Genomic DNA, 70,028 nt, shown 5'->3' with positions numbered 1-70,028 from the left:
ATAACTTGAGAACTTATCAAGCAAATAGAATCAAATTTGGGATGGGAGATCATGTGATACGACAAAAGGTTGTATGATTATTTGAAAACCATTCATTCTTCCATTGCACAGTGGTCCAGAAATGAAATTTAGCGGGAAACAATTATTACCGTCTCCTCTTAAGTTTGATGCATTTGATGTCTTAAACAAAGGGGCCTTTGTGCACTTAAAATTATCTAAACATGTAAATTTAAGCATTTTTACAACATTTGATATGATTCACTAGTCAATAGAAAGAATTTTACCGCTTTTTATCGTATTTTACGATTATTTTGGATGGGAGCCCTCCCTTCCTTGAGGGCGACCGACTCAAAACTACACAGATATCATTTTTTACTCAAAAAACTACTCCTTGCTGAATTTCACATCAATCGGTCCAGTAGTTTCTGAGTTCTTGCAGATCTAATTCTCTTTATTTGTATAGAGATTTTGACAATTTTTAGTAGATTTCATAACGCATTAAACGCATTAATCAAAAAACATATCTCCTGTTTTTTTGATATTGTAAAGATTGTAACATGAACTTTCAAATGCAATGAACGATAAAATTTTCGACTTGCTCTATTTGGAGTTATTGAAGCTCTAAAAGAGTCATTTTTCAACACATATTGCCTCATAACTTCAAAAATAAAGCAAAATTTTGGTAATCCGTTTTCAACAAAAAATGCGCATTATATATGTATCTAAAATGTTGCTCAATAAATGATTTTGATAAAATATCACCATGAAAAGATATCAAGGAAAAACTGATATTGTAGATATTGTGGAATAATGTAGGCCTCTATCTTATCACAGTTAGGAAATAATTTTCGGATTTCAGAAATATTATGAACCACCCTAAAATTTTTCCAGTCAAATTGACCACCTTTAGTTGTTGTTAAAGTTTGTTTGAGACATCAAATACATCAAACTTAAGGGGAAGACGCTAATAATTGTTTCCCGCTAAATTTCATTTCTGGACCACTGTGCCTTGGGGATATACACCCAAAATAATTTAGAAATTCTAAGGGATTTTTCACGTAAACCATGATTTTGATGCATCATATCGATTCTACGTGAATTTTGTAGTAACCTCAGGGTAGCAAGGACGCGCCGGTAGCAACTACTTTACTTCCACATAACTGACTCATGAATTTCACGTAAAGTCTAAGTGGATGATTTCAAATCCGTTCTGTGCATTTTTCTCCTGCGTGTGGTGGTAAATTCATATTAGAATATGAAATTGTGGTCCGTCAGCTTACTTTTTTAGCTGTTGTGAAATTTTTTTTTGAAGCCGTTGTATCTATTGTCATTGTATATATGCATTATGCATCGAGAAGACTATTGTCATTGTGTAAAAATGTTTGCAAGGAGGATTTGATCGGATATTCATTTGTTTTGGAATTGTCGTTTCGGTAAGTGATAATAATCTCCTTAATTGTAATCAGCTAATTTTTGTTTTTTTTTTCATTTTTCAGATAGCAATGGTTTTGGATGCGGTGCTCTCGGAACAACGGACAAGGTAAAATATTTTTTATTCAAATAATACTTTTTATATTAATGCATACTTTTCATTTTTTTCAGGATGTCCAAAAACAAAAGTTTTTTTAGTGCTTGAAAAGTGTAGTGTTAGTGATATATTGTGCAAAGAATGTAGAAATAAAGATTATTTATAACAAAATTTCGTTTTTTAATAGTCATGAAAAAAAGAAGTAAAAAAACCACCATTATTTTCATTCCGATAATAAAAAATTCCCCGTGGCTTTCATAAACATACCGCGTTGAACTCACTAAAAATTCACGTAAAATGTAGGTGCGTTCCATGAAGCACAAATTCTTATATGGACGCGTTTACATATTGATTTCGTAGCATCTACGTGAAAATCAATTGGATAAAAATTATTTAGTTTTTCACGTAGCCCCTACGTGCAAATTATTTTGGGTGTAGTAAGGCAGGAGGAAGGCTTCTATACAATTTTTTGCAAAAATCATCTTAGAAATGGAACCAAATTTCACATGGAAAGAGATTAGGGCATGAGAAATGATTCTATAATTATTTGAGACACCACGCTTCTCCAAATAAAGAAGGGTGAGGGGCTTTAATACAGTTTTGTAGAGATAGTTTGAAAAATATTCATGCGAATGGATTGAAATTTGGCATTTTTTGTTGTTTCGATTATAGTCGTTTTACCATCTTTATGGCATTCGCGACTTTATTAACGTTGCAGTTGGCGGATCGTTATTGAAAAACTATCCGGTACAACTGTGTTCGATGTTTATCTTGGGCTCGAACTCGCGGACATCGGCTCAGGAGACAACAGACTTGCCAACTGAGCTATATCACAAGCCCCTAGAAATTTGGCATGGAAAGGTATTTGGGTATGAGATATGTTTCTAATGCCGTTTTCGTTTTTCTCCACTGGCGCGGGGCAAAACTGTTTCTAAATAAACAAACAGAATCTTCACCCAGGACGATGCAAACATATTGTTGCTATACTCACCCTTATGCTTACCCCCAACACTGACAATTTCTACGGGTTGCAACCGCCTGCTTGAGGCTCAAACCTCGGGCAAAACTAGTGGACTTCTGAATTAATAAACGAACACCAAGACAGCAGTTAAGGCAAAACTCGTGGATAACTAGGTTGCCACTGCCAATAAACGAAAACACTATAAGATTGTTATAAAACCTTCCGTTTTGCAGGGAGGAGAGGGGAAGGAAAGAGGAGATCTATATAATTTAATTATATTATAATTTATCAACCAAAATGGAACCAAATTTCATATAAGAGTTTTTGAGTACCAAAAAATGGGTATAATTACACTAGTTTACAAAATTTAAAAAAAAAATTGTGAACTTCATTGACCTATATTTTTAATGTAAAATCGGGCGCTGAATCCTAAAATGAAATCTCAGTAGAACAGTTTTAGAGTTATGCTCCAAACATGAAATTTTGGAAAAATAAATAAGTACTTGTACATAGATTCAAATATCTTGGACTGCGTAACATTAATTTGAAATCTCTATTTTGCATATAGAAAGTGAATAAATTTGCTACCGGTAACCTGAACTTCATTTTTGCGAATGATCAAGGGTATTGTTGTTGATATTAGTGACTTTATGATAAAAAAAAATATAATAAACGCATTTTAAAAAAATTTGTTTCAGCAAATTTTTTAGACTCGATGGTAAAATTTAAAAAAATGACTTTTTATTGACCTTAAACGTCAATTCAAAACAATGATTTCAAGTGGTTATTTATCAAAATCGATTTAAAATTGAAGAAGTTATGGTTACTTTACCATAGCAGTAATTTTTATATTTTTTAATAATTTAACGAACTGCAGTGCACTAATCATAGTATAACAACAATTAAACATAGTAAATTTCATTCGCTTCAAGTCAAAATTAATTATTAGCTTTCTTGAAGGTCACATGCCAAGTTTCAGATAGATCTGACCATTAGGAGGGGTTTCTGGAGTTTCAAACGTGAATACGTTTTTAAGGTATTTTACTCGGGAGGAACAAAAAATACTGATTTTTCATAAAAAAAAAAATTTTTTCTTAACTAGCCGATTGCTTTTTATGAATAATTTTCATAAAAATAAAAACTAAGACAAATATTTCACTCGAAGACTGCAGCTCGATTGGACTTGAAGCAAAAATGTTTTTGGAGTTCAAAAATTGTATTTCGACCGCAAAATGTTGTCTAACACGCAGTGAGTACTTTTTACGCATTGTGTTTTATACGATGCATAATTTCATCATCTCAGGCAGGTATCATCTCTCATGTTTTATGTCATGTCTCAAGTCTAATCTCTCATGCCTTATTGCGAATCCAACTTCCAAGTTCATGAATTAGCATTGCAAAGGATTTCTCTCAGATGCCGTTCCAACTAACTAAACTGTAGTGATTGCGAAAACTGTCTAAAAACCTTATAAAACCAAAATACATATAAAAAAGACTTTGATGTCCAGTAAATCGTAAAATTCGAAGGTACAGTACCATTCAAAATTGTATAGAAGTGGGAAGCACGTATTTTGTTAGTTTCGGAAGCTCAAAGTCGAAGTTGTTACACAATTCTATACTATTATGGACGGTACTGTATGTAGGCACTTGTTCACAAAGCAGGGTAACGCCTAGTACACGAACACTAAGGATGATGTCATGCTGAAGCAACTAGCAACGCGACCTACAACGCAACGTTCACACGACTAACCAGCTCTCATTTGATCTCCATGGAAATCGCGCAGACCTGTCATACTGGTCGCTTTGTATAGCGCGACCAATCTGATGCCAATGTGTTTTGTAGCGCGACTAGTAGGAAATCCAATAGGAATATTGTTTTTTCTCGATTTGAAGCAGTGATTCCGGGTTTTAAGCACAATAGTACGAAGATCTGTCCAAACTTGTGATAATAACTAAAAAATATCTTAATCGGCGAGAAAATTTTCATGAATTCTTAGTTCCGGCAAAAAACAAGGAATTTTGTCTGTTCAATTTTCGGCATTCTTGCAATCCGGGTCGTGATTTGATGAGTTTTTGATGGCTCCCGAAAGAAAGGAGACGATTCAAAGCATTATCAGATGTAGAGAAGTGATGATTTGTAGGGAATTTCAAAGTGACAGGTCGCGCCAGCATGACATACCAATGCGTTGCAACGCAATCTTATTGGAACGTTGCGTTGCGTTGCGTTGCTAGTTGCTTCAGCATGACATCAGCCTAAGAGTACATTGATTCTCCCTTCACACATTTTCCAATGAATCATTTCTTATAGACTTTCTCGTTTCAATAGACGCGACAACATGCAAATTCGGTATCTTAATGTATGTCTAGTTGATTTATAGATTCCGATTAGATTCCTCCCACCCCTCGATATTTTACGAGTTCATTCATGATTCTCATTCATAGTTCACACGGCTTTCACTTTCACGCTTTTCCGCCACAAATTGGCACATGCAGCTGAAAACGTGATCGCGATCCTTAAAATAAGTACCTAGTAGGTACATCACCATCTACAACGCTCGATTAAATTAATCATACCGAAGTCTGCTAACAGTCAAACCCATTGTCCAACACAAACATTTTTACATGGACGATAAATGAGGGATTCTCGTTATGCAACTGCTAACGCTATCTAATCCAATTATATCGCCCACACGATCATTTTTAACGTTTTTGAATTCCTACCTCATAGGTCGACGTGATGTTGAGCTTGTGAAACACGGGCAGATAGATGAACCCCATGACGAAACCCATCATGATCACTCCGAGTGCTACGTACACGTACTGGATGCCGAACGAATAAACCTCGGTCGGAAGTCCGAGTAGCGTTATGCCGGAAATGAAACTACGGATAGGATACTTTTGTTAGTACAACTGGCGTTAGATAAGCATCCTGATTCGCACCTGGCTATCAACGATAACGCAATCGGAAAGACCAGCATGGTTCGGCCACCCATCAAATATTCCGTTTCGGTGCTCGGTTTCCGTTGCATAAATCCAAAGTAGATTCCAATGAGGATGCACAAAAATAGCATAGCCACAAACACCAGGTAATCCGGCCAGGCAAACCGACGCATATGCTCGGCGATGTCGTCTACCTCACTCATTTTTAGGCTTTCAAGAACCCAATTACTTGATAACTTCCGGTGGGTTACTCGTCCCACGCGCCGTGATATTGGTTCGATCAGCTGTGATAATTGCTCTTGCAATCCGGGACTTATTTCGGGATCAAGATGGCTTGCACTGCTACATTAGAGCAGGAGCAGAAAAAACGATCTCAACCTGAGCACCGCGATCGATGGACCAGAACCGACCGTTGGCAAACTCAAACTACTAAGCCACCCGATTCGGGTCGCGCTTAATCCACCGAAAACGGCAAATCAGGTCGCCACGATTTGTTAATGTGTCCCCGTCATCATCAGCATCCCTGTTCTCGTCATCGTGGCAGAATCGCCGTCGTAGTCGTCGTCGTCGAGATTAGTTTAAAGCTAAATTAGGGAATTACATTCAATTTAAGAGCCACCGCATATAGATTTACTGCCCACCCTCCTCTACAGTATGTAGTGGTATGCTAGAAAGTAATTTCTATGTGCAATGTTTTTGTGAACTACTGTGTCCATGGTCACGAACAGCTACACACATTGTCGTTCTAATGTCACCAGCAACGATCCACCTTCAGCATCGGGATCGAAGGGAACCGTTAAACGCGGTTTAAGAAATTGCTTGTATAAACAGACACTTGCTGTTTCAGTGCATACCTACTCGCCAATTGGCTGACTGATGGTATAGAGTCGTCTGAGCTCAGATTAGATTGAAATGGGCAATCTCGCTGGCGTTCACATTACTGTTTTTCCATCGGTCAGTTGATGAAGATGATCATTCTTTGCATATACGATACAATGTCAGTGTCGTGGAGCAAACATAAACTAAATAAACCTTTTGATTGAAAGTTTATTTCCGATCCCTTAATCCGTGACGCTTTTCCAAAGATCTCACATTACCGAAAAAGGTGTTGCTTAAGTGAAGCCCCACTGTAGAGATTTATGAAATAACGATATCTACAGACATAGAAAACTGAAAATATTATCGGTTGTCTAACGCAAATCTCCATTCATTCGGACGTGGATTCTTCAACGAGCAACCATGAAAATTGAAAAAAAAAATTAAATTGGCGATCATGTCAAATACGCTGCACCATCCTCAAAGAAAAGTTGAAACCGCCTTTGACCGATAAAGGTGATGTGCGGAAGCCGAGTGCCCGAACTACAGTATGACCCATAAAAAAAATGCGACGGCTGTAGGATGCCATCTAGCGACTGTTTGGTGCGTGAAACGTTTTTTCCTTGATGTCCAAGGAAGCTGGGTAGTGGGAAACCAAGGCAAAGATACCATCACTTCAAGATAAAGAAGTGGGCCTTGCCGCGAACATTAATTCTTCCATACGGACTTTCGATGTTCGCAACGCCACCTTAAGAGTTCGGGCAACAAGATTCATGCATCTAGCCATGGTAACCAATGTGTGTCTTGGAAAAACAAATCTGCTTTAAAAGTATATCTGTTGGAAGTGAGTACTTTAAAGCCATCTACCATGCTTTAAATTATTAACCATATATTGCCATTCGGAAAAAAATGATTTGAATTTGAATTAAACCGAAACTCTGCTTTTCTAATTTTACTCTGTTCGAGATGAAAATCATCTATTGAATGCTCAATTGGGAATCTTTTTGTTCATAAAAACAAGTATGTTGAAATTTATACCAACAGTGCGAATACGAACAACGGTTGCTTTGATAATTTTGTATGTTATTTGACGTTGAAGTTGTTGAATACTCAAACCATTGACCCCCGTGGAGGGTGTACAAGCTATTTTAGTCGCCTGTTATGATACCCCTTCTCAGAAGGAAGCAGCACTGAGCGTATAGAAAGAATTTTCGATAAGTTACATGGGTCTGACCAAGGTCTGATCGCACTGTGAAAGTGGTACAGGGCCCGGCAATTTAACTGCTACATTACTTCAACAGTAATTTTTTCGTTGCAAGTATTGAAAGATCCCTCGTCGCTTTGTTTACATTAAGTCTTAGCTATCATTGGATGTAAGTGTTACTTTTGTAATCAGGTGTTATCCGGAAAAAATGGATCTCGAACAGAAACGTAGCGCTGTGGTTTCCTTGTTCCTGCTGGCAAACGGCAGAAGCACATAGTTCGTGGGCTGTCCGATATAAGTGTGTGCAGAAGTTTTGTATACCGTACAGTTAAAAGATACCTGGAGACCGGAAGTGCCAAAAATCGGTATGGTGGGGGACGACGACCTATTGTGGTGACACCTGCCATGGCGAAGATCGTCAAGAAGCGCCTTAAGAGAAATCCTCGTCGTAGTGCCACTAAATTGGCTGAGGATCTCAACATATCGGATCGAAGTCTTCGTCGGATCCTGAAAGATAAACTTCAGACCAAGCCCTACAAGATCCAAAAGGTTCAAGACCTTACGGTGAAGCAGAAACAAGAACGGGTAGAAAGAGCGAAGGGCCGCGGAAGGAAGGTTGAAGAATATCGTGTTTACCGACGAGAAACTTTTCAGAGTTTGGTTGCCAGACAGATCATGCCGACTTGCTGACGGCCACCCGGTGACAGAATCAGCATCAGCGATGGTTTGGGCCGGAATCACCCGTGATGGCCGGACTCCGTTGATTTTTGTCCCTAAAGGAGTGAAGATCAACCAAATTACATATCTGGAACTAGTTCTACAGAATGTCGTCGAACCGTGGGCACGTCGACATTTTGGTTCCAGGGATTGGGTTTTCCAACAGGACTCGGCGCCGGCTCACAAAGCGAAAAAAACCTAACTTTGGATTGTGCAACATTACACCTGCGGGCCTCATACGATGCGTTCCTCGACCGTCTGCGGCGAAAGGTTAAACTCAAGGACGAACAAGCCGAACTTTACCAGTGAACTTTGAAAAATTAATTTGTTTTCAAGAGAAATTGAATGAATTTGAAATAAAGAGTTGTTGTTTTGATCAATTTATGTTTATTTCAATGTAGCACTTGAATTGTTGGACCCTGTAGAATTGGTCAAGACGAAAGTGAAGCGGAATCCACTGGGATCAATCCGAAGGCTGGCTAAGGAAGCGAATTACTCGAATTCTCCCTTGCAATGATTGGTCGAAGGTGACTTAGATGCATCATCAAAGGCAAGAGCAAAGCCGCAAGTTGATATCTAAACAAATTAAAGTACTACGCCTTGAGCGCTCGAGGCGATTTCGGTCTAAGTTGAAGAAGAAGCAGTTATTCGTCGTGTTCTCAGAGAAGTTTTTTTTTCGTTGTTCCGGTGTCCAATTTACGTATTGGATCGGTATATTCCACACATGAAGGCTAAGCATTTTTTTATTTATGAATTCTTTATTTGAAACCGTTTTGGTCGGTTTCAAATGTTTACAATTGTTTGCTTAACTTAAAACTCTGTGAGTGAAGAAAAGAAGATGAAAAATGAAAATAAAAAAGTGTTGGAATAATCGACAATCCAAGAATGCTGGTTACTAGTCATCTCTATGGAAACGGAAGTTTTTTTTAATAAACAACCGTGAAAATTTTCTAAGTCTACATTAAGCATCCCACCAAGCTGCTAATAAATCTTTTCCACTATAAATCTTGTTTATATAATTTTTTAACCAACTATCAAGAGGGTATGGGCGACTCACGCAAAGATCCGGTCCACGGGATCCCGCAGTTCTCGAGCACCGGTTTTGACATTTGGCGCTTCAGGGTGGAAGCTCATTTGAAATCGATGAATCTTTTGGACGTGGTCAAGAACGATTCCCCAGACAAATAACAATCCCCAGCGGTTCCGGCTGAACGTGCTAAGTTCCTGGCTTGTGGCCATACGGAAAATCTCCAGTTATTTGATTTCAAATCCTTCAAACCTTTCTGTTCTTGCGGATACTTGTTTGAAACCCACCGATATGCTGACTCTATGACTGGACTACCGAAGTGTGAACCGACGAATCTTTTGAGAGTGTTGGCGAGGAGAGGCAGGAGAGAGAGAAAGAGATCAATAGTGAATCCAAAAGCTTTCGTCAAACTAACTAGGGGTAGCCAAATTTCCCGTAAAAATGCAATATTTAAACGATGCAAAATGAAGCCGTCCCTTACAAGGACCATTTGAAGATCTTCGAAGACCTTATTCGTCAGCTGAAGTTGGCCGGAGCGAAGCTCGAAGTAAACGACGTTGTTGCTCAGCTATTTGCCACTCTTCCCAAATCGTTTGATCCCTTAGCTACCGCCTTGGAGAATCTTGGAGAGGTAAATTTGAAATTGGACGTTGTTCGAGAGCGTCTTTTTGCAGAGGAGTTAAAGAAAACGGACCGAGTTGCAGATTTCAACCAAGAAAAACGTGCTGCTTTTCAAGGATCGAAACAGAAGAAGGCGTTTGTTAAGTTCACGGTAATGTGCACACGGTGTCAAAAGAAGGGACATAAGGCCAAAGATTGTCGTGTCAAGCTTTCGTTGGACAGACGAGCTGAAACTAATACTGCAACTGGAGGTGAAGCGATAGCCTTCATGACTGGAAGGAGTTTTTCCGAACGAGAGCAGGGTGTCATGTTTTTCAAATTGGATTCTGGGGCCACGGAACACCTCGTGAACGTGAAACATTGTTTCGCTGACCTTACTAGCACGATCACACCGTTGATCATCAATGTAAATGTGACCTCACACCTGATCAGGAACTGCAGAGATAGTAAAATGAATCGATCTTTTAATGGGAGTTTGCCTGCCACAACTTCGGAACTCATGTTACGCATTGAGGGCATACAATACAAAGCGATTAGGCGGTAACGATATTGAATACGCTCGAGTTTAATCAAAAACCGAGGTTGTCCCAGATAATGTGAAATTCGAGTAACTCGAATCGAGTTTACTACTAACTAAGCATCCCAACAGGGTCATGATATTTGGAGCGGATACTTCGAATGGATTGAAAATGTCTCCTGTTTTCATAAAAGCTGGAGTAAAAGTTAATACTGAAGTCTACATATACATTTTGAAGAATCAGGTACTTCCGATGATTCGGGCAAACTTCGTTGAACCCAAGAATGTTGTTCTCCAACAAGATAGAGCCCACGCCACACTTCAACACGGATCTAAACCTGGCTGCCGGAGTATTTGAAGTTTTGTCCGAAGGATCTTAGGCCTCTAAGCAGTCTGGATTTGAATCCCCTCGACTATTTGATATAGGCGTATGTTCAAGCGAAGGCCTGTGGATCCTCTAACCCAAGTGTCGATTCTCTGAAGGCTTCCATCTCTGAAGCGCGGGCTCCAATGTCAGAGGCATATGTAAGACTATGAAGATTATGTAAGTAGCTTTTCACTAATCATGAGTGATATGTCTGTATCTTCATCCGGATGAGCAACGCCGCAATCGCTACTCAATTAACGCTGTCGAAAACATTCCTTAGATCCAGGTAGACAAGACAACAAGCAGTCTCCGCTCTTTACCATCAACCGATTTATGTAAAAAAAAACTAATGGTATCAACCATGAGGCAACCTTTCCGGGAACCGAACTCGGATCCGCCTCTAGATCATCTCCTTTGACACCTTACCAACTGTATTGAGTATGCAGACTGGACTTCTAGTGGCTAACCCGGTATTGGCAAAACGATAAGTTGCTGTCTCTTTCATACATCTGAAATACCTATTCGACACATAGTATTGCAGCAACGACTGAAACATTTCAAGGAATTTCATGACCGCCGCCTTCGAGTCAGCGTTCGGATTGTCGTATGAACCAGGAGATTTCTTCAGTTAGAGAGACTGGCGATGTCTCGAAATCAAATCTAATGTTCTGAGTTAGTCTTAGTACATATTAAATGATGATGTAAACCAGTGGTTTTCAAAGTGGTCCCTACCGCCCCCTTGGGGGCGTTGAGAGCTTCTAGGGGGCGGTGAGCGCAACTTTGAAATTTGGGGGGCGTTGAAAGGGTTCAGAGGGGCAGTGGGCTCATTTTAAAATTCACAATTACTTCTAATTACAAAACAACTTAGAATTAAACGAGTACGTTTAATGCCCAACAATGAAAAGAAATTTAAAAACTCTGAAAACTAAATTATAGCCAGGTTAATTACAAAAACATCTATAAATTCAAAGTTATGTGATTTTGCTTCTGCAGGTCTCAACATAGACAGATTTTTTTTTATTATGATAGATTTCGTATAATAATCTAATTTTGTAAATTGGTTTTGGGTTATACTTAAAAGCTTACTTTTTGGATGGCAATGCTTGAAAGTTAAGATTTGTTGAACTGTAATTCATTTGAGATTGAAAATTGAAACCCTGCAATTTTTCATGGTTAAGTATCAAAAGTTATAAGATTTTTACCCATCCGTTTGTTGAATTCGTAAAATTTGTGGACCCTTGAACACTGCTAAGCTTACAACAATTTTCATATTCAGTCTATAATCATAGTCTACAGTTTTAATGAATAAAAGAATGAAATTTCCTTTATTTTTCAGTTTTATTTGAGACATACAAACACTTAGTGTTCATTCGAATTTTTCTCATGAACAAATACTTTACCAAGAAATAAAACTATGCAGTTATTTTTTTGCTTACAATATTGGTAAACTTAATTGGAAAAGAATGTTGACCAAAATCCAGAGTGGCGTTTCATTACAAAAGTTTTTTTTTTTAATTTAAGGATTTGTTCTGGTATTTTTATATTTTATTCAATTTCTTTCTCGAGGATTGAAGCAATTTATGTTGATAGAATTTTGAGTTGTGTTTCGGCCTTTGGAAGTAAATAACTAGTTAGTAACTTTTTATATTTTCTTCATTAACCCTTCGTTTCATTAAGTAATAAATTTGCACAACAAATCGAATTTTATTTTAATTTTTTTCGTAATGCACACATAATTTCCAACTGAATCAAATAATTTTCAAAGAAAAATTCAAAAATCATGAAACGAGGGGTTAAAAATTTTTAAATTACATAAAAATATAATCTCACAAACTTATAGTTTTTAAAACGATCCCAATAAGCATTTTTTCAGGAGATTTTTTTTTTTTAAATTTGCTCAGATGGACATTGAGCTCGAAAATACTGCAAAAGGGGGTGTTGAGGGAAAAAAGTTTGAAAACCACTGATGTAAACTATAATAGAAACATCTGATATCAAAGAAAGAAAGAAAGAACAGTGACCATATCATGTTTTTTTTCGAGAAAAAAAAAACAACCGGTTCACAGACAGGACTTGAACCCACAATTTCCGCTACAGTACAACTGCGCGTTAGCCAATAACACCATGGTGAACGTGACGGAATAATCTCCAGTATGCGTACAAGTCGAGGTTCATCGATCGACTGCTGTTCTGTTCACTATTGATCTCTTGTTATTTGTGTTTCTTCTATCACCAGGTGTATCGATGGAAGATTCAGCAGTCAAGAGATTGAGCTCGACTTGTAGGTATACTGTAGCCTAATTCGCCACGTTCACCGTGTGGTGTAATTGGCAAAAGCGCCGGTGTACTGAAGCAGAAATTACGGATTCCAGTCCCGACGTTATATCTTTTTTCGAAAAACGCATGATATTTACGGCTTATGTCCTTTCTTTCATTGATATCCCATGTTTTTCTAACACTTCCCATCATCTTCGAAAATTTGACGTCGCGAATTTTCACCCTCGATATCCGCTCCTTCTCGCGTCTATCCCAGCCAAGTCATATGAAACTATTTTTGTCATGCATGACCCTTCAATAATATACGGTCATTACTCATTGGCATAGTGGCAGATTTTTCCTCAAACATGCCTTCGAGTCAATTTGATTGTCCTGAGGAAAGTGAGCCCTTGAAGAGCGGCCTGTGGCTCTGAGGAACCCAGCTGTAGAATGATATTTCTGGTTCTATTAAGGGTAGAATATGTACGTTGATTTTGTTGTGCTTAACGGCTGAATTCTCAACAGTATCAAATGTAAGGAACGCATCGTGGAATAAGCCGTTTCAAATAAAGTAATTAAAAAAAAAGAACGCATCGTATTCCGTTAGGTTTGTCAAATGTAAAATTTATTTCAACAATTTTATCGAACAACACTAGAGACAATAATTCACAAACATTTTGTAAAGACAGTTAAATGCTTCGTTTTGTATAATATTTAAGCCGCTTAATGTGATTGATAGGGACAAACAATAAAATTTGATTTTTCGGAACACTTATTTTTTCAACTCTGATGAACCCCCGGCGGGCGATGGAACCGAAAACGACAGGTTCCCGTTGACGCTTGGTCCATCGTCGTTCAGTTCCGCCTCCCAGTCGTCGGTGGAATCGGCCAACGTGGTTGTCGTCATCGATGGCTGCGACAAAGTCGAATCGGAATCATCCGAATCGTAGTCGATGGAAGCGAAATCGTTGACGGTAGCCGGCTCACTTCCATTGGCACCACCTTCCTCATCGCCGTCGTCGCCATCGCCTTCACTAGCGCTGAAATCGGGCATCACCGTTCTGAACCGATCGTTGGCCAGCGTTGTGCTGCTGGTCACCGTTGACACCCCGAGGGCTGCCGATTGGTAATTGGTTAGCTCCGAGCGGAGCTCATCACGGTTAGAATAGAACACCGTTTCCTCATCTGCAGCCGCTTGACTCGAAACCTCGTTGGTTTTCTCATGACTTTTGGCGGAGTTGGTAGAATCGGTAGGAAAACTCAGGGTGTCACTACTGCTGCTACTTGGATCTTCGTTGGTAGTTTCGTTGCCATTGGTGGTACTGCCGACGCTATAGCTTGCGTTTGTCGATGGTGTAGAAACTGCCGAAGGTTTGCTGGTAGAACGAGGTACTCCCGCCTGCTGAAGATCTTCCTCGTTGACACGGCCTTCCTCTGCCTTAATTTCCAATCTGGAAGAACAGTTGATACCTTAGTATGACTGGTTAAAAGTGTTCCTGCTCGTAATACCTATTTAATAAAAAATATAGTATGCGCCCAAAAAACAGCAATCGCAGTAAATTTTCTAAAAAGAATATTCCTATGCGCTAAGAGCAACACCTCACGTCTATCAAATATATAAGTATGGTAGCTGTAAGTGGTTGTATAGGATGAGTAAGTCCTTCACAAATAGCGACCACTTCGTGGTTCAAGTACGCGATCTGGTAGAGGCAAGGAACCTAGACTACCCGTTTACTGACTTACAGAGAAAATAACAAATAAAGCTAGGCGGCAAATTCGAAGATGAATGTGGCATGGTTCATTTTTTTAAAACCAGTACTGGACTCCTATGAACGTAAAACATGGTTGCAGAAATTTATTAGACTATTTTAAATTTGATTGAAAAAATTGATTTCGTTTCTGTTCAGAATTTGATGCTTTGGGGTAACATTGATCAGTCTCTATTTGGACGGTTTTAACGAGTTTTCTTGATCATAAAGGATACAAAACACCTTCATAATATTAACTAAAGCTAGTGTATCAATTTTACCTTCGTTTTTAACGTTTTCAATGTTGGAGAACGCCATCACTGGGCATAAGGACAGCGATAGATTAGCTTAGAATCTCATGACCTTAAAAAGAAGTTGAATAATGCAGCAGATCGCGAACGATGTAGCAGTGGATGTAGTATGACTTTTTTGGAATTTCAGTGAATCGCTCAACCGTTGGAAAGTCGAAGACAATCACCAAAATTGAAGTAAATTTTTCTATAATTACATGACACACACACCAAGGGGTACGACCCCGAAAAATAATTACATGACAACGGTATAAATTTTTAATTGTTACGATGATAAGTTTTTGAAAATTGAATTTATAATCAATTGGATAATTTGGAATTTCCTCTTACCGATATATGAACCATAGACAATTTCAAAGAGATAGATTGGTTAACAAAAAATCGTTATTAAACGTTTTAAGCTTTAAGTATCCATTTATCTATTGTTCTAGGAATTCTTTGTTTGTACTTAAATTTTAATTTAAATCTATATACAAATAACTCCAGTACATATTCCATATTACCTTTTGTAGTTGTGCTCAACAGACCAAAGCTCTGGTAGAAATTTTGGCTTCATCGTGCGCAGAAAATGCTCTCGCCACATTCTCTCCAGCTCGCTCAGACCACCGGGTTGTATTCGGTAATAATCGGCGACCTTCTGGCCATGTGAAAAGTAATCCTCGTTCGGGACGCAGGTGCTTATATTGGCATAGGTGTCTAGCAAATCTTTGGTTATTTCCGTTCCCCGGGGTAGCAGCTTACGCATCCGTCCCTCGAGACTGCGCCGTCTTTCTTCTGGGATCTGAGTACCAAACAGTAGGGCTCTAGCTATTTTTCGCAGGTCATTCATCGATTCTACTCGTACTTCCTTAGGATTCTCTTTCGATGTATACGGAGCCGAGCAAATGGCAGCCAACTTGAGTCGCATGTTGTCGTCACTCATATTACTGGTCCGGTGACATGGGACGCAAAGCAACAGCACGTCATGGGAAGTGTGCTCTTTCATAACCACTGAGGAAAGATTTTGGAAATGTGTAACATGGGAAAGAAAATAACGTTAAAACAATGACTATTGAGCATTTTATTTGAACTGAATACTTTACTAAAACTAAGCATCTCAATGACCAAAAAGTAACAAGCGTATGAAAGGCCAAAAGTAACACTCACATGGAAAGTGCTTGCGATAGTCCCTGGGAACAACGTTTTTTCTGATGTAGGAATTCTTTTCTCCGCAAACGACGCACCGATTCTCTTTGGCCATCTGGTAGTACTGGCCAACTTCACCGACGGCCCTTCCCTTGGGTTCGAATTTCAACCGAATCGTGTAGTTCGGCTGATCCGGCACAATTTCAGCCAATTCCTTTAGCACGTACCATTCGGCTTTTTTGCGGTCACAGGTGCATAGCACTTCCCCGTCTGGGGCTTGCATCATGCAATTATCGTACAGAGGCTTAGCTCTGGTTGCCATCGTTCGTTTCAGATGCAGGTTGAATTCCGCATTTTTTGCTTCCAGAAGCTTTTTCTTACTCTTCTTGGAACCGTTTCCGTTCCGATTTCCACCACTTTTGTCTTGGAACCGTTGATCCAAGAAACAATCAACCTCACCGACTACCTGATCGACCCATTTTTTACGATTAGTCCAGATTGCTCTGAAATTAACAAATAAAAATTAAAGACACCAATTATAAATACGCATTTTTCTCGATGCTTAGTTCGAAAATTTGAACAGAATTCCTCTTCACATACTTTGGAACCATTTGCTTGGCGAAGCTGCGGAAAAGTTCCACGGCAACATGCGCATCCTTTGCCGCGTACACCAACTGTCTCTCGGTCAGTTCCGGTTGCTCCCAGTTAGACGCTCTGATGCGCCAATGCTTGTCTAAACTTATCCCCAGGACACGTTCAGCCAGTTTGGCCATCCCATAGGGACCAACCAGGCCGCAACGATCGGCCATGAATCGCAAATCCAGTGTAGATTCCACTTTCAGATTGTAGTCGGTTCTAAGTAGTTTGGCATCGTCCACCGAGCCGACGCCCACTTTGAGGATGGCAGGGTCATTCAGCAGATCTCCCAACTCAGGGGGAATCCGGCGCAAATCGCATAGCCTTATTAAAGCACACATTCCTCGGTGTGTGGCCAGCTGTAAAAGAGCCACAGGATGGCGGTTGCCTTGCTCGTTGACCCATTCGCAGTCGAATCCGAGAACACGGAATTCTTGGCAGTGGTTTCTCAGAGTGCCCACAACTTTGCGGCACTCGTCCCAGCTGGATACAACATGAATTGATTGGCCGTATAGGGGATCCGTAAAGCGACTCCAGAGCTTCTTTCGGTTGTACAGCAGGTAGAGTGTTCCGACGCCAACAGCAGCCGCGACAGCTGAAGTTGCTATCGTTTTTTGACGGTCGGTGAGAACCATCGTACACAAAAGCTGAAAACTACACTACTCGCACTTTTATTTTTGTAACAAATTTTGGCTTTTTTAGTGAAAACATGCACATAAAATTTGGAATTTGAGTCATCGATAGAAAATATAAATAAACATTGCACGATGCAATCAAAGCAATTAATTCGGTAAGAAATAAAGTTTTAAAAAAATTACCTCAATGCACACAGTTTTGGGTATTTTCCCGAAAATCCAAAAATCACTCCATTTTGTGTGAAATGAATGCACCCTTATATTAGTTTTGTTCAAATATCTTTCGAAAACTTTTTTTTTCTAATTAGGGTAAATGTACCCGAACTTGGCCCCTAAGGCATGGTTGACTATCCCAACAAACATTTTTCGCTGAACAACCGCTGAAACACTATTTAGTTCTACCTTCAAATCAGCTATCTTGCTGAAAGAAGGCAACCGAAATTCAGGGAGAAGCTGCTGTTCAGCTCTTAAACATCGACATTTGGAGAAATTAATCAGCGAAGTTGCCATGAAACGTCAATTGACGGATCAACAAAAAAAAAAACAAAAATAATGATGACCGATGTATGCCCGATGTTTGCCAGCTATTTTTCCCGTCTTGTTGTTTTTGCTTCATTGAAACTTGTCTCGAACTCTGAACCTTCGACTTGTTGGTCTCATGCCGCAGAACGCAGAACCAACTATGGATTCTGTGGAGCATAGGAAAAGTGTCGTTCTTAAGCGACCGAAATATCTCCCAACCAAGGTCAATTTCACATGAAGAAATTGAAATAGAAATGCTTCGAAAATAAAAAGAAAATTTCCCGGCTAGGCCATTAATCAAGCAAAGTGAGAAACTACTAATATAATTAGACGATTAAAAAATCCTCATTTCGATCCATTCGCTATTATGCATTGGTTGATCAATGACAACAGAAAGTTTGATAAAGCTGAAAGTCGCTTTCAAATTTACCCTTGTACAGCTGACGCCTGTCAAATTTGAATGGTGTCAAAAATGGTTGGACAAAGGCTGAACGAGTTATTCTTCAACCAATTTTCCCCTACTTTCTATTGGCTGAAATAAAACTTCCTTACATGCTGAAACAGCGCTGAAGTGTTTCGTTCTTCAGCCAGAAAGCTGAAACAGCAATCAGCACCTTAACACAGCATACAATCAGAGAATTGGCGTTTTTAATCAGCAAAAATGTTTGTTGGGATATTTCCCATGATTGTAGTCTTCCTGTAATATGTACCTTCAAAAGTCCTTCGACAAATATGATTGCTTACTAGCCTGAAATGTAGTAAAAATATGTCCTTGCTTTAAAGCGGTGGATAATTTGAGATAAACCTGATCAAACTATTGATTGAAATGATCCTTATTGTGGCCCCCGTTCCGAATTGTGGCCCTTTATGAGTTCCTTAAATTGGCCGCCTCTAGAAGAAATTTGCCTCTTCTTCTTCTTCTTCTTCTTTCTTCTGTTCGAAGTTATCCTCTGACAACTTCTATTTTGTGGCCCAGTGACTTAGACTATATGGCCATTTTCATACACACTTAATCTTTTCTCCTGTGGTCGGGACGATTTCGTCCTGTATTTTCAACAGCTGAAATTACAGGACGATCTCGGGACAGAAAAACAGCTCAGGAAAAACAGCTGTCAAATTCACCTGTAGGCTCCAAACGGTTTTCTCCTGTGAGCACGTGACGGGCTCCTTCCGAGATATTAGGGAATACTGAAATCGTTTCCCCTCTTCCCCTTGCCCTTGGACCTTTGGAATCATTTTCAATTTAAAAAAAGCATCATTTTATTTAATAAATCAATTTATTCAACTTCCACTTTTTACTTTTATTTAAAATCACTGCACTCGTTACCATTTTTTTGCAATTAACTGCGCGATTGCTGTTGAGCCGTTGAAGGAGCCGTTGAAGGAGCCGCTGCAGGGATTTCAGCGACGGAACCTGATGTCGGGACCATGATGTGTATAGCTTTTGTGGGGGAAGCCTTCCGGTTTGGCAAAACTTTGATAAGAACGAGCACCAACAACCGGAACTTTTTTTTTCTAAATCACTACACCTGCTTGTTGGAACCTCTTGTGTGATGAATTGCCGCTGGCGCGCGGCTATTTGTTGCTGTTGGTTGATGAATTGTTGAGGATTTCTTCAATATGTTGGCGGCTTGCTTCAGCTTCTTTGGAATCAGCAATATGGTGTTGTTGTTCGGATTCCTGTTCGTATTTTTTTACACTTCACTGGAGTATTTTTTTTTTTCACAATATTTGTTAAGCAGCTTGCAGGTTAAGTTTTGCTATGGGGTTTGCTTTTGAGACTCGCATTAACATAGAAAGAGAAAGAAAATTTGCACAACTGAAAAAGGACAACAAATGTGTCTAACGTGGTACAGGAGGAGATCGCTCGTGTTTCAGGAAATTCTTTCGAGTTCCTGTGCACTCGTAGAAATGTCATCCCAGAGTTCAGGAGAAATGAACCGTCCCGAGTTTCAGGAGGGTTTCCATTCGAACTTCGTGTAAATTAAGCAACTCTCCTGTGGATCGGAGAATCAATATCCTGAGCGAAAAATATGCAATCTTAGTGTGTACGTTGTCAGCAAGACGGCTAGCCGTATTGCTTGGCAACGGGTCGATTATGTGTACAAGTACCTTAGCGTTTTATTGTTCATATTTTTAAATTAGCTTTTTGGACAAAATCAGTAACTTCTCTGTAAAGCTCATTGTCGTTCAATTTCAGTAAATCAGTTAGACATGTAAAACGTAATTCGAATGAATAATTGGACCTCAGGTTGTTAAATTTTGGACAAAATAGTATCGAGTGTTCTGCTGTTTCTGGGGACTGACAAATGTTACAGTCACCATCGTCTTCGATTTCCATGATGTTCAGCCAAAATCTCGAGTGGTCGTGCCCTGTGAGTAGTCGGTTTATGAGGCGAATTTCGTGTCCTTCAAGATCCTTTTTGTGAAACCACGGTGTAGGCAAGTATTCTGGGTAAACCTTTCTGAATGTCTTTCCTTTCAGAGTGCCTTGTGCGTCGCAGTATTCTTCGTACCATCTTTTTGTTTCGACGAGCTTCTGTTCTTCAAATTTATTGAACGCATCTTTCAAAAAAATTTGGTTTTCCAAAACTGGAGCAGTGTCAGACAGTCCCATGTTGGCCAATGCATCAGCAATATCGTTTCCTTCAATGTTGATGTGGCTAGGAATCCATTGAAAAGCAGTGCCAAAACGCTGTGCTATCTCTAGAATCTCTACAATCAGAGCAGGTCCTTGCAAGTCATCGAACGTGTTTCCAAGGATGGTACAGGCGGATCTTGAGTCAGTGTATATAACTGCTTCCGGTATTTGTTGATCCTCTATACACTTCATGGCTGTTCTGATGGCAATAATTTCGGCAGATGTGATGCTTGTTTCGTCGTTCAAACGGTAAAAGTATCTAGTTTTAGCACATTCATTGTATATGCCAACTGCACAAGTGTTATCTTTTTTTGAGGCGTCCGTGAAGATTCTCCTGCGTCGACTGTATTTTTTGTGCATAGTGAACAAAACCGCTTGTTTCATAATTTTTGGGCTGATATTCTTTTTAGTTAGAGTTATTCCTTCCAACTGTGTTGCAATTTCGATGTGGGATGTTTTATTGAAATTTTTGGTCTTGGTAATTTTATCGAAAGTGTGTTTATTCTTGAGGTACATTATCTCTTGATAGCTGTATCTATTGATTGGTGTTATTCCTGTGTCATTCAAATTTTGAAGTTGGTATGCTACTATGTTGTTTCTACTGATACATCTGGCAATTTCTTTGCAAACAACTTCTTCCTGGCGCAGGTTCAGGGGTTGCTGTCCTGATATTGCCATGAGTGCATTTAGTGGAGTGGATTTTGTGCAGCCGGTCACCCTGCGAAGACATTGATTGTTAACTACCGCTATTTTCCTTTTATTTGTGTTGCTCGCGTTATTTTGAACAGCTACACCATACTCTGTGATGCTTCGCATGAGCGCCTTGTATATATTGCTCATAGTTTGAGGATGTGAACCAGTTCGCGTGCCAGATATTATTTTAAGCATGTTTAATCTATCGTTTATTTTTCCTACTGTTTCTCGTGTGTTAATACCAAAGCTTAGTGAACGGTCCAGAGTAACCCCAAGATATTTATGACTCCTTACGGTTTCTAGTTGGGTTCCTTTGAGATTAACCGTTAATTTTTTGTTGCTAGCTTGGAAGATGATTGCTTTAGTTTTTTCAGGATTGATAGCAAATTTCAAAGACTCTGCCACTTCGACGAATTTGTTCATATATTCTTGTGCGTTTCTGTTCAATTCGTCTAATTTATTGCCTGTCACTAGGATGCCGAAATCATCGGCAAATTGAACGAGATTTATTCCACTATGATCGATCTTATGTAGTTCTAACGTGTACAGGTTGAATAGCGTAGGTGAAAGAACATCCCCTTGGGGTAGACCTTTACTGATCGTTCTGGAAATCGTTAAGTTTCTTATCTCGAGGGATATCTTTCTATTTATCAAAAACGAGGATATCCATGTTATTATGTCTCCTGGTATACACAGATTGATAAGAATATTTTCCAATTTGCTTGGATCTACTGCGTTAAAAGCGTTACTTAAATCCACACAGATAAGGGCAACCATTTTCTTTTCTCTCTTATATTTTTTAATGGAATTAACAACGAAAGATAGACAGGTAGTTGTGGACATGTTCTTTCTGAACCCGAATGATGTTTCTGGCAGAATTTTATTTTTATCTATAAATGCATTGAGATCTTCTAATACTGCACTGTTTATAATTTTTGTGGTTGTAGGAATGAGGCTTATCGGTCGTTTTCCAGATGGTAAATTTTGGTCCCTCCCTGGTTTAGGGATTGCTACCACTTTTATAGATTTAAGAGTGTCGTCAATAAAACCTCTCTTCCACATTTTATTCAGATCGTCTATTATGTTGATAATCACATCCGGGTTGATGTGTCGCAATGTTTCGTAGGAAATACGGTCACTACCTGCAGCTGAATGCTTATTCTTTTTAGCTAGAATTCTATCCCATTTATTCTTGTTCATTAAATCTTGTGTGGCAACTGGAATTGGCCATTCCCAAAACTGGGGATCATGTTTGCCGAAATGAAGATCTAAGAATTCTTCAGCTAGCTTAGAATCCTCGTACATAACATTGTTAACTTTCGCCCTAACTCTCTTGCCTGTCAATCTACCAACTTTTAACCACAATTCCTTGGAACTAATGAACGGATTCAATTCTTTAGAAAACTCTTCAATTTTTTTCCTTGTTTCTTCTCGCTTTTTCCTCAAGAATATCGACGCCTTTTTTTTTAATTCTAAAAGATTTTGAAGGTTCGATTGCGAGTTAAATTTTTTCCTTGCTATGCATTTTTCTTTCCACGCTTGCTCCACTTCGTCGGTCCACCAGAATTTAGGCTCCCTCGTATCTTTTTTCCTGTTAACTTTATAGGTCCTTCTGACTACTGGGAGTAGATCCTCTACAGTTTTGATTTCCCTTGGATCTAACTTAGCCATTTCTTCATATATTTTTGCTGTGTTGTAAATGTACTTTTTAGTCCTGTGCTGTATATTGCCTATCAATGTTTCAATAACCATGTGATGGCTACCGATACTAAAATCTTTAACATTCCACTGTATCGCTGACATCAATTCAATCGAACATAACGTGACATCAATTGCCGAAGACCTCGCATTTAGTTGAACGGGGATAAAAGTTGAGGAGCCATCATTAAGAATCAAAGTATTGCTGTTATTTATTACATTCATCAGTATTGTACCTTTCCGGTCACAATCTTCACTACCCCATGTGTAGTGATGTGCGTTAAAATCGCCTCCAATCAAAACCTTTTTATAGTTCCTAACGCTGTTAAAAATTTTTGTTACATCTTCTTCAAATTCCGCAGTAGAGATAGATGGGCTCATGTACACCGATACAACTACCAGATCAAGTGATAGTATTTTTATAGCACAGGCTTGTGTCCAACGACCGATGTTGGGTAACGGGATTCTAACAAAATTGTAATTATTATTCAGAAAGATTGCTGCTCCCCCATAATGATCATCTCTTGCCTGAGAGATAAATGATATTTGGAAATTTTGTATCGATTTGTATTGATGTAACATTCATTTATCCATGATTCGGATATAAGAGCAATATCGTATGAAACCTCAACTAGAGTTTTAGTGAGTTCTGCCTTATGTTTTTCTAAGCTCTGTATGTTACACTGAATTACTTTTATAGTAGCCATTTTGGTATAATGTATAGGTTTTTAAAGTATATGTCTAACTGAGTTTTTATTTTACTGATTGAAGTTACTAATATTTATTTATTTGTCGTAAATCGAGTTTGCTAATTTAAAGTACTTTTGTGTACACATTTTAAACTTACTTTTCGTTGTTTCCTCGTTGCCAAGCTGTTGTAAGAAGTCCGCATAGAAGCTCATTACAGTTGCTTGGGTTTGCTGGCTAGCCGTCATCTCTGCTTTTTTTGTGGCCATCTGGATCAGATGCTCCCACCTTTCTTTCTCCTCTACGTTGTTCGGATTAGTTGGTGTGCCTGTCGACTTTTGTCCGGTGTTTACCTCCTTGATGATGTTGTTGCGTTCAGTCATGGTTTTATCCGTATTTGCGAGATTGTCGGATCTAAGCCGTTTTCCTCCAACTGGCTTGCCATTGGGTCTGTCCGGGTATACTTTGACTGCGGGTACAATTTTTCTTCGTTCCAAGTTTGTTAGTTGCCATTGTTCACGTAGATTATGAGAGACGCCGTGTTTCTTCGATGTTATATTGGCATAAGAGTTTTCGATCAATGGAAACTCATCCAGATTTTCCAAGGCAGAATAAGAATTCTGGGTCCAAATAGGCACCTGTTCAGTCGCTTCAGCAAATGTCACCGTTCGCTTTGCCATCAACGATTTAATGTTCTTTTGTCTTTCTTTTTCAGGACACTCATCGTGTTGCGACATATGATCGGGAGATTTACAGTGTGCACATTTTACCGGGTTATTACATTTTGCGAAGTCTTCAGAATTATCGTGTTGGACAGCACATCGCCCACATCGTTTTTTCCCTCTGCAATTGTCTGCCCGATGATTAAACCTGAGGCAGTTCTCGCAGACAATCAGTTTTTGAAAAAACGGTCTCACTCGGGTTGAGCAAGCGAACAATCGAATTCTATCTGGAAGCTCATTCGATCTGAACATCACACTTATGCGATTCGTGGGTACTGGTTTTTTATCAACATACCGTGTCAAGCGTTGAACATTGACAATGGGAACATCACACTCAATATCCGCTAAAATCTCTTCGGGATCGATCTCCGTCGGGACTCCAAAAATAATTCCGGTCACACAAACCAGATGTTGCGGCACATATGCCTTGAAGACGCTACTTGGGTCTTTGTTTACTTCCTCCATAATCATGTTTGCCTTGACAAAACTATTAAAGTAAACCATGATACGGTTCCTTCCATTCTGCTTCATGTCTATTATGTTTTGCTTGAACTTCTCCTTTTTCCGTAGAGTTGAACCAACCATGAATTTGTTAATCCGCGCTCCTTCTACTTGTTCCTTTAGTTCGAAATAAACCCTATACGGGGCCGAATCCGCGTGTGTGTAGGTGATGTTGATGAACTCTTTCTTCGCTGAACCACGTTCTTCATCCCGTCGCACTCGCTGTAGCTCTAAGCTAGCTGCTCCAGGTTCATCCATATTATCGTCGGTGAGTTCCCTCGCTTTCCTAATTGAGTTAGGTGGATCCGCCATTTTGGATTTTACCCACGCCAATGGCGTGCTTTTTCTACAGAGAAATCTCTGTTAATCACTGTTTTCTTTTCACTTCTACTTCACAAAGCACTTAAATGATTCGAAGAAGTCTTTCTGTAAATCTAATTCACTTCCAGAATCACTTTTAAATGTCTATTTTTTATTCCACTCGATATGCTTAAAAACGCGTCTGTCTCACTCGTCGTTCGCGAACAGAATGGAAATTTGCCTCACTAATACAACAACAGCCCCCACGAATTCGTTGATAATATCCTGGAAGGAAGCACAACAATGTTCTGTGTTGTTTTCAAAAAGTCGAAAGTACGAAATGTCAACCAATTTTTAGAATTGAATTATAATCAGAATTATAATCTTACGTAAAAAAATTTCACTTGTTCGTTTCAGTTTTTGGTGTGTTTAAAATTTATTTTATCAGAATGACAATCTAGAACAAAAAGGTTCCAAAATATTGCATTGGTTAACATAAATATGTTTATTAACCGAGCAAACAAATCGTTTGTCCAATTTTTTTAAATATAATCATGATAGATCTGTTTCCATTGAAGTTAACATACGATAGTTAATGTTCATATTTTTTTTATTCCACTCCCATAGAAGGAGGAAAGACATTTTAAAAACCATGATGACCGAGGCAAGAAGCAAGCTAAAGCTAAAACTCAAGTAAGCGAACGATTCTTTGAATCATACCTACATATTTAATATATCGCCCTTAGGAATTTTCTAGCAATCGTTTGCGTACACCCAGATAGCAAAACAAGACAAACTATCGCTCACTCCAGCCAGCCTGATTGAAATAGATTGCATCTCACTCGTTCGTTTGGGGACTATTGGGATTGGGCCTGCTAAAAAGAATAAAGCCTGCTCTTTACTCTTACACAGATTTCCATAAGAATGACAGCTAATCGGAGTGAAATTGGAGTGAAGGCTATTTCTCTCTCTGTTTAGCACACGAGAAATCGTATACCGGGACCGCGAGCGCGCCCATCGCCCATAGCCAATGGAAGCGAACAACAAATTTACAAGCTGGGTGAAATTCAAGCTGCATCTCACTCGCACTCATGCAAAATCATCATCCAAACTCGGCAGCGCTTCCTTCGCAAATTCCTTTCCTACGGAAAACAAATGCGTCACCTCTGCTGATGCACAGTGATCCATAATATAAAACAAACTTGGTCAAAATATAATTTTTGATTTCACATGAAATTGAAAACAATAAAATTTAGCTCTAAATAACATAATTTTTCAACATTGTAATGCCATTACTTTTTTCAATAAACATAAAATTTAGAATGTCATAATTTGAACTTTGTAACCATTTCTTTCAAAGCAACACATATACAGCAAATGTTCATCTCCAGCACAAATAAAATGGAATGAAAATACGTTGAATCTTATTTCCAATTGTAAATTTTTTTTGGGTATGGATAAAGTAACTTCAACGTTGAGATCCAAGATATCGATTCGGATCCGAATCCTGTTGATTTCGTGCTCAGAAGTTGAGAGGAAAAGTTCTAGAAATTTACCAAAAAAAGGCAGCTAAACTTTTAGTATTATAATTCCAACTAAGATGCCAAATACGCTTGAGAGATAAATAAATTGATTATAGTCCAAAATACATTAACGGTATTTTTAAGTGATTTCAATCATTCATTTTACTTTCGACCGGTTTTAAATTTCCAGACCACTGTGCACTAACGGCCGGCGATTCGGCTGCCGGCTGCCGGCCACCTCTGCCTTCTGATTTCGTTCTCACACATACATACAAACCTCAATTAGTGGAATTTCATGCCAAGATTAGGCGAAAAAAATGTTTATATTTTCTTCAATTTTAGATCAAATATTTACGTTGTTTGGAGTAGGTTAAAATTTTATATTTTTTGCCACGTTTTGCTGTAACCAACGGTATTTTTTAGTGATTTTTTCATAGTGAAGTGTGTTTTTAAAATCGATCCGAAAGTGGCAGATGCACTAGCAAGGTAGGTTCATTTCAGATTTCTTCCGAAAATCGTAATTTTACTTCCAGTTCGTCATGTGAAAAAAAATTACTACGCAGTTATTTATATTCAATTGCGGACAAATGCTATGCAGAATGTAGACAAATACGATTTTCTTTTATGTTTGATTTATTTTATATTTTTAGGCATATGTTTGACATATAAATTACCAAAATGCATTTTGGCATGCCAAGATAAGGAGCATGCCAAGTTAAGACTCACATACCCTAACTATTCGTGTTCTATTATTAAGGTAGGGAAGAATGACACTCCGTGTTAAACTCCCATAACAAAAAAAAAAAAAAGTATTCTATTATTATTATTATTATTATTATTATTATTATCATTCGTTTCGCATCACTCGGTGAAGAAGGTCGCGTTTTATTTTTCGCAGTGATAGTGTGTGGAAAAGGTTCTCCGTTAGCGAATTAAATAGTTTCAGCTGTTACCTACCATATTTGGACTTACGTGCCGCTACCGGTAATAAAGACAACGGAGTTCGGCAGTTTATTTTCCCCAAAGTGAATCTTGGGGTTTTTTTTCCTTTCCCCGGCTGAGTGAAATCGTGCGCCCATTGTTTCGCCACAGCAAGCCACGGCTGGCTGCCAGCAGCCGGCGTTTCAGTTGTGTGGAAACAAAAGACCACACTTTTGGATCGATTGCAGTCTGGTATAGGGTTACCAGTAGAATAAGTATCGATTGATTTGTTTTTTTCCTTTTCCTTTTGTGTGTGTGTTTTCTATTTCTTTTTATCGTTTTGCTTACGGATATACATTATTATTATTATTATTTTATTTTGTTTCTATCTCGGTTAATAGTGATTTGTGTTTCATAATTAGGTAATAATTACTTTGAAGGTTTTGCTCTCCACTCGTGCCCGGTATGTCGGAAAGCAACCGACTATCGGATGACGACGGCGAGGATGATGAGAATTCTCCACTTTCCAAGGAGAATATTTTCGAGGACAATTTCCCTAATACCCCTCTCCAACCAATGTACATTTCTGATACGGAAGATTCTCCTCTCCCTGCTACCAACCCAATTCAGCAACCAGTAAGCTCAGCATTCTTTAAATTCGGTACTTCTCGCTCCTCTCCAACAATTGGAGCTACTTCCCTAACACCGAACCAAGCTAACTCCCCTACTGAAGATGTTACCGAATATACTCCTCGTCGTCGGGTTTACCAACCTGAATCGACGGGACCTTGGGTGGTTTACATCCGGTCCAAACCGAATGGGAAATCACCCAATGTGATTTCAATTGCCCGAGACCTTGATCGATCTTACCCTTCCGTAATTAGCTACCAGCCAATGAGACCGCACAAGATGCGCATTGTTGTTGGTAGCTTGAAGGAAGCAAATGCCATTGCTTGTGACCCGAAGTTTACGATCGAATACCGCGTTTACGTTCCCGCTCGTGACGTGGAAATCGACGGAGTGGTAACGGAAGAGGGTTTGACCGTCGATGATCTGGTGAAGTCCGGGGTTGGCCGATTCAAAGACCCTGCTCTTCCCACGATCAAGGTGTTGGACGCGCGTCAACTAAAGTCAGCATCTGACGAGGGGGAAAAACGGACGTTTTCCCTGTCGAACTCTTTTCGGGTTACCTTTTCCGGCACTGCACTTCCTGATTACGTTGCGATCGGGAAGGTTCGTCTACCTGTGAGACTTTATGTGCCTTCGGTCATGTTCTGCCAGAAGTGCAAGCAGTTGGATCATACGGCCGCCTACTGTTGCAATCAGGCACGCTGCTCTAAGTGCGGGGAGAAGCATGAGGAAGCTTCGTGTACAACACCAGCAGCAAACAGATGTTTGTATTGCACTGGGGAAGCATCTCATGCTCTCTCGGCGTGTCCGAAGTACATATCGCGCCGGGAAAAAATCAAGACTTCTCTAAAAACTCGTGTCAAAACATCCTATAGAGACATGCTGATAAAGTCTTTGCCAATCGTCTCAGAAAATCAGTTTGGCCTTCTAAGTGAGAATGAGTCCGAAGGGGAGGATCCATGTGAAGGAACATCAACTGGGCCATCCCTCAATAAAAAAGTTTCACAGGCTCCAAAAAGGAAACGCACAACTAACACACAACCCCTATTAGCTGCCAGCAAAATTAAAACTAAAAGAAATCCTCAAAGTGGAAATAGTAATTCTTCCCCTCCTATTCAGAATCCTCCGGGTTTTAATCCATCCCCGAAGGACTTCCCTCCACTTTCTGGGAAGTCAAAACCCCAGGCTTCCCTTCAGAATTCAGGCCCATCAGTAGCTAACAGGAATGCAACAATTTCCAGAGAAACTGCATCTGATCCGTCGTCGAATAGATTTCCCAGCTTTTCGGCTGATGGTAAGATGAAATTCTCGGAAATTGTTGCGTTCATCCTGGACTTTTTCAGTGTACCAGCAGGATGGAGAACTATGATTAATATGTTTGTACCCCTTTTGAGAGAAATTTTAAAAAAGAAAGCTCTCACCATGACCCTCATTTCAGAAACAATTTCTTTTGATGGCTAATTCATTCAATGAGGGAAGAGAAATTGTTTCTGTATTACAATGGAACTGCAGAAGTATTCTACCAAAATTAGACTCTTTTCAAGCTTTGGTACACAATTTGAATTGTGATGTATTCGCCTTATGCGAAACTTGGCTTTCTCCTAACGTAGATTTCAACTTCCACAGCCACAACATAATTCGCCTGGACCGTGATGGTCAAAGAGGGGGTGGTGTTCTTTTGGGGTTCAAGAAATGCCACTCTTTCTATCGTATTCCACTACAACCATCTCCAGGTATTGAAGTCGTTAGTTGCCAAGCTAGGATAAAAGGTCAAGACCTTTGCCTAGCCTCGGTTTATATTCCGCCATCTTCAAGCGTGAGCCGGAACCAATTGGCGAATATCATTTCACTTCTCCCGGAACCCCGGTTAGTTCTGGGAGATTTCAACTCCCATGGCGTGGGCTGGGGTAGCTCACGTGATGATGATCGTGCTAACATTATTTATGAGCTGTGCGACGACTTCAACATGACTGTCTTAAACAATGGGGAAGTGACTCGAATTAATGGATCCCAATCACAGCATAGTATTTTAGACCTTTCTCTAGCTTCTTCCTCTCTGAGCTTGGATTGTACGTGGAAGGTAATCCAAGACCCTCAGGGAAGCGATCATTTGCCTATCAATATTTCTATCATCAGTGGTCGTAGTCCACTCGAAGAAATCAATATTCCTTATGACCTCACAAGGAATATAGATTGGAAAAAGTATGCATCGGGTGTCATTGAAGCCATCGACTCAACGGACGAACTGCCTCCGGAGGCAGAGTACAGTTTCATTTCCGGGACAATTGTGGACTGTGCAATCGGGGCACAGGTCAGACGGAATGTGAATTCGACGATACAAAAACGGCCTCCCACTCCGTGGTGGGATGGAGACTGCTCACGTGCACGAGGAGAAAAGTGCAAGGCGTTTGTCGAGTTTCGCAGAACCGGATTGCCAGAGAAGTTCCAACGTTACTTGGCCTTGGAACGCAAGTTCAAGAACTTGATCAGGGGCAAGAAACGTGGGTACTGGCGGCGATTCGTTGATGGGTTATCTCGAGAAACGTCTCTGCGCACACTTTGGCAAACAGCACGAAACATGCGTAATCACACTCCCACGAACGAAAGTGAGGAAAGCTCGAGTCGATGGCTGACACAGTTCGCGAAAAAGGTCTGCCCGGACGCAGCACCAGCTCAGAAACACTATTGGGATACAGAGAATAGTTCCGAATCAGAGGATCAATTCTCGATGGTCGAACTTTCACTTGCGCTCTGGTCTTGCAACAATTCAGCTCCCGGACTGGATAGAATCAAATTCAACTTGTTGAAGAATCTGCCAGATACCGCTAAAAAACGCTTGTTGAATTTATTCAATAAGTGTTTGGAGCTGAACATTGTTCCGCATGACTGGAGACAAGTGAAAGTCATCGCCATCCAAAAACCGGGAAAACCAGCTTCTGAATACAATTCGTATATATAACAAATGGGTCGGCTAGCGGGTTCAGCGGTGCTGAAACTCCCCTATATATGCCTCAGGGTCGGCTTAAGCTAAGAGACGATTCGGCTAGCCAAGAAAACACCTTATCTGCTTTGAAACCTCCCACGTTTATTTCTACCCTGGTTTTGGTAAGTGCACACTTGGGACAACGTCCCCCCCCTTATGTCTACCTCCTACCTCGTATCTGCAATGGCACCACGGATGCGTCGGTTGAACGGCGATACACCTCCTTCGTCTAACCGGCCTGACGGTTTACCAAGCCCAATACCGGACCAAGTTGGTTGTAGGTCGGTAACCTCAGCTGCGTTGTTGACGAGCTGACGATCTTGGGAAACACCGGCGGGAGACCTTCACAGCAATCACTGACCGATGCTCGGGTAGTTGACGGACCGAAGCCTCGGTGGCTGACCGTAGGTAGATTTAGGCGGTAATAGCGCTTCGCTGAGTTATGGCCACTGGATTAGGGAGCGATGGCAGCAATGGCGGATTTCACTCGGGACGAACAACACCTTTCACAAAGGTAAAACCTCGGGGTCCTATGGGGTATCAGGATGGGGTATTAGAATGGCGTTGAAGAACGGTTGTCACAGCTGCTACAGGGCATGGTTCCGTATTTACCTGGATATCCTGGAATCTAGCACTTCCGGATTCCGTGTTTTCACTACTAGCACAATATAAGCGTAATTTGCGCCGTTGCGTGCTGGCGTCTTTGGCTACTGCAGTGAAATGGCCGATTTATGGCAGGTCATTGGCCCTGTAGCCGCGTATAATGACTTGAGACGTCATCGTTCTTTCGCCCCATCCTGATACTCGATTCGCCTCGCCTTTTCGCCGCATTAAAACAGCGCCATCTGGTCGTGAGGTTCAGAACTTGCCGTTGACAGTTGCTTTTCGGGTTGGTGCGTAGGGGTTCAGGGGTGGACTCCAACGCAGAGCGATTCCTCCACAAATACAGTGTCTTCTTGGCACATTTACACATTATCACGAATTAGAGATCCACAACCACTGACACTACTAACCGAGCACTTGTTACACTCTCCTCCCGCTCGGGTTAAAAAAATGTTAGCAAGCTAATATTTTTTTAAACTTTGCGACACTTTTAACCTCCACCACAACACCGACTGCTGAACCAGAGGTCCTCGAAGAGCATTGACTTAACACTGTTAAACGCGAAGTGACAACGAACAATTCTATTCAATAAGATCTTTTTCTACTAAGTTCGGACTTCCGCTGAAAAGTGATATGTATTCACCCGTATTATTCGTGGGTCGGGGTCATAAGGCATCAACGTTGATAAATCAACTCCGCGCTGTTTAGAGGTAAACCTTTACTGACCATCAACGTCTTCGACTCCGGTCTCCAGCGATCCCACATACTGAGCTACTGACCAACTTTGTTGAAAACGAATTAAAATTATTTAAATTAAAGATAAAAACCTACTTAAAACTAAGAAATTCAATAAATAACACCCATAACATGCATAAAATAACAAAAAAAAATTACATACTAACATGCTAAAATAATTTAAAATCCGGAAACATTACAAATTTACACCATTTTACGGTGTGCAACAAATATTTATTCAAAAGTACTCATTTAATGTTGCGCGATGCGTTGTTTTATCTGTGAACGTGGGTGTACTAAAACACTGTACTAAAGCTGAATGACATTTCTCGAGCAGCGGAATGGTGGAAAAAGGAATGATCAAAACAAGAAAAATTTCACCGTGATGGAGCAACGTGGTAAGTACTTCATTGAAATTAAGCGAATTTCCCATTACTGTGAATTTATGGGGATAGTTATCATTTTGAAGACATTTCGTCGACGAAGAGTTGGCCAATGATCTTTGGAATTTGTTGTTTCATCCAAAAAGTTCACACTAAAGGGGAAAACGCATAATTTCAATTTGTTACTCATCTTCTTTATTCTCTTTTTTCAGGTTTCTGTCTTATTCCCGGCTGGTGGAAGGCTCTGAAGCAGGTACTGGACTTTCCCGACAATGGAATCCAATGCCGAGATGACGTCTGCACTTACAACGGAACCCCCCTCCGCCTCCATTGTATGGTTACGGTTTGGATTTTCCTCCCCGAGATGTGTGCCGGTTCGCTGCATTCCCGCTGGCTCTGCAAAAACTGCCTCATTGCCCTGAAATACCTAGCAGAGGACATAAGCTTCCAGTTGTGATTTGCCAAACATGATGCAACCCAACTGTACCACATTACTTTCATCCTGCTACACTACTACAGTTATTCGGTTGTAGCATGAAGTGCAATGCGACATGTAATGCACTTTTATCACGTCGCATGTATCATCACCCGCTGTGTAGTTTGTTGCGTGTGCAGAATGGTTTGTTAATCTGTTTTCATTGACCATTTCGAAAACAAATGACGAAAACGTTCTTTTTATTTTACCTGCAGGGGTTTACTGGTTTCGCCGGCTGAAAATTCATGACGGTGCTATAAGTGCATAGGCGTTGTCGCACTCAGCTGTTTTTTCTCACCTGTAATTTGCGGAAAAGGATAGCACGACAGGATTCATGGTGAGTTTTTGTTTATTGTATCCTTTCCTCATCTCCTATTCAATCTGGTGCATAAGAACTATGGTGAAATACCCTATCATGAACCCATATAATTTCGGTTCAATGACTTGCTTGCTTTTTTTTTTCTTTGATGATTTTATCAATTTAAAGTCCAATTATTGGGACATTACCTGAAAAAAAAAATGCTATTAATCAGCAGATTTGTTTTTGCTTTACACGCGAAGATCGCTGGCCGAGAATATACCTAGCGAGCGGCCATCCATATCAGCCACCTCATAGGAGCTAGTTCCTTTTTTGGCCAAGATTTTACAGGGCACATAGACCGGCCCAAGTTTGGCATTAAAATCGTTCGCGGCTGAGGACTGCTTGAACGACTTTTTAAACACCCTTTGCCCAACATTGAAAGTGGGTGTATAGGTCTTTTGACGTAAGTCGTACCTCTTTTTGGTACTCTCGTGTGCTGTTCGAAGATTTTCGCACACGATTTCCCAAACTTTTCTGTTTATGTTTTTGAACTTTAACGCTCGTTCATCTTCCGTTAGGGTGGGTTCAGTTTCGAGCAGATAATCAGTTCCTCGGGTGATGATTTCATTACCGAACACAATACGATGTGGTGTGAATTTTGTGGTTGCGTGAATCGTATTATTTAAGACGTGTTCGACTTCAGAAATACGACAGTCCCACATTCGTTGGTCGATACGCACGTACGAGCGGATCATCGAATTTATTGTTCGGTTGAGACGTTCGGCGGGATTCGCCTGGCTTCGATGGCGCGCATTGGCCCAATGTTGGACTTCGTATTTCTGAAGTAAGCCCTGAAATTCTTTGGACAGAAATGTTGATGCATTGTCCGAAATAATAATCTGGGGAACAGACAGCTTACGGAACCATTGCTCTTCCAGAATGGTACACAGACTACCCGAAGCAATCTTCTTCACAGGAACAAGCAGGCAGTACTTCGAGAACAAGTCAAGAACTACGAGTAGATGTGCATTGCCTTGCTTGCTTCTGGGAAGAGATTGTATGTAATCCATGCACACAATCTGGAAGGGTCTGGTCGCAATCCGCTGTTTCCCCATTTCGGGAACAGTGGAGTGTGTGGGGTGCTTATTTTCCTTGCACGCGTCACACTGAGCAAGGTGCTTCTTGAGATCAGCGGACATTCGTGGCCAATAGAAGCGTCGTTTGAGATACTCGATGCATTTTTCGTACCCGATGTGTAGCTTCTCGTCGTGCTCCTGTTGCATCACTCGATTCCGTTGAGATTTCGGGATGCATTCCTTCCAAGCAAACGTATAGTCGAGAACATCAGATTTTGACGCCACGAGCTTGTATAACTTCCGGCTTTCGATTCGGAAGTCGATGTACTTTTCCGGATCCTGTTGAACAGCCTGATACAAGTTCCGGTACCACTCGTCCTCCAGAACCGGCTCCAGCGATTCAATCGAGCGTGACAGGGCATCGGGCACGACGTTTTCCTTCCCTCTACGATGTTTCACGTCCATGTCGTACTGTTGCAGCGTTATACTCCATCTGCTGAGACGCGATGAGGACTTCCATTTCGCTCGCATGATGAAGGATAACGCTGATGAATCCGTGATAAGCGTGAAATGTGTGCCCTCGATGTAGCACCGGAATTTCTCAATGCAGCGGAGAGCGGCAAGCCCTTCCTTCTCCGCTGCATGATAATTCAACTCGGCCCCTTTCAGCTTCTCCGAGTGAAACGCGATGACTCGTTCTAAGCCCCCTTGTACTTGCGTGAGTACTCCTGCGAGTGCGGTGTCGCTTGCGTCAGTTTGTACGCAAAATGGTTTGCTGAAGTCGGGGTTGGCCATTACCGGAGCTGTAATTAGCCGCTCCTTGATGGCTTGGAAAGCTCCTTCTGCTGCGTCGTTCCACTGCACCTTCTTGGGCTTGTTTTTCAACAAGTCCGTGAGAGGTGCAGTGAGTTCGCTGAAGTTTGAGATGAACCTACGGTAGTAGTTTGCCATACCGAGGAATCTACGAAGGGATCTTACCGAGTTGGGCACCTCAAATCCCAAGATCGCTTGAATACGATCTGGGTTTGGGCGAAGTCCTTCTCTGGACAAGATATATCCCAAATACGGTAGTTCGTGGCAGCAGAAGTTTGATTTTTTAATGTTAATAAATAAATTCGCCTTACGCAACCGACTCGCAAGCTCACGCAGTTTCAAAATGTGGTCTTCAAATGTCGCGCTGACCACAACAATGTCATCCAGATACACGAAAATGTACGGCTCCAGTGCCCCATGACCGAGAGTTCGATCCATGACCTTGCTCAAGCTTGCCGGACTGTTTGCTAAACCGTATGCGAGTCGCCGGAAATGGAACAAGCCTCGTCCGGGTACTGAAAAAGCCGTAAATTTCCGTGAATCTGGATGGAGCGGTATCTGAAGGAAAGCCTGGGAAAGATCTATCGTAGATAAATATTTAAACTTTCCCAGATGGCTCAGAATTCTATTCTGATGTGGGAGGGGGTACGCGTCTCTTTTGGTGCGTTCGTTTAATTTCCTCGCATCCAAACAGAGTCGAACCTCATCGCTGTCTCGTTTTGATACAGGGACGATCGGAAGAGACCAGTCGGACTCCGACGGTTCGATGATGTCCTCCGCCAACATTTTGTCGACGGCAAGATGAATCTTGCGTTGGATTTCCGGGCTCCAGGGGTATGGGTTCTTTCTAACCGGTTCTGAATGGATGAACTCATCCTTGAGTTCGATCCTGTGCTCCAACAGCTTTGTTTCTCCAAACTTGCCTGGACCTGCCACAAGAAACATCTTCTTGACATCATCCAACTGCCTCTTTTGATCGTCACTTAATCTTTCCTCATCTTCCTCCAGATTTGTACCAGCTTCGCCATCCAGTGACTCTACGGATTCCTGCAGAGTTGGACGTATCCCGAACTTCCGCCAGAAATCGTAGCCCAGGATGCATCGCCGGTTTAAATCTGGGGCGACAAGGATGGACAACAATCTGGTGACCCCATTGAAGGTGACCGGGATATCTACGGCCCCTATGACCTCCAGATGTTGGCCTCCAGCTGTTGAGAGTTTGATATTGGTGGGTATTATTTTCAGTTTTAATAATTTGATCAGCTTCCTACTTCCTATTCCTAAAATTGTTCTGGAGGCCCCACTATCTAGAAGGCCCACGACAGAAATCCCCATCAGTTCGACTTTCGCAAATGGTCGAGAATCGTTATCGAGGTTGACGAGCAATGTTGCAATCTCGAAATTCTCTTTAACGTCTTCTCCCACTTGCGAATAGCCTAGCTGGTGAAGAATTTCTTTCGGACAACTTGCCTCTAGATGGTGAGGTCCAGCTTGGTTTTCTAAAAGACTGCCCGGTCTTACTGGGCAGTCTTTGCCACGTTTTTTGATTGGCAGTAAGGGCATTCTTTAGCGAAAAATCCCGGAAATCCACACCGTGCACAGAAACAGTTCCTTTCCTTGTCACAGTCCATGAACCCATGACCTTCTACGTGACAGTTAAAGCAGACATCCCGCCGGGGCGGAATGTAAGCGTTAACAATCCGTTGCAGGACATTGGTTCCACTGGGACCCGGAATTGGACTCCTCTGTGTCGGTGCGATTTCGGTTTTCGCTTTTTCTCGCTCCCTGTAGTCATTTTTCCCGTCTCTTGGAATAAAGAGAGGCTTATCGGAGTTCTTGCGGAAGATCCGGATTCCTTCCGGCTTGGACGATTGACCTCTGTCCCGATTTTGGCCAGAGTTTTGCCATCTACTTTCTTTGGGCCTGACAGAATGATTTTGGCTCACTTCTTCGACCTGAGCTGACCTACCCACAAAACGACTGTCCTTCCTGGAGTACAACTGCCAGTTTATTGAGTCAAAACGTTTACCAAAATCTTTCATTTTAGGAATCGAGTTGACGTTTGCGGCTAACATGGCGATTCGACAATCCTCGCGGGTGTTCCGGAACAGCAAATCGAACCGCCGTTTTTCGTCCCACGGAATGGAAAGACTACGGAAGATCCGCACCATGTCCAGGTAGTAGTCTTGGAATTTCTCCCTGGCTCCCTGTCGACGGTTACAAGCCTGCCGTTCGTAGACGTAGTCCATATCGACAGGTAAGAACTCGTTCTTTAGTTCCGCGACTAACTCGTCCCAGCTGTGGATTCTTCCGTAGCTGCTCACCTCCATGTACCAGGCTCTGGCTTTGTCAGTGAACAGGTGATGAGCGAACTTCAGAAGTTCGACCTGCGTGAATCCTTCCGATCGGGCGTTGAATTCAACCTCCTTCACGAATTCGTTCAGCCTCCTTCCGTTGTCCATTCCGTCATACTTGACGGACCACTTATGGACTGGGAATCGTTTGTCCTGCAAACGATGACCGTTGAGCACCGGATCCGCCTTCCTTTCCTGCTCTCTTAGCCTCGAACTTCCCATTGAGCTGTTTCGATCCTTTAGCCATTCTAAGAAGTCCTTCGGTTGGTCTCCTTCCGAATTCTTCTTCCGGTTCTGGTTATCGTCCCTGAGAGTGCTGTTCGAAGGCTTCTTTGAGTTCTTCTTTTTATTGTTAATTTTTGTTTCTAAAGCCTGAACACGCTTCATCATCTGGGACATAACCGTCAACATCTGTTTGCATTCGGCTGCCAGATCTGACTCGTCATCGGAGTCGTCCGAGCCATCATTACCAGTCGCTTCATCATCTCCGTCGTTCTCATGCTCAACCCTTTTTTCCGGTTCGACCACGTTAACGACCTCATTTTGTGTTTCGCGATCACTATTTTGCGTGATCTGTTCACGAGCTTGGTTTATGCTGCCATTTATATAAGCTAACTCTGCCTCCCGGACTTCTGGAAGGTGAGAGGTGAACGAAAAGAACACTCTGAACAGTCTAAGACATTCGCCAGCAATCGAGGCCAGAGATTCCAAATCCTTTTCCGAAGTGGTTTGGTTTTTCAACCGCTCCATTCGAAAAAGGATATGAAGAATCCTAGTCTTGAAGCTCTGCTCAGGTGCTTTTTTCGCTCTCCTGCCCTCCAGAAAGCCGGAAATAGAATAGAGCTTATCCTGGCACACCGCTAGTTCTTCCTCAACCGAATCACTAACGAATTCATGAACCACATTAAATTTATTTTTTTCGCTTTTCAGGTCGATACGCAACAACCGCTCGCACTGGCTACGCGTCATGCTCGCATCGAACGGGATTTTCCGGATGTTAAGCTCATGCTCGAGTTCGTCGATGGTGAGATGAGCTGGGTTCAACGCATGGTACTGCGAGAGTAGGTGTGACATCTCCATAGTTTTAATATCACAGGTGAATAAAATTTACTTTGAATTTACTAATTATTCTAATTACGCTTCACAAATTTTAAATCTAAGCTAAAAAGTACAAAAATAAGCTTAAACAAAAATTTATCCAATCACAAACGATACAGTACAATGCGACTAGAATAAAACGTTTGGGTAGTGGGTTACACAACTATAATAAATTAAAATTTTCAAATTTGACTATTAAGTTTAAGAAACGTAAGCACAGACAAAACAGTTTACAAACGACAATCAAAATCGAATAGCAAAAGTTGACTAGTAATAAGATGAGGGGAATAAAATTGATTGGGATTGGGTTCTTGTTTGAATTCTCTTTTCCACCCCCCACCGAGAAAGAAAATTTTCCGGATTTCCGAGAAAATTTTATCTTCGACCTAAAATGTTTTTCAAAACGTTTTCAACTAGTTGGTTACTATTCGAAATTTCTTTGGATGTCCAAGACCCCTCGAATCGGAAACAAATCGAATTCAAACTGGTTGTTTCCCACTAGGTGTAGTGTGTAAGGCAAATTTCTAAGAGGTTCTGGGCGTTTTCCCAGAGACCCAAGCAGAAGTGGCTTCAGAGAAAAGTGTCTGCCGAGCGTATCCAAATCGCAAAAGCAACTTTTACGTTATGGGCGCCAAGTATAACAAATGGGTCGGCTAGCGGGTTCAGCGGTGCTGAAACTCCCCTATATATGCCTCAGGGTCGGCTTAAGCTAAGAGACGATTCGGCTAGCCAAGAAAACACCTTATCTGCTTTGAAACCTCCCACGTTTATTTCTACCCTGGTTTTGGTAAGTGCACACTTGGGACAACGTCCCCCCCCTTATGTCTACCTCCTACCTCGTATCTGCAATGGCACCACGGATGCGTCGGTTGAACGGCGATACACCTCCTTCGTCTAACCGGCCTGACGGTTTACCAAGCCCAATACCGGACCAAGTTGGTTGTAGGTCGGTAACCTCAGCTGCGTTGTTGACGAGCTGACGATCTTGGGAAACACCGGCGGGAGACCTTCACAGCAATCACTGACCGATGCTCGGGTAGTTGACGGACCGAAGCCTCGGTGGCTGACCGTAGGTAGATTTAGGCGGTAATAGCGCTTCGCTGAGTTATGGCCACTGGATTAGGGAGCGATGGCAGCAATGGCGGATTTCACTCGGGACGAACAACACCTTTCACAAAGGTAAAACCTCGGGGTCCTATGGGGTATCAGGATGGGGTATTAGAATGGCGTTGAAGAACGGTTGTCACAGCTGCTACAGGGCATGGTTCCGTATTTACCTGGATATCCTGGAATCTAGCACTTCCGGATTCCGTGTTTTCACTACTAGCACAATATAAGCGTAATTTGCGCCGTTGCGTGCTGGCGTCTTTGGCTACTGCAGTGAAATGGCCGATTTATGGCAGGTCATTGGCCCTGTAGCCGCGTATAATGACTTGAGACGTCATCGTTCTTTCGCCCCATCCTGATACTCGATTCGCCTCGCCTTTTCGCCGCATTAAAACAGCGCCATCTGGTCGTGAGGTTCAGAACTTGCCGTTGACAGTTGCTTTTCGGGTTGGTGCGTAGGGGTTCAGGGGTGGACTCCAACGCAGAGCGATTCCTCCACAAATACAGTGTCTTCTTGGCACATTTACACATTATCACGAATTAGAGATCCACAACCACTGACACTACTAACCGAGCACTTGTTACATATAGGCCGATTGCGATGCTCTCGTGTCTCCGGAAATTGCTCGAAAAAATGATTCTCTTTCGGCTGGATAAATGGGTTGAATCAAACAACCTGTTGTCAAGTACACAATTTGGATTCCGTAGAGGCAAGGGTACGAACGACTGTCTAGCATTACTTTCATCAGACATTCAATTGGCGTTTGCCCAAAAAGAGCAAATGGGGGCAGTATTTCTGGACATCAAAGGGGCATTCGATTCGGTGTCCATAGAAGTGCTATCAAGTAATCTTAACTCTTGCGGACTTTCACCAATATTGAACAATTTTCTATACAACCTGTTGTCTGAAAAAATCATGCATTTTAGTCATGGAGAAACCAACGTTGAACGCATTAGTTACATGGGTCTACCCCAAGGCTCATGTTTAAGCCCCCTGCTATACAACTTTTATATCCGAGAAATCGATGCTTGTATCGCACAAAATTGCACGCTACGACAGCTTGCGGATGACTGTGTTGTTCACATCACAGGTAAAACAGACACTCAAATAAAACCTCCTTTGCAAGAAACTCTAAATAACTTATCACATTGGGCCAGGAATCTAGGTATCGAGTTTTCACCTAGTAAAACCGAGTTAGTAGTTTTTTCAAGGAAGCATTCCCCTCCTCAAATAGAGCTCCTTATGATAGGTAGAACTCTAACTCAATCTCTTAGTTTTAAATATTTGGGTGTCTGGTTCGACTCTAAATGCCTCTGGGGAAAACATATTAGGTACTTGACTCAAAAATGCCAAAAGAGAATCAATTTTCTTCGAACGATTACTGGAACCTGGTGGGGTGCTCATCCACAGGACCTCATCAGGTTATACCAAACAACGATACTGTCGGTCATAGAATACGGAAGCTTTTGCTTTGGGTCCGCCGCGGATACCCACTTGATTAAACTAGAACGAATACAGTATCGTTGTTTGCGTATTGCCATGGGTTGTATGCAGTCGACACATACGATGTGTCTCGAAGTACTGGCGGGAGTAATGCCGTTGAAAAATCGATTCTTCGATTTATCGCTACGTTTCCTAATTCGAAGTGAAACTATGAATCCTTTGGTGATAGAAAATTTGAAAAGGCTTATGAATATTAATTCGCAAGTAAAATATGTAAATGATTATAAAACTTTTAGTCAATTAGAAATAAATCCTTCTTTATTAAATTCGGACACGAGTCACTTTTACCCGAGTAGCAGTTCCTTGATAAGATTCGATCTGTCCATGACCGCTGACATCCGTGGAATACCAGATCACGTCCGACCCAACATCATTCCTTCAATCTTTGCTTCAAAAGTACGTGAAATTGATCCTTTAAAAATGTTCTTTACTGATGGTTCTAGAATCGACAACGCGACTGGCTTCGCAGTGTATAATGAGGGCTTTGAAGCTTCGTTCAAGCTTCGAGAGCCATGCTCCGTTTACACTGCTGAGCTAGCCGCTATTTACTGCACCTTGGAACACATTCGCACACTGCCCGTAGACCACTATTTCATCTACTCGGATAGTCTCAGCTCCGTTGAGGCAATTCGATCGATGAAACTGATGAAGCGCTCTTCCCATTTCTTGCTGGAAATTTCAGGGTTATTGGGCGCTTTGATCGAAAATTCGTATAGGATTACCTTAGCTTGGATCCCGTCTCATTGTCTTATACAAGGCAATGAGAAGGCGGACTCATTGGCTAAGGTGGGCGCGTTACAAGGTGAAATCTTTGAGAGGATTATAACTTACAATGAATATTTTTCAATACCTCGCACTTTAGCGATTAACGCTTGGCAGTCTAGCTGGGATGATGGCACAAAGGGACGTTGGCTCCATACGATTATCCCTAAGGTCCCGACGAAGGCATGGTTTAAGCATTTCAACATGAGTCGCGATTTCATTCGCGTGGTTTCTCGGCTCATGTCAAATCACTGCCGGCTTGACGCGCATTTGTTTCGTATACAACTAGTTACAAGCAATGTTTGTGTTTGTGGGGATGGCTACCACGACATTGATCATGTTGTGTGGACGTGTGAACGGTTTGATCGATCGAGGGCTTGGCTACTGGATACCCTTAGGGCCCGACGTAAACCACCCGATGTTCCAATTCGAGACATCTTGGCAAAACTTGATCTGGAGTATTTGTACCCTATCTACAAATACCTTAAAATGTCTGACTTGGTCGTTTAGTCCTCTTTCCTTCGTAACTTTTTCCCTGTATATGTACCCTTTTAATGTTCATTTTATCTATTCAATAGAGCAACCTACCATCTAATGGGTTCCACAATCTCTACCAGAAGTCTGGCCAGAAAGACGACAATCAAGAGTAGCTACAGTATCCACAGCTACAGGAAGCCACCACCGAGTCCAGATGGAAAAACGTCTTCAAAAGTGAACCATAAATGCTCCCCTTCCCTTCCTTAAATTAGTATACAACTAACAGTTGAGTCCCCGCGACTATTACGGATCCCCCTTCTACTAACATAGATTAATTAAGTGATACACTCGGCAAAATTAAACTTTATCAGTAAAATGCCTTAATAAACAAACCTATGATTAAAAAAAAAAAAAAAATTATTATTATTATTTATTTGAGACTTTTTAACCACCCGGGTTATTCATGTTTCGTATTCTATGAATCTAGAAAATTTCAAATCTACGTTTGACTTCCATTGGATTTTGGTGTCAACCCATGTCCTATTTGTCGCTGGTAGTGTTCAACCTATAAAACGATCATGTTTGCCGACCGGGTGCCCGTTTTTTGTACACAGTGTCCCGTATCGGCCGTATCATCTGTACACGCTCAGCAAGTGTGCGTGAGAAATGTCAAAAACAATTTAGCTTGTTTATTTATTCCGAATGTTGACCTGGTTTGCAATGGGGTACCACCAAGTGCTGTCATCGTGGCCAGTGAATTTTGCACTGGTTTTGACCTAATGGCACCCTGCTAACGGGCGGTGTCGGACCGGAAATTTCGTCGGTTTTGTGAGAGAGCATGTGAGTGAGTTAGGGTGAAATACTTTAAAGCCGCGACAGCTGAAGTTGCTTTCTTTTTTTCCCAACCGGTGCATGAGATCCATCGTACACCAGAGCTTAAAACTAAACTAATAAATATAATTTTTGTAACTAACTTCGGTTTTTTTATACCGTATTTCGTTTTCTCCAATCGCACGTCACACAGCTCGCTAAAAACGAATTCGAACGAAACGATTCGAACAGCGAATCGGCAGCTGAATTCAAATAAAAAAAAATGGATAAAATGTAACTCAAAATGTTCATAACATTTACCAGTAATACAAGATGTGTGTTCAAGGTGTTCAATGGAAGTTGGTCGAAACAGCTGTTCTACAAGTTAGCGTGTAGACATTCGAAGTGTCATTTCTTTGGGTTGGCGGCCCTGCGCAACTGTCATCGCTTCGAAAATTTTTGACAGCCCGTGTCAACCGAGCAGCTCTTTTCTCTTCGAGTGTTCGGTCAGTTCAGACGCCATTACACAGGATGGGTAAACCACGTGGAATTCGTACGGCCCGCAAGCATATTCGGCACCGCCGGGACCAGCGATGGGCCGATAAGGACTACAAAAAGGCTCACTTGGGCACCCGCTGGAAGTCCAACCCGTTTGCCGGCGCCTCCCACGCCAAGGGAATCGTGCTGGAAAAGGTCGGCGTTGAAGCTAAGCAGCCGAACTCAGCCATTCGCAAGTGCGTTCGTGTGCAGCTCATCAAGAACGGCAAGAAAATCACCGCCTTCGTCCCGCGGGATGGTTGCCTGAACTACATCGAGGAAAACGACGAAGTCCTGGTGGCCGGTTTCGGTCGTAAGGGTCACGCCGTCGGTGACATTCCCGGAGTACGCTTCAAGGTGGTGAAGGTGGCCAACGTTTCCCTGCTGGCCCTGTACAAGGAAAAGAAGGAACGGCCACGATCGTAAAAAGAATCGCTGGGACGAATGGTGGGTGCATTTTTGGTCACTTTCTTCTGTGCGGGAAATGCAGCGGCTGAAAACAGTTTTCATGAATCAAATGAAATCTTATTATCTGTAAACCGATTGTAAAAATAAGTGGAAAAAAAATCGTAAAATACAAGCTTCTGTGACAGTTCTTGTAAACCGGAAATTGTGTTGGTGTTTCTGTTGTTGACGCTGCTGATAAACAATCCCTTGGCTTTTTCGAAATTCTAAATTATTATTGCTCTAGTTGAAAAAGGTTTCAAACCGCAATAAAGAGTCGTAATAGACGAAATCAAGAATGAAATCATTTTTTTTTTAATTTTGTGATTTTCGATATTTATATCTTCTACGTACCTAATTGTTATGATTTGATTATTCATTGAAATTACGGTAGCCTTAAAGTTACATGAAACTGTTGAACAAGTTAAAGGAAGTATAATTAATTAGGGAGAGATTACTAAATAGTACAAAATTTAATCGTTTAAATAAAATCACTTAGCTTCCGCTTGAAGGCTGCGATGGATTCCGACGATCTGGTTTGTAGTGGGAGATGCTTCCTGTGAGACATGCCATTAATCAGGATACTTTATATTGTAATTGTTCTTTATTGATTTAACGTCAGCCCATCGATATAAAATCATAGTTGGGGTCAAGGAAATACAATTTGATAATAATAAGTGGATTAATTAATTCTAATGTGTACTATTCTGTCACGCACTAAGAAATCCTTCTAAAGAAAAGCTGACTTAAAAGAAGAGATAGTGTTTTTCTGTCTGATAGGTAGTTCTAAAGAATTCCATTTAGACGCTCCGTAAACAAGGACGCTTTTTCTGCTGCTGTTAGTATGCTGGGGGACAACCAATGTCTTAGTTCTATCCATCTGTTCGCGCTGTATGTGCTGTAGGGGATAATCCGGAACATTGTAGTTGTAGGCCTTGAATATTGAAGATGAATATGCTCCATAGATAAGTATTTTGGGGCCACTTCTTTTCAAACTATGTATTAACTTTTTTATTATTTATTTCTGTCCGAATTCGCTTACAACCTTCGTCCAACAAAACTCAATAAAATTACAAAACTGCGGAAGTCTCACCTCACCTGATTCAATGCCTAAATATTCATTTAATCGTTGAATTAAAGTGTATATCAAGCCAGCTTACTTTTTTTTTGGTTTTATTTATGAGTTATGACACTTAAGCGCCTTGTGGTATTCGTTTCTACAAGCTTACTTATTTTCATACAGTATTCTTATAAAATGCTGTATTTAATGTTTATCTGTTTTTAAATATATAAATCTAGAAATTAAAGTCAATTGTCTGCATATAAGCCCTCCGTTTAAGCAAGAACTTATGCAGCACCGGAATTCGAAACATTAATAAGGTTACATCGCTAGATTATAAATCGTCATTTATTCACCATATATGTATTGTATAAGTCATTACAATGAGAAAGAAGTTCAAATACCAACTACGAATCAATGCTTCATCTATTCCGATCCGCTACCGGAACCACGTCCGCTGCCGGAACGGCTACCCGATCGACTGCGAGATCCTCGACCGGAAGCCGGACTACCCGAACGACTGCGGGAACCGGACCGAGAACGGGCACCCGAAGCAGCAGAACCCGACCGGGAACCACTTCCACTGCGGCTGCCCGATTTCGAGCGGCTTCTGCTACGGCTCTGGCGACTTCCAGAACCGCTGCGACTGCGACTTCCCGACTTGGAACGGCTTCTGCTGCGGCTGTGCCGGCTACCGGATGGGGATCTTGAGCCCGAACGGGATCGAGACCCGGATCTCGAACGCGAGCCAGAGTGTGCCGATCGGGATCCGGAACGTGACCGGGATCGAGAGCGTGATCCAGACCGAGAACGTTCGGATCCACTACGGGACCTAGATCTGGACCGACTCCGGGCATCGTCATCTTGATCTTCGTTACGCTGATCGCCTTCGGCTTCTTCCGTGTCTTGAACCTCCTCCTCAATTTCATCCTCGTCTTCCTCTTCCTCCTCCTCTTCTTCGACATCTTCCTCATCATCCTCGCCTGGCGGTTCCAGTTGGCGTTCCCGATATCGCTGCATACGATGCTCGGACACATTCAGAGGTCGATGTCTGACCACCAGCTTGGTATTGTTGGGCTGCTGTCCGGCCTTCTGGCGACGTTTGCTCAAACGGACGCGAGTTTCCAGTTCATTATAGTAGATTCCATCCTGTCGCAGCACCAAGTAGTAGTTCTCTTCGTAACCCTTTGACGCCTTGCTCTTAACGTTCCAATTGTACTCACGAGCCATCTTATACTCGTACTCTTCTTCGTCCTCGTACAATTTTTCGTTGGCAAAATCGCGACGACGTTTCTCCAGGGTTTCTTCCGAAGGCAAGAAGTATGCCACGAACTGTTCCCCACTTTCGTCCATCACACCCCGAATCATAGCTTGGGACATTTCTTCGATCTGGGCGGCCACATTCTTGCCAACTGGAGCTGGATCGAAATCGAAAATGACCTGAGCACAAGGATATTTCCAGTTCGAAAAATCTGGAAACACCGGCAGAACCTCTACTGGTGTTACGCCTGGTTTGCTGTAGTGAGTCAAAATTTCCTTCTTGTTGTCGTCGAAGGTCTTCTCGATGGCCTTGATTTGGGCTTCCCGATCCATATACAGCGTCTCTTCTCGCAAACTCTGCTTCACGTTAAAACCAACCTTGGCTTCAACCTTCTCCATCGTTTGTGGCTGGAACCGAGTCTGTTCCGTGGAAATATATTCCGACTTTCGCAACCACGAAATGGACCGAGCGTGCCGACTGGAACGAAGCGAATCCTGAGGGGCATGGATATCTTCTTCCAGCAGTTTCTCATCTGCCGGATCCAACATAGCCATATGATCGATCTGGTACAAATCCCGATTTATCAGATCGATCGTCACCCCCAGATCGTGTTCCGTCAGCACTTCATAGCGATAGTTCCGCTCCAACGAGGTTGGCTTATACTGGATAAAGCGATCATTTTCGAAAGGATAAGTGATAAACTTCAAATCGAACGGGATATCCGGCAGGGTGTTACAAAACTTGACCCTGCTGATCAATTCGGATCTGTGAGGGAAAAAAAGAAGGGTGTCGTATTTCAAGTAAAAAGAAACAAAAACAACTCACCGTTTATCCTGCGGACGGGCCACCACCCGCTTATCTGTTGAGTTCGTTCCATTCTGAACTGTTGGCGCCATGGTTTTGTCGAAGTATTTCCGGTACTGCGATCCGAAATTTACGACAAAAATGAATTAATATTCCATCCGGAATATTGCTGTACTTCTCCTTGACTAAAGCCTGACGCTCGCTTTTTTTTTTTTGACCGACGTCGCCGTCGTTTGACACCAGAGGTGCCAGGCGTCCTGATTTTCGTTAGCAGCGCCGCATAGCGCCCACATACAACACTGTTAAAATTTTCTACACTTTGTCTATGTAAAATTGACACATTTTTTCTTTCTGTCAAAAACATGTGTGTTTCTCACCCTGTGGGGATCTGTGTAGAAATGACTCCTGCATTAGAAGCTGATGATGGCATGATGTGTCATTAAACCAAAAAACTTGGAAATTTGAAGTAAGTTTTCGGTTGTGCTTGCTAAAAGTTTTGTAGTTAATTACTGCTTGACTTGCTTGCTGGAATGGCTGGCATAGGCTGTATACCGCTGGAAATGTCCAGAAAGGTACAATGGTTCATTAGGGACAATTTGTTTCATGTTATGAAATGCACAGAAAATAAACATATTGACAGATTCGATTTCTTTTTTATTTTGTTTCATCCGAATCGGATCTGAATGTTTATGTAAACTATAAAATTCCCTCCCAAGGAGAAAAAAATCTGTGGGACTGCTTCTTGACAAGTGTTTGGGTTTTTCTGTAGTCCGTCCTCGACAGGACTCAACTGCAAAGGCATTTTTATTTAAAATTGAGGTACAACAAAAACAAATTCGGTTACTTACAAATAGTTCCCTTTCTTAACTCGTCTGTACTCGAGTGTTACGTTCCGGCGTTCCGGATACAGATTGCCTAGCGTCTGATAAGATGTTTAGATTAACAAATATTCCAATTCTATAAAAAAAAAACTTACATGGAAACGGGGCAACTTGAGCTGAATCACAGTGTAATTGGCCCTAGAAACCGGAATGTTCAACGAGAACGCTCTTCGTCAACTTCGAGCGACAAATCGCTAGATTTAGGAAAACCTTTCAATTAGTACTGAAGGCGATTATATAAAAAGCTTAAACTTACTTGGAGATATCAGAAACCTAATATTATCCACTACAAATTCGCGAAAAGCTAAAGCACTTGGAACTTAGTAAACGTTTGCAAAACACGTTGTGACGAGATCCAGAAATCCAATAAAAATACGTTATTTTTCGTCTGACGTTTACCGCTTTTTTCCTACACGCTCAAACTGGAAACCCAATCTGTGGGCTATAATCCCACGCAACACCCCCGCCCGTAACACCTTACGCTAGTAGGTTTTACCTGTCACATCTAGATCTAACAGTGCTACCTTGGCAACTCCTCGCTGTAATACACCTGAGCTAGTTTCTATGTCTACTCTCCTAACTTGCCCATCAGATCCTGGATAAGAACGGCTTACACGCCCTCGTAACCATCCGTTCCTCACGGTCTCGTCCACGATTACAACAAGGTCTCCTTCCTGCAACGGTCGAACATCATGGTACCATTTGGTCCGCCTTGCTATTGTTGGTAGATAGCCCTCGATCCAGCGTTTCCAAAATTGATTTAAAATTTCTTCCATCGTTCTCCAATTAGCTTTCAGGTTACTCGTCGAACCAATTTCCACCTTCGGTGCACAGGAACCACTCGATGTCATAAGCAGGAAACAATTAGGAGTAAGTACAGGATCATTCGGAGAGTCCAGTGGCACAAATGTAAGAGGATGCGAATTGACGATGATCTCGACCTCAGCCAGAAACGTTAAGAGTTCTTCGTCGTCTAATCGATTCCGTGGTGCAACTACCTTAAAGGCATCCTTCACTGAACGGACTTTTCTTTCCCACACCCCACCCATGTGGGGGGTGGAAGGCGGGTTGAAGTGCCACTCGGTTTCTGCGTTGGTGAACGTTCTGGCGGCCTCCTTATTGATGGCTTTCATCTGCGTTGCGAGCTCGTTGGCAGCACCTCGAAAATTCGTGCCATTGTCGCTAAAGATATGCTGTGGCGGTCCTCTCTTGGCGACGAAGCGACGAATGGCTCGGATGCACGATTCGGTTGACAATGAGTGAGCGACTTCTAAATGGATGGCGCGTACTGTCAAGCACGTGAACAGACACACCCAACGTTTGACATTACTACGACCACGCTTGACTACTAAGGGTCCGAAGTAATCGACCCCGGTGAACGTAAAAGGCCGTACATATGGACGAATTCGGGGGTGAGGTAGCGGGGCCATTTTTGGTACAGCTGGCTTGGCCCGATAAACTCTGCACCACATACATTTTCTGACCACGGATTTCACAAGAGTACGAAGGTTTTGCACATAGAACTTTTGTTGTATTTCATTCAGGACTGTTTGTGAATTGGCATGTCCGAAGCGTTGATGATACTTCATCAGAAGTAGCTCCGTAACATGGTGGCTCTTCGGCAAAATTATCGGATTACGAAAGTTGTACGGATAGTAGAGCGCGTCCGAACCAATTCTGCTTTCGGCTCTCAAAATACCTTCTGGGTCTAGGATCGGGTTGAGTTTTAAAATAGGACTTGATCTCAACAATCGTTTGCGCTTCTCAGAAGGAAGATACATGTTCTTTCGCAAAATCATAAGTTCATCGCCGAATTCTTTTTTTTTTTTTTTGTAAATTATTTATTTGAAACGGCTCATACCTTTAGGCTTTAAGGAGCCAAACTCGTTTTGTTTGATTACAATTGTGTACTTAGATCTAGTTCACTTTTTTTTTTTTGAAGAAAAAGAAAGATAGAAAGGGAAATATGAAAATAAAGAGAATTATAGTCGAAGATCGATAGCTTTTAGGAAAAGGTATATCTCGAACATATAGTCCAAGTCCATCATACCTAATACATCCCTCACTGGAACGTCGGGTGGTTTTCCTCGGGCCCGAAGGGAATCTATAAAGTTCGCTCTGGCGAATAGGTGGTCCTCACACGACCAAACAATATGCTCGATGTCATGGTAACCTAGACCACATCCGCATAAATTGCTGCCAGCAATATTTAAACGATAGAGTACCGCATTCATGGAATAATGATTGGACATGAGACGGGAAAATATACGAATAAAATCCCGAGTCAGGTTCAATCTATTAAACCAGGGTTTAAGGCTTACCTTTGGGATAATCGAGTGGAACCACCGACCCAACTCATCCTCGTCCCATCTACGCTGCCAGTTGACAAGAGAGTTTCTTCGAGCCAAGAAGTAAAATTCGTTGAATACGATTTCACGCTGGTAAATGTTGCCTTCCATCGCACCCACTTTTGCAAGGGAATCTGCCCTCTCATTGCCTGCTATTGAGCAATGTGAGGGGACCCAGATAAAGGTGATAGAAAAGCAACGTCTTGATAAAGTGGTCAATATATCTCGTATCATTTCGAGGAAGTACGGCGTGAATTTTCCTGGTTTTATAGAGCGGATTGCTTCAACAGAGCTGAGACTATCAGTTATAATATAGTAGTGTTCAATAGGTCGTGTGGCGATACTATTCAAAGCCCAGTGAATAGCTGCTAACTCTGCAACATATACAGAGCATGGTGACTGGAGACTGTGAGATGCGCTGGATATTTCGTTGAACACTCCAAATCCTGTTGTTTCCTCTATAAGTGATCCATCGGTAAAGTACATTTTATCAGCATCGACGTGTCTATATTTAGCTTCGAAAATTCTTGGAATCAGAAGAGGACGATGCGGATCCGGGATTCCACGAATTTCCTGCTGCATAGACAAATCAAACTGGACAGAAGAATGATCGTAGTCTGGGCTACAAACACGAGTTGGAGAATACGAAGAAGGGTTTACCTGCATTGACATGAGGATATGGTATATAGACATAAATCTGGTTTGAACATTTTGCTCAAGTAACCTTTCGAAATTTACAATCACCAATGGGTTCATGACCTCACACCTGATGAGGAACCGAAGTGATAGTAAATTGAATCGATCTTTCAAAGGGAGTATTCCTGCCAAAACTTCAAGACTCATGTTGTGTGTTGAGGGCATACAGCCCAAAGCGATACGGAGACAACGGTATTGGATACGCTCTAGTTTTATGAGGTGAGTTTTGGCAGCTGACTGGAAACAGAAGCTACCATATTCCATAACGGATAGAATAGTTGTTCGATACAATTTGATAAGATCTTCTGGATGGGCTCCCCACCAGGTGCCAGTAATTGATCGGAGAAAATTGATTCTTTGTTGGCATTTTCCTTTCAGATACTCAATGTGGGCTCTCCAGGTACACTTGGAATCAAACCAAACCCCAAGATACTTGAAACTCCTCGATTGAGTGATCGTTCTGCCTAGGAGTTGAAGCTTAGGTTGAGCAGGTCTACGTTTCTTAGAGAAAACAACCATTTCCGTTTTCTGAGGGGAAAACTCAATCCCAAGCCCCAAAGCCCAGGAAGACAATCTGTCTAAAGTATCTTGTAAAGGCCTGTGCAGATGAGACTCAGTAGATCCTGTGACAGACACTACTCCGTCATCTGCAAGTTGTCTTAGAGTGCAGCCTTCAGAGAGACAGCTGTCGATGTCACTCACATAAAAGTTGTACAAAAGTGGACTCAAACATGAACCCTGTGGGAGGCCCATGTAAGATGTTCTTCTAACTGCAAAATCTCCGTGAGCAAAGTTCAAATGTTTCTCACAAAGTAAGCTGTATAAGATGTTGTTCAATAGAGGAGGCAGACCCCGGGAGTGCAACTTGTCTGACAAAACCTCTATTGAGACTGCATCAAAAGCTCCTTTTATGTCTAGAAACACTGAAGCCATTTGCTCACGTTTTGCGTACGCCATTTGTATCTCTGAAGACAGCAAAGCAAGGCAATCGTTTGTCCCTTTGCCCCTTCGAAACCCAAATTGAGTATCTGAAAGGAGACCATTTGTTTCTACCCATTTGTCCAAACGAAACAATATCATTTTCTCCATCAATTTGCGTATACAAGACAACATCGCTATTGGACGGTAAGAGTTGGGATCAGACGCTGGTTTTCCGGGCTTTTGGATAGCAATGACTCTCACTTGTCTCCAATCTTGGGGAACAATGTTATGCTCCAAGAATTGGTTAAATAAATTTAACAAGCGAAATTTTGCAGCATCCGGAAGGTTTTTCAACAAGTTAAATTTGATTTCATCAATTCCCGGAGCTGAATTGTTGCAAGAGAGGAGGGCAAGTGAGAATTCGACCATCGAAAAGCTTGAGTCTAGACCACTATCAGACCTATCAGGAGGCACGTTCCGGATTATTTTTTGCACAGGTGTAGAATCTGGACAGACTTTCCGTGCGAATTTAAATATCCACCTATGTGAATATTCCTCACTTTCATTTGTAGATGATCGATTACGCATGCTTCGTGCCACTTTCCACAAAGTACTTAAGGATGTTTCACGCGATAACCCACTAACAAAATTCCTCCAATACGCCTTTTTCTTCCCCTTGGTTAACTTTTTAAACTGATTTTCAAGGGAAACGTAAGCTTCAAAATGGACAAGAGTTCCATGTTTTCGAAATTCTTTAAATGCTATTGATTTGTCCTTATAAAGCTTAGAACACTGAGGGTCCCACCATGGATTAGGAGGCCTTCGATGAATAGATGATTCTGGGATGGGTTTTGTTTGAGCGTCAACTGCACTATCGTGTATCAGACAAGAAAGAAAGTGGTACTCCTCCAAAGGAGGTAAAACGTGCATAGAGTCGATGGCGGTTTTAATTGTGTCCGAGTACTTTTTCCAGTCGATGTGTCTTGTGAGGTCATATGTCATATTTATTGTGTTCGAAGAGCTGACCCCATTGGTGATAGTAATTTCGATAGGTAAGTGATCACTACCATTCGGATCATGGACTACCTTCCACTGGCAATCAAATGATAGTGAATTTGAGCAGAGTGAGAGGTCAATTGCACTTTGTCTTGCAGGAGGTTTAGGTACCCGTGTTTTTTCACCCGTGTTCAATACTGTTAAATTGAAACTGTCGCAAATGTCATAGATAAGAGTAGAACGACTATCGTCAATTTGTTCTCCCCAGACAGTTCCATGTGAATTGAAGTCACCCAGGATCAACCTTGGCTCAGGGAGCACTGAGCACAGGTCCTCTAGGTGATTTCGATCCACTGCAACTCTCTGAGGCCAGTACAAACTGACAACACATAAGTCCTTACCTCTTATTGTTGTATGACATGCAACAGCTTCAATTCCGCCTGATAAAGGAAGGTGAATTCTATAAAAAGAGTGGCACTTATTGATCCCCAAAAGCACCCCTCCATAAGAATCGTCACGATCCAGACGGATAATATTAAAATTGTGGAATGAGATGTTAGATTGAGAAGATAGCCAAGTTTCGGACAATGCAAAGATATCACAGTTTGTTTTATGAAGTAAATAATTCAATGAATCCAATTTTGGAATAAGACTACGACAATTCCACTGTAGTACAGTGATATCTCCGACCTCTCGGCGTAAATTAGCCATCGAGAGATACAAACACTGAAAGGAGGGGCCAAGTTTGCATCAATTGCTTTAAAAATGTCTTTAATACAGGAAGCATTGCAAATACAATGTCTTTCACGGGTTCTGATACATTAAAACACGAAAAAAATCCGTTCAAAATGTCAGTCAACTTAAAGAGCCCAGACTGAGTCGTTGATTCTGGCATCACGTTTGGGGTTTGGGTTTGCGAAGCTCCCGCAGCTGTTGGTTTATTCTGCAGTGGTGCATTTCCGCGGAAACCTGGAGGAACTTGTTTTTCCTTTTCAGCAGCAGTCGACTTTTTCTCGTTTCTATTGGAAGAGACAACCGTAGCTATTTTAGCTGGTATTTTCGGAGAAGGCGCCTTTGTTCGCTTCCGAGAGCCTCCTGCAACGAAGACTGGCTGAACTTCATCAGCCGTATCTGTGTCTTCATTGTCAACTGACAGCACAGAAAAAATGTTACTGGTCTGAGGTTGGACCGGTGGAGAGGCGCTCTTTAATATGGCGGCATAAGAACGCTTGGAGCGTTCTTTTAAAGAGCGCCTCTGTTTATCCCAGCTTGCCTGAAATGCCTCGCAGGAGGAGATATCATGGGGTGAGCCCCCGCAATAGACGCATTTTTGCTCAACTGCTGAGCATGCTCCTTCCCCATGATTCTCCCCACAATGCAAGCATCGCTTCTTGTTGCAGCAATGCGAAGCAGTATGCCCCAACTTGATGCAATTCTTGCATTGCATTGGGCGAGGCACATAAAGGCGTACTGGAAGCCTTAAAATTCCGTCAATCAAGACGTAATGAGGGAGGGCTGTTCCTGCAAATGTAACCCGAATCGAGGCTGAAGGCGAATACTTGGTAACGCCATCAACGACGGAGGCAGTCATGAGTTGGCGACAATCCAAGATTCCGACCGAAGTCGAATCAAGGCTCTTGAACTTACCTACGCCGTGAGACTTAACGTATTCAGCCTCCAAACTCGATTCGGTGATCACACCCTCGATCTCTACGTCTCGAGATGGAATATAGAGCTGATACTCTAAATTAAAAAAATTACTGGCAAGAATTCCGTTTGCGGCCTTCCGGTCGGCCACAACAACGCGCAATTTGTTCGGACGTACTTTGGAAACACTGGTAACGGAGGGCCACCTAGCCAGATCTTTCGTGATCTGCACTAAATTTAATGGTTTTCCGTTAGTTTTGGGCCGGATGAAAACCACCCCCGGCCCAGAAGAGGATGAATTATCAGGATAAACTCGGAGTCGGGTTGTTTTTCCCGCAGCTGCAGATGGAGTAGCAATATCAACTGGCGGAGAAGGATGAGCATTCGAAAAACCAGCTACAGCTGAATCCTCCAGATGCTCCTCATCCTCATAGATGATTTGCTCACCATCCACCTCTGGCGGGTCCGACCCCCCGCCTTCGCTCATATTTCATGAAAATAAAAGCGAAGCTCAATTTGATCGAAATATATAATAGAGAAAAAATAGAATTAGAAAAAGAGAAAAGTAAGAAAAGTATAACAAACTTGATTTTTGTTTTGAATGGCTCCTTCAGTGGTGATCCCAACCACGTGGTCCTTCTTCGAAGATGGCTGCCACGTCAAGTCTCGGCTCGAGCAAGAACGACCAGATTGATGATGATGATGAGTCAAACAATGGCGGCGGCCCTCGTGGTGACCAGTTGAGGGCAGTCAGCTAGCCAGAAAAAAAACCTTTTTTTTTGTCGACCAACACTATAATAGCACCACTTTGGCGAGCTGGGGCCTGCCTTTGGCAGAAAAACGTATAGCGCGGTACAAAACACCGTATTAAACGCCCGAACGGAACGAAACACCCGGATATATTGGACGAAATCTCGAAACGCGACTGTTCACTATGAGCGATACGAGACGAATGTCGCCGAATTCTTGTTCTTGAACCATTTTCCACAAGGAAACCTCAGCTGACTCGAAATCCTTTTGCTCGAGCGATACAGATAGTATGGTACTCTCAGTTCTATTTTTGGTTCGACAGCGATGGTAAAAATGAAACAAATAGGCTATGTGCTTGACGAGCTTGTCGAATTGTGAGAAGGTAGTGTATGGGATAAGGGGTTGATCTATTTCTCGATGCACACATACCTTCTTAACCTCTTCGGTTGGTTCCGGCAGATTCAACTTACGTGATGGCCATTCGGATTCTGGTAGGTATAAAAATTCGGGCCCTTTGAACCACTGGTTGTCCGGATCGAGATTGGGACCACTGCCCCACTTTGTCGCAGCATCCGCAACGTTCAGCTTTGACGCTATCCAGCGCCACTCGTCGACTTGAGTTTTCGATAAGATTTCACCAACTCTGAATCCTACATACTGCCGGTACTTTCGTGGGTCGGCATGAAGCCACGAAATCACTACGGATGAATCGGTCCAAAAATATCGCTTGCATATCTTCAACCGGTGACTGTCTACAATGGACTCCATTAGTCGCGCTCCAATGACTGCACCATTCAACTCGTTCCGAGGAATCGACTGTGGTCGAAGTGAGGTAACTTTCGCCTTCGAAGCTACTAGACAGCATCTCGGTGATCCTCGATCGACGATTCTAAAAAATGCCACACAAGCGTAAGCTGTCTCGCTTGCATCTGTGAAGATGTGCAGTTGCAGAGAATCATAGCTAATAGGATCGTAGTTCGGGAAATAACATCTTGGAATCGTCACCTTCGCTAAGTCGGGAAGCACTCCTATCCAGCGCTTCCAGTTTTCGAAATCCGTCAACCGGATAGACTCGTCCCAATTCACACCTGACCTCCATATATCCTGCATGAGGATTTTTCCGTGGATGGTGAAGGCTGCGACTATTCCCAGGGGGTCGAAAAGGCTCATTACCACCTGAAGAACTTGACGTTTGGTGGGAATGATGTGTCCGGTTAGCAGTGTCTGAAGATCATCACGAAATACATTTTCAAATACGAAGACGTCTGGGCTTGGCCGCCAAACCATCCCAAGAACTCGATCCGTTGCTGTCATTCTATCCACAGAAAAACGTTTCGTGGAGTTTTCGCTTTCGTTGCTGATCTCTCGAAGAACTTCGATGGAATTCGATTGCCACGTCGGGATTTGGAAGCCAGCTGCACCGTTTATTGTGACCACTCCTTGCGCAATTTCGACAGCTTCTCTCGCTGAATCTCTGCTATCGAGAAAGTCGTCGACATACGTGCCTTCTACGATGGCGGCTGCTGCTTCTGGATAACGGTCACGATGTTCGGAGGCGTTCAGATTCTTCGCATATTGAGCGGAACAGGGAGAACACGTCGCTCCAAACGTGGCCACATCCATAATGTAGACATCAGGAGGTGCTTTCGGATCGGTACGCCACAAAAAACGCTGGAATTGCTTGTCTTCACCACGAATCAAAATCTGGTGAAACATCTGGCGGATGTCACCTGCAATTGCGTACTGCCTCTCACGAAATCGGCAAAGAACATTCAGCAAGGGCGTCAGGAGGTCAGGCCCCTTGAGGAGCATTGAATTGAGTGATGTTCCATTCACTGACGCAGCGGCGTCCCAGACGACCCTGACTTTGCCAGGCTTTCTGGGGTTCTGGACGACACCAATGGGCAAGTACCACACCTTGTTCGGATCCCGTTCTCGGAGTTCATTTTCGGTTGCCTTATGCCGGTTGCCAAGTTTCTGGTATTCTTCGATCTGTTGATTCACGTTTTTCTTCAATGCTGGATCTCTTGAAAGACGTCTCTCCAGGCATTGTAAGCGACGTTCGGCCATCGAGTAACTGAGTGGAAACTCACATCGTCGAATTTCCAGAGGAGACCAGTTTCGTATTTCCCGGACGGAGTGCGCTTTGTAGTTTCTTGCAAGACTCTTCGGGCACGTTGATCTTCGCTGGTTTCTGGCGGAGCATGTTCGGCAATGCCCATACTTTCGGCTGCTAGATACTCTCTGACAAGATCGTGTAATTCGTCGTCTTTGCTGCACTTGCAGGTGTGGACCATGGTTCGGGCGAGATTATTCGTAGCACTCTGTCCACCGAAAATAACCCAGCCTAATCTCGTCTTGGTTGCCACGGGTTCACCAGCACTTCTCTCTCTTCTTTTCAGCGTTAACTTCAGTCTTGCATGGTCGACTCCAATCAATATTTTGGGAGTAACATCGGTATAGCTGCAAATCGGTAAACCACGAAGATGGGGGAAATCTTTTGCCAATTGGTCGTAGTTCAACGACTGCTTCGGTAATCCCAAATCTGGAACGGTGCGCACATTCGTCAGGGCATGTCTTTCTTCACTTTTCGGCTTGGATATCGTCAGCTGCACGACACGAGAAGAATCTTCATTCCGTGATACGCTACCTGTCCACTCTATGCATAGAGGTCTTTCTACTCCGTCTAGGCCCAGTTCATCGGCGACTTTGCTTTCGATGAGAGTCAAGTCGGACCCATCATCGAGAAATGCGTGGACCAATAAAGACTTGCCGTTCCCATGTAGCATAACCGGTATGATTTTGAAAAGCGTGGAATTTTGTTTGTGTCGATGTGTTGTTACAATTCCAGATGCACCATACGAGGTGGATGGCGATGGCTTACAATGGAGCAACATATGGTGCATTTCCTGACAACCGTCCACACCGCAGGGTTGTCTCGTTCGACACGGCCACTTGCCGTGTGGTGCCAAGCATCGTCGACACAGTTGTTTCTCCTGCACTACTTTCAGACGATCGTCCAACGAAGATTTCTTGAATCTCTCGCAGTCCCGGACCCTGTGGCCCTTCCTATCACACGCTAAACAGGGTCTGGGATCTCCTTTCTGCTTCGGCAAAGTGTTCTCCGTTTTCGAGAAAACCTCCTGATGAGTATTGAGAAAGCCTGTTTCTTTTTCTTTGCGGGTTCCTCTTCGAATTTGACCATCCATTGCGAGGTCAGCTGGTGGAGTGACTTTGCATGCAGCGGTTCTGAGCGATGACACATAATTGCAGAAATCCCTTAGCGACGGCTCCGGAACGTTTTCTAGGAGTTTTCCCCACTCAAGGCGTAAACTTGGAGGCAATTTAAACACCAGTTCGGAAAGGAGCTCCGGATTAGTCAGGTGGGACTGTAAACGAGCGGCTTCAATGTACGTCACCAAATTCCTCACTTCACGTCCGAAACTAACGAGAGTTTCCAATTTGTTTGCATTTGGCAGACTGCCACGGCGAATTTTAGACAGCATACAATGTATCAATTGATCGGGTCGGCCACACTCTTCCCTGAGGGTAGCAATAATTTCTGGAACCGCTGATGGAATTGTGAGCAGGTTCAGAACTTTTTCTCTCGCACTTCCTACCAGGCACTTTTGAAGGCGAACCAGGTTCTCGTCTGGTTGAATTCCGCACATGGCCGTGGTCGATTCGAAAGTGCTAAGGAACACCGGCCATTCTAATGGATCACCCGAAAATCTGGGTAAATCCCGGGATACGACGTGCCTTGCTGCGAGTTGCTGGGCATTGAGCAGTACAGGCTGCTGCTGAACGAGTTGATTGTTGAGCAGAGGTGGAGAATTTGGAGGGGGATTATTTTCTCGACACCACGAACCTCCGGAAACATCTACCGGCTCTGATAGTTCTGCATAAGAAAATCTCGGCTGGGGATTTTGATCCACTGTCATACTGAATGGATGCGACGATCGACGCTGAACATCAGAATTTGGCCAACAATTCCGGGAAAAACTAGACTCCCTTGTGCCCAGTACTGCTGGGGGAAGTTTAGCGTAACCTATGCTGCCTTTCTTGTTAGTTGCTGCCTCTGGTCGCCTTCCTTGGACTATTCGTGAATCTTCCGGTCTACAATATTCCTCCTCTATCGCTGGCAGCTGTAAGATTTTCGGCACCGCACCAGTATGTACCGGGGCCGCTACAGGAGTGGATGAAGCCAACAGGTTTTCATTACCGATGTCCTGACTTTGGATCCACTTTTCGGTCAGCTGCTCCCGTGACTCGAAACTACGTTCGCTTCCTGCTTGAGATTCTTCGCCCAGCAATTCCAATTGTAGTTGGTGCTTTTCCGCCAGATAGAAGCGATCTTTTTCGGCTTGTTCTGCTAGGAGTAATCGATCCTTCTCTGCTTGCTCTGCCTTTTCTTTCCTCAATCTATCTTCCAACTGTTTTTGCTCCTCCAGCTGTTGCAACCGGAGCCGGGCCAGCGAAGATGTTGAATGTTTTGAGGAAGTGGATCGCATTGTATGGAACGAAGAAGTATTCGTTTTCCTGGATTTTCCGGTACATTGGGAACAACGGAACGATTTGTCGGCAATAGAGGCATTTACTCCGGCGCAATTATAATGCCACCACTGGGAGCACTCGTCACATGCCACCATATCCTGGATTTCATCCGGCTGCGTGCATCCTATGCAATTATGCTGGGATGAAATTTGCAGGTTATGTTGATTGGAATCCGTACACAGTAAACGAAAATTACCGAGTTCGGTAATTTATTTTACAGAACCTGGTCTGTAATTCGAAAAATTTCGGTAATTGATCAATTTGACGTATTGTTTTTACCGAGTTCGGTAAATCAGTTCTTAATTTACCGGAGTTCGTTTATTTTTATGTAAACAAATCGCTTTGCAGTAAATTTTCGGTAAAAAAACACCGATATCTGTAAATCATTGTCGCTGTCAAAACAGACATCAAATTTCAAGTGTCTTTTTCTGGCAGCTTTGAGCGCAGCTGTCTCTCTCTCTCTTAATACCACAAAGTCTTATTGGCATCCCGCTTCCGCTGTAAAATAGGCAAATACAAATAGGAAACGTTTCACTGCCATTTTATTTTCGTTTCGTTCTTGTATCTAACAGCCGTTCAGCAGTTGCGAGCAAAAAAAAAGCGCAATGTACGCAAGTGGAAGTTTTTTAATTGTTTCAGTTGTGTTTCGTGCACGAGTTAGAAAATTATTTGACGTAGAGGAAACACCATTGATGAGTAAGGTAAATAAACTGGTATACAAATTGTAATTTTAGAATAAAAAAGAAGACTCAAACTTATTTTCATGACTTTTTCTGCATAATATTTACGTTCAGTGTCAAGAATTGACGTGTTTTAAATTGTCATTTTTTGTTATTTTACTCATAACCACATATTCCACATTCAGACAATCCCTACATTCAAATTGCTCACATCCACAATTTTTCAATAGCAACGCAGGAGCCGGTGAAAGACCGGAACAACAATCCATTCCTTATTCGAGCAGTTCTTGCCAATCTGTCCCACCACCTCCATAACCAGCATAAACAAACCATCGTCATCATCATCAAGTGGTGTTGAACTTCATCCTACGCCTGGCGGGATCGGAACTTTGATTGGCTTCATTCCAGCGCCAATTCAAATAATGACCAAAATCGTTTTCATCCACTCCAGCAGCAACATCAGCAGCTTCATCTTCATCATCTCCCATCGCACTAGACTCATCAAACAGCAACCTGAATCTTCTATTGGGTATCGATTTTACTCCAACCCCACAGACTCAGAGCTCGAAGACCGACATCCGCGACGATGATCAAAATTCATAAGTGAGGTCCTCACCTCTACCAGAGTTTAATCTGTCTCAGAAGTGGTCGCAATGAATCTCGGCAACCCGGCACCAACAGCCCGGTTGCAAGCTTAAAGAAAAGCGTGCCACAGGTTGATCCCGCTGCTAGATCGATTTTAACCGAAGCCTCGTTTAGTCAAAATCCGGGATCAACCGGTGTCTGAACCCTTTGAGGATCAGTCCACTCTCAAGTATAGTTCCACAAGAGTTCGAATGGCTGCAAAAGTTTGTCGATAGTATGGACATGAAAACGTTGAACGGAACCACTCCGCTCGATGATAAGTGGAAAGAACTGCAGAATTTTCTGGTGAGAATTATTTTTAATTCTTATGTCAATTATCGTCATTTTAATAAATTTGAAATTTCGTTACCAGGTCAAAGACGAATTCAAGAGACATGTTAGTGTGGCTCGACTGTTTCGGAAAAAAATTCGTTCCATGGATTGTGTGCCATACAATCAAGCCCGGATAAAGCTACCACATCCACTGATACATAAATGCAGCATTTGTTAAGGTAAATTGTATTCATGTAAGAAAGCTTACAAGTTAATTTTTGTTTAACCTTTGTATTTTCGTAAAGATGTTTCTGAAAATTTTAAGACTATTGTCTGTGAATTCTTTTTTATTCGTTTTGTAATGAGTCGTTTTTCTCGTTTTCTGTGTTTGTAAATTTTACAATTTTGTCTAACTACCTAGTTAGATAAGGACAAAACGTTAAGTGAGTCAATTCTACAGTTCAAAGATGACTATGGACGCTAGAAATCATTGATTAGCAGTCTTTTCGGGAATACAATGATACTCGAATGAGATTATTTTTCTCTTACAGGAACTTGGATTTGGCAGCCGACAGATAATTCTTACGCAGACTCCTCTACAAAATACCGTGAATGACTGCTGATTTGGTCTCAGAAATCGACAGTTACACACCAAAAATATTATAAAATTAAACGAGCCATTAACGCTTCGTGACCTCATAATTATTTGATCTAATTAATGAATGATTTAAATTCACATCATTTTGCATCTAAACTTTACACACTCGAAAAAGTTTATGGAATCAATTGAAGTATAAATTTCAAAAAACATAATTTTAAATCACAAAAGCGAAATTTAAATATTCTTAGATGTAATTTTATGTACGCCTGATTAAAAAAAATGAGCATCCCAACGGCAATCCTAAAAATGTAAACAAAGTTTTCAGCTGGTTTGGAACGTTCGGAGTCTTGCTGAAATTTAAAAGCTCTGTAAGTAGAACTATCTTTGCTTTCGTTTGCCAATAATACCTTTCACAATCTTATCCATTCTACATTTAGATGTAACAACCGTTTGTGATCAATATAACAACGGCGCTAGCTGACGTGGAAGAAATTAATAGTGAAACCAGTCCGGAAACAACTATGAAAATGGTAAGCAGACAATCCATACAACTTTTTGTTCCGCTGAGTAATAGTTGCTATCCCGATTCCCCAACAGCTGATGCAATTGCTCTTCGTACACGGTCCACAGTATCATCGAAATCGAGAGCTTGATGAACGAAGTTTGTCACCGGTCAACTGCCGGAATTGCAGACCTAAAAGTATCGATGTGAGAAACGGCAAGGAAGGAACTGACACATTTTATCAAGATGCTTTATCGAGATGTCTAAACTAGTGGGAAATTTGGAACCCGAATGCCTGACCGAGGAAGCAAAGGAGATAATGGGCATTTCGAAAAATGCCAATAGCATCTACCGTGAATTAGTCAACTGAAAACAAGGTAATCCTAGATTCTCAAACTAACCAGGCACTCGATTGAGCCAACGCTTAGCAATGCAGTACCTGGTATCAATTCCTAAACTGGTATGAATTACTAATTGAAAACTATTTAAAATAATGATGGTAAAGATTTTTTTTTATTATTTTAAAGGAAAAATGAAGAGTGCAGAGTTCGGTGCCATAAAAATAAATTCAATTAGCATCAACAACCCGTTAAAGGTTCCACCGGTGCCGTAACACATTTAATTTGTTATTTTAATAATACTCGCTGGAACTATGACTAACGGAAAAGATTTCAAGTCGATCCTAGAAACTTAGTTTCGTAAAAAACCAAAACTCAGGTACGTTTATACCTAAAATAATTCCTGGGACAAAATTCATTTAAGTATTTATTTTTCATTCTAGGACGTTATGAAATGTCAGACTTCTAAATACCGGTCCGCACTACCCGCACGGCAGAATTTTCGAAACCAAAAGGTCCGATAGTTTGTTCCGAAATACAAATTTCGTAGGCTGCACAATTTTTCGCCAAACGCATCTGCCTCGTTGAAGCCAACGTTTTGGCGTATTTAAGACTCGAATTTGAACCAATTTATCCGTCATCTGCTCTTGTCGAGCAGTCTACCTTTAGGCGTATTCCTTTACTAAGCGCGAGTTTCGTCGAACGTAGTTTCATCGATTCTTAATTAGCTATGCATTTCTTTTGACAGAATCTTATGCATATGGAATGCATTAAGTTCATATTGCTGTAAATAATTCCTTTGCCTTTGGAAATGGTTCTCTTTCCTGTTCCGTAGAGCCGGTCATTTCCGCCACAACTCGAACAACGGCTTGACAAAAAGAAAACAAACAAACGATTTGTGCGCATCAATTTTAAGCATGGTTTATTAAGATCCGATGATACTGAGTTTGTCGATAAGCCAACAGGTTAATTTCACAGACGGGAATGAATTTCGTCGAAAGGTTGGTGTCACTTTCTCAATATGATCACGCCAAAATGATAGCTTTAAATTGTTTTATCGATCATGCCATTATGACGAATTTGAAGAAGCTGTACTCCGTACGGTATTTGACTAAAACATTATCTTCTATAAACGGTTCAATTTTAAACTACTGCGCCAACTCTCAAAATGTAGCTACATGTTGGCATCCGATAGTTAGTAATTGACTAAAACAGTATTCCAATTATCATTATGTTAGCTAAAAGATTGTATATTCATCAAACGAACTGTAATTGTAATACAAATTTATGGAACACAAAACGCATATTATCATTATATCTCTGAATAAATCCTTGAGGTCGCTTGAATTTATGGTTCTATAGTTTTACGTCAAAGAGAGTGTAATTTTATGTAAAATGCGACGTTTTTATTGTGTGCATCCAATTTGACATAAATTTACATCAGTAAGAATCTAATTATTTGTTTTTCGCAATTTATGGCTTCAAGCGTTTGTGTCGTTCTCTGGTGTAAAATTATGTCATAAGTGATGCTTCAATTTTGTGCATCCAATTTGACATAAATTTACACCAAAAATTTAATAGTGTGTATCGTTTGCCTGAATACACAAAATCGAGGTAGATCAAAATTTCATAATCCACGTTTCAACCCTTTCTTTAACAAAATTGTATATTTTTTAGATACTTGACACTTTTTGGCCAACGAAAATCAACCAGGAGCTTAGCTACATAGACGTATCTTTCCGCGGATCAAACAGTTTGATCTGTCGCAATGCATCGAACGGGCGCTACGGGCAATAATGCACGGTTCAGATGTTCCGCAACGTAACGCTGGTACAGAACAAATTGTGGCCTAAACTCTACGCCAAGTATCTGGTAAGGATTGTCCAGAATGTGATTGGGGCCTATTGGCAGCAGAACCAGGAATTGAAACAGATGATTCCCATGACAATGTTCAAGTAATTTATTAATAAATGGAATTTAGAAATTAAAATTTATTAACAGCTTTGATTTATGAATTGATTTGGTCGTCGTAAATGAAGGTAAGCGTTAATTCATAATCATTTCCATGAGTGTAGTTGTTCCACCTCAACTCAAAATATTCTTCTTTTTTAGGTCTTTATTTCATAACTTGGTAGCCAAAGCCATTTTTTATTGAATATTGACCGAAGCCGTTAAATTTAAGGTTATCATAACCGGAAATAGTAAAACGTTCAGTAATTTCAGCCTATGATGCACAGCGCATAACGCGAGATGATCAGTGTCTCCAGATAACACTTGAAACGAAATTTGTTTATTCTGACGAGCACAGATGACTGTTTTTTATAATAATTAATTTTAAGATACCTTTGAAATTTTTATAATTTTAAAATATTATTATTCAGTCCATCACAATTGAAATATTTCGCTTTAAGTGTTTTCTGGAGACTCCGATAATCTCGCGTAATGCACTGAGCATCATAAGCTGAAATTACCGAACGTTTTAACGGTTTTCGGTAATAATTACCGAAAAAAAAAATCAGTTTTCGGTAAATATAGACGACATTCCGGTAAAAGCTACCGAGTTTTCGGTAAAAATAACAGATTTTTCGGTAAAATTTAGTGGTATTTCAGTAATAATTACAAACATTTCGGTAAAATCCACCAGTTGTTCGGTAAATATTACAGAGCATTTACAGATTTTCGGTAAAAAAATCACAGTATTTCGGTAATATTTACCCGCATTTTAATAGCAATTACAGGTATTTCGGTAATAATTTTAGGTATTTCGGTAATAATTACTGGTATTTCGGTAACTATTCCGGTTGTTCGGTACATGTTAACGAGCTTCTAAAGTTTTCCGGTTAAAAATTACCGCCCTTTCAGTAATAATTACAGGCATTTCGGTTGTACAACACCGTTGTTCGGTAATATAACGAGCTATCACGTTGACAACTGTCAATAATTTGACAGATGATCTTAGTCATGATCTGTCGAGTTTCGGTAATGTTTTACCGAAAAAGGTCTGTAATATTTGACAGCTGTCACTTCTCTGCCATGAGAAAAATTACCGAACGGTTTAACGAACTCCACATGTTAGGATTTCGGTAAAAAAATTACCGAACTCGGTAATTTTCGTTTACTGTGTAGCACTCATTCCGCAGGTTATTTTTGAGCTTGTTTGGGTTTTTCTGTAGTCCGTCCTCGACAGGACTCAACTGCAAAGGCATTTTTATTTAAAATTGAGGTACAACAAAAACAAATTCGGTTACTTACAAATAGTTCCCTTTCTTAACTCGTCTGTACTCGAGTGCTACGTTCCGGCGTTCCGGATACAGATTGCCTAGCGTCTGATAAGATGTTTAGATTAACAAATATTCCAATTCTATAAAAAAAAACTTACATGGAAACGGGGCAACTTGAGCTGAATCACAGTGTAATTGGCCCTAGAAACCGGAATGTTCAACGAGAACGCTCTTCGTCAACTTCGAGCGACAAATCGCTAGATTTAGGAAAACCTTTCAATTAGTACTGAAGGCGATTATATAAAAAGCTTAAACTTACTTGGAGATATCAGAAACCTAATATTATCCACTACAAATTCGCGAAAAGCTAAAGCACTTGGAACTTAGTAAACGTTTGCAAAACACGTTGTGACGAGATCCAGAAATCCAATAAAAATACGTTATTTTTCGTCTGACGTTTACCGCTTTTTTCCTACACGCTCAAACTGGAAACCCAATCTGTGGGCTATAATCCCACGCAACAACAAGAGATGTGAAATTCACACGTGAAAGTTTCGTTAACCGGTCGAACACTTTTCTGAAAAAGTTTTGACCCAGATAAACTCAAAATTTGTCAAATTTTACACAGAAAAATATGAATTGCGGATCAGTCAAGCAATGTGGTACAAAGAAGGTGATGAACAAACACACACACTATTACAGAACTCGTCATTCAAAAAGTAAAAAGGTAAACAAAGCCTGCGTCACTGGCCAGGATTTACGTATCCTAGGCGAGAATCGTAAACAGCAGTTGGCAATGATTTTTTTCTCCAATTTTCGCTTGTACAGCGATTTGTTTGAAAATGCAACTGACGTTACGAATTGTCTTGGTTACAATGTTTACAAAAAAAACTTTTACTAACACTTAGCACGGGGGATTTCCATCGCCACCTGAGATATGTGTGGTGCTCTTCCATTTTCCACCACAATATGTACAGGTTGTCAGTAAAGTGCATTTTGTTTGATTGGGATGTTTTGAACCTCGGGTAAACTTAATTTTGAGTTAAAAAAAAAGGAGCGTGCATGCAATTTCATGCGGAGGCAGAGATGCCAATGTGCCTGATTTTTCAGGCGTTGCCTGATTTTTCGAGGCTCTGCCTGACAACCTGATAAGCCATTGATTTTCCCTGATTTTTGAAAATATGCCTGATTTTGCCTGATTTTTGCGAATGTCATGAAAAATGGGTAGTAAGGAACTGGAGTAGGTACCATAGCTGAAGTGAAAAAGTGAAAATGTGGCTGAATCAAAGCAATCGAAAGATTCTCGTTAATTCTTATTGAAAAAGAGAATTGAAGGGTTTGCTTTGATGCAGCAGAATTATTCAACTAAGTAGGCTCACAACACATAAAGCTTAGTTCTTTTAGAAATGGGACACTTTCATTTGCTAATAGCTTGTTTACTAGTAATCGGACATTCAAAACTTTGATAGCGTTATGTTGCCTGTAAAAAGTACAATCCGACCTATTTTTTTCAAAAGTTAAAATTTACGCGTTCTTGAGATATTTACGATGCAAGAAAAAAAGGAAAAAATAGTTTTGCACAGTTTCATTCAAAATCCATCATTATCAAATTGATAGCTGACAAAACCGTTGATTATTCGTAGAATTAATGTGTGTGAGTGATGGAAAAGTATGCAAATACTGTCAAAAATGTCCACAAAGTTCAAATCAAGCATTGTGGTGAAGCATATGATCGGCAACTTCGGCTAAGGGTCATCAGGGAGGTCAAGTCTCATACCAGCATTTTGAATTTTCAATAAGCGAAAAACTAAGGGTAGATCGCTGAAATTTCCAAAATTTTGATTTTCCGATACGCTGAAAGTGTCGCCTGGTATTGCGTCATTCAAACCTAACCACAAACGACAATTTCATGCTAATTCCACAGCTCGTAAGCTGTATAGCCGGTTCCGAGGCTATGGGATAGATGATTTCTGATGAACGAAAAAACTTATGAAATACACTATTTTAAATAAATTCCAGCGTTTGAATCCTATACCATGTCTGCTCGTGGCAAGTTCCCGTGTATATCAAAGTATGTATTTTCTGGTTATTTTGTATAAAATATAATGATTTGCCAAAATTCTGCTCCTGTGAAAAAAAAAACAGCAATTTTTAAAACGTAAACTATGGTTTTCGCTGTTTTTAAAAGCACGCAGAAAAATTTATTTTAGAAACAATAAGATTTCGAACGAAAATAATAAAATTTTTGGTTGGGAAAAAGCACAAATATATTTTTGGCCACATTGAATAAAAGTATCGATTTGATTTAAACTTATCGTTTGATTGAAAACGAAATACCCCCTTTTTGAAAATGATTCATCATACTTGTCAAAATAATAAAATTTAGCGTAAAGATTACAACACAAATCTGGTTAAAAAATAACAAGATTGTGATGTTTGAAATCAATTTATTTTTTTAATTTGACTTGAAATAAATTTATGTCTGTTTATACTGTATACTTGCATTTCGGATTTCTATATTGTATTTTTAAAAGATTTATAGCATGTTCAAAAGATTTTTATTGGAATTTATCAAAAACTTACAATTATTAAAATTTTCACGATCGCTCGAGCCAGTTGCTTCAGGGACGGCCTGGATCTGAGCTAGACCAAACACATTACGCTGACGGACGAGCACCACAGCGACTGAACCGCGAGCTTCTTTGGGCAGGAGAACATCCTAACGGCTGTCATCGGGAAGGCCGTCTGCTCTTCGACTTTCTGGTGGTGATGTTCATCGTGAACCAGATGCGCAGGAAAAGGACGAAGGTATCTTCGTCCTGGACAAGCCGAAGCGTTCCCCGACGGCCAACACATACGCCAAGAATGCCAACCGGGAACCTGATTTATAACACTCGATCGAATCCAGCAGCTCGATTGTATCCAGTTGAGCAGCAGTGGATGGAAAGGGTAGACGGCACGTTTTGGGTCGAAGCATCTGGAACAGAAATTTAAAAAAAAGTTGAAGAAAATGAATGCTCTAAAAAAAGATGTTTTTCCAGCCGTTTTTGAGAAGTTTTCGGGCTAGTTAGGAACTATGAAACCTACCTTTAAAGCTGCTTTCAGTATAAGTTTCTTCGCCTTAACTTTTTCGATGACTTTTCTCGCTGTTGTGTTTCAGAT

The 70,028-nt window shown here is 41.5% G+C and overlaps 7 protein-coding genes and 2 long non-coding RNA genes across 12 annotated transcripts in view; 3 read left to right on the top strand and 6 right to left on the bottom strand.

Moving 5' to 3' along the window:
• Window positions 1-5,878, bottom strand: part of LOC129751064 (sodium-coupled monocarboxylate transporter 1) — a 12,367-nt gene extending 6,489 nt beyond the window's left edge. The window contains exons 1-2 of the mRNA XM_055746329.1: window positions 5,430-5,878; window positions 5,211-5,370 (exon numbers count right to left, since the gene is read on the bottom strand). Of these exons, the coding sequence (XP_055602304.1) occupies window positions 5,211-5,370; window positions 5,430-5,632 (363 nt within the window). The 5' untranslated portion in view covers window positions 5,633-5,878. The remainder of the gene's footprint in view (window positions 1-5,210; window positions 5,371-5,429) is intronic.
• A 7,674-nt stretch (window positions 5,879-13,552) lies between these two features.
• LOC129751063 (exonuclease 3'-5' domain-containing protein 2) lies at window positions 13,553-17,534 on the bottom strand. Its single transcript, XM_055746328.1, has 4 exons — window positions 16,739-17,534; window positions 16,160-16,641; window positions 15,517-16,003; window positions 13,553-14,405 (listed from the first exon to the last, which is right to left on the bottom strand). The coding sequence occupies exons 1-4, from the start codon at window positions 17,407-17,409 to the stop codon at window positions 13,727-13,729; spliced, it is 2,319 nt and encodes a 772-aa protein (XP_055602303.1). The 5' UTR covers window positions 17,410-17,534; the 3' UTR covers window positions 13,553-13,726.
• Window positions 17,535-31,235: 13,701 nt separating this feature from the next.
• Window positions 31,236-43,265, top strand: LOC129755905 (uncharacterized). Of its 2 annotated transcripts, XM_055752605.1 has the most exons (6): window positions 31,236-32,966; window positions 33,164-33,570; window positions 33,642-33,763; window positions 36,625-36,844; window positions 37,664-37,873; window positions 38,901-43,265. In XM_055752605.1, the coding sequence occupies exon 6, from the start codon at window positions 40,777-40,779 to the stop codon at window positions 42,949-42,951; it is 2,175 nt and encodes a 724-aa protein (XP_055608580.1). In that variant the 5' UTR covers window positions 31,236-32,966; window positions 33,164-33,570; window positions 33,642-33,763; window positions 36,625-36,844; window positions 37,664-37,873; window positions 38,901-40,776; the 3' UTR covers window positions 42,952-43,265. The 2 variants fall into 2 exon arrangements, with proteins under 2 accessions (XP_055608580.1, XP_055608581.1); XM_055752606.1 differs by lacking the exons at window positions 33,642-33,763; window positions 36,625-36,844; window positions 37,664-37,873; window positions 38,901-43,265 and having other exon boundaries at window positions 32,839-32,966; window positions 33,164-33,625.
• Window positions 43,266-44,210: 945 nt separating this feature from the next.
• LOC129754489 (40S ribosomal protein S23) lies at window positions 44,211-44,875 on the top strand. Its single transcript, XM_055750594.1, has one exon. It carries the CDS (start codon window positions 44,260-44,262, stop codon window positions 44,689-44,691), a length of 432 nt encoding a protein of 143 aa, XP_055606569.1. The 5' UTR covers window positions 44,211-44,259; the 3' UTR covers window positions 44,692-44,875.
• Window positions 44,876-46,099: 1,224 nt separating this feature from the next.
• On the bottom strand, window positions 46,100-48,073 carry LOC129754505 (RNA polymerase II-associated factor 1 homolog). The gene is made up of 2 exons (XM_055750617.1): window positions 47,856-48,073; window positions 46,100-47,795 (listed from the first exon to the last, which is right to left on the bottom strand). Exons 1-2 carry the CDS (start codon window positions 47,924-47,926, stop codon window positions 46,196-46,198), a joined length of 1,671 nt encoding a protein of 556 aa, XP_055606592.1. The 5' UTR covers window positions 47,927-48,073; the 3' UTR covers window positions 46,100-46,195.
• A 1,124-nt stretch (window positions 48,074-49,197) lies between these two features.
• Window positions 49,198-50,496, bottom strand: LOC129753993 (uncharacterized). The gene has a single exon (XM_055749848.1). The coding sequence runs from the start codon at window positions 50,494-50,496 to the stop codon at window positions 49,198-49,200; it is 1,299 nt and encodes a 432-aa protein (XP_055605823.1).
• Window positions 50,497-56,190: 5,694 nt separating this feature from the next.
• Window positions 56,191-60,722, bottom strand: LOC129753992 (uncharacterized). Its single transcript, XM_055749847.1, has 3 exons — window positions 58,167-60,722; window positions 56,503-58,065; window positions 56,191-56,436 (listed from the first exon to the last, which is right to left on the bottom strand). The coding sequence occupies exons 1-3, from the start codon at window positions 60,720-60,722 to the stop codon at window positions 56,191-56,193; spliced, it is 4,365 nt and encodes a 1,454-aa protein (XP_055605822.1).
• An 85-nt stretch (window positions 60,723-60,807) lies between these two features.
• LOC129755711 (uncharacterized) lies at window positions 60,808-64,922 on the top strand. 3 transcript variants are annotated; one of them, XR_008739309.1, is made up of 8 exons: window positions 60,808-61,328; window positions 61,538-62,237; window positions 62,305-62,443; window positions 62,756-63,173; window positions 63,243-63,335; window positions 63,403-63,767; window positions 63,835-64,024; window positions 64,089-64,922. It is a non-coding gene; the product is annotated as an uncharacterized LOC129755711 (long non-coding RNA). The 3 variants fall into 3 exon arrangements; XR_008739310.1 differs by having other exon boundaries at window positions 60,808-62,237; window positions 63,403-63,684; XR_008739308.1 differs by having other exon boundaries at window positions 60,808-62,237; window positions 64,089-64,921.
• A 4,479-nt stretch (window positions 64,923-69,401) lies between these two features.
• LOC129757701 (uncharacterized) overlaps window positions 69,402-70,028 on the bottom strand; it is an 895-nt gene continuing 268 nt past the window's right edge. The window contains exons 1-2 of the long non-coding RNA XR_008739768.1: window positions 69,954-70,028; window positions 69,402-69,843 (exon numbers count right to left, since the gene is read on the bottom strand). The exon at window positions 69,954-70,028 is cut by the window's right edge and continues 268 nt beyond it. This is a non-coding gene — a long non-coding RNA (uncharacterized LOC129757701). The remainder of the gene's footprint in view (window positions 69,844-69,953) is intronic.

Source organism: Uranotaenia lowii, chromosome 3 (assembly GCF_029784155.1).
Source record: "Uranotaenia lowii strain MFRU-FL chromosome 3, ASM2978415v1, whole genome shotgun sequence".
Classification (NCBI taxonomy): domain Eukaryota; kingdom Metazoa; phylum Arthropoda; class Insecta; order Diptera; family Culicidae; genus Uranotaenia; species Uranotaenia lowii.
The sequence above is the reverse complement of the archived record's forward strand: the minus strand, read 5'-3'. Positions and strand labels throughout refer to the sequence as shown.

Excerpts from the sequence above, each read along its gene's own strand:
- LOC129751063 (XM_055746328.1), bottom strand. The coding sequence starts at position 17,409 with ATGGTTCTCACCGACCGTCAAAAAACGATAGCAACTTCAGCTGTCGCG. Across the intron at positions 16,642-16,738 it reads GCCAAGCAAATGGTTCCAAA|AGCAATCTGGACTAATCGTA; the intron begins GTATGTGAAGAG and ends TGTTAATTTCAG. Across the intron at positions 14,406-15,516 it reads GTTGAGCACAACTACAAAAG|ATTGGAAATTAAGGCAGAGG; the intron begins GTAATATGGAAT and ends CTGTTCTTCCAG.
- LOC129755905 (XM_055752605.1), top strand. The coding sequence starts at position 40,777 with ATGCTCTCGTGTCTCCGGAAATTGCTCGAAAAAATGATTCTCTTTCGG.
- LOC129754489 (XM_055750594.1), top strand. The coding sequence starts at position 44,260 with ATGGGTAAACCACGTGGAATTCGTACGGCCCGCAAGCATATTCGGCAC.
- LOC129754505 (XM_055750617.1), bottom strand. The coding sequence starts at position 47,926 with ATGGCGCCAACAGTTCAGAATGGAACGAACTCAACAGATAAGCGGGTG. Across the intron at positions 47,796-47,855 it reads GCCCGTCCGCAGGATAAACG|ATCCGAATTGATCAGCAGGG; the intron begins GTGAGTTGTTTT and ends TTTCCCTCACAG.
- LOC129753993 (XM_055749848.1), bottom strand. The coding sequence starts at position 50,496 with ATGTATCTTCCTTCTGAGAAGCGCAAACGATTGTTGAGATCAAGTCCT.
- LOC129753992 (XM_055749847.1), bottom strand. The coding sequence starts at position 60,722 with ATGGTGGCATGTGACGAGTGCTCCCAGTGGTGGCATTATAATTGCGCC. Across the intron at positions 58,066-58,166 it reads TCCTCTGGAAATTCGACGAT|ATCGAAGAATACCAGAAACT; the intron begins GTGAGTTTCCAC and ends GTGAATCAACAG. Across the intron at positions 56,437-56,502 it reads CAACCGAAGAGGTTAAGAAG|CTCGTCAAGCACATAGCCTA; the intron begins GTATGTGTGCAT and ends CAATTCGACAAG.